At 40.9% G+C, this 58,202-nt stretch overlaps 2 long non-coding RNA genes across 2 annotated transcripts; both read right to left on the reverse strand.

Annotated features, from left to right (window-relative positions):
• Nucleotides 1–4,473: 4,473 nt before the first annotated feature.
• Nucleotides 4,474–13,170, reverse strand: LOC112987074 (uncharacterized). The gene is made up of 3 exons (XR_003260191.2): nt 13,090–13,170; nt 11,771–11,833; nt 4,474–4,578 (listed from the first exon to the last, which is right to left on the reverse strand). It is a non-coding gene; the product is annotated as an uncharacterized LOC112987074 (long non-coding RNA).
• A 907-nt stretch (nt 13,171–14,077) lies between these two features.
• LOC135324987 (uncharacterized) lies at nt 14,078–49,086 on the reverse strand. Its single transcript, XR_010386222.1, has 5 exons — nt 48,698–49,086; nt 48,410–48,592; nt 17,778–17,914; nt 14,651–14,801; nt 14,078–14,136 (listed from the first exon to the last, which is right to left on the reverse strand). It is a non-coding gene; the product is annotated as an uncharacterized LOC135324987 (long non-coding RNA).
• Nucleotides 49,087–58,202: the final 9,116 nt, after the last annotated feature.

Here is a 58,202-nt window from a genome sequence, read left to right on the forward strand (position 1 = left end):
TAGGATAATATGAAGGTGCTATTAAAATCCTGGTCATAGAGTCTTTCAGGAAAAGAAATGTAAAGACAGATATGATCTTCAGGCAGAAAAATAAATTCAGACAAAAATCCGCCAATAAATTACTGCCTTCACAGTTCACCTCCAGTATTGTTTTGAAATAGATTTGCATTTTGTTTTTTTATTATTTCTATGTTATCTTTTATGTGTGGAAAAACCTCTATGCAAAATCCACAAAGAAATACTAGTTCCTCCTTTCTCTTCAAACTAACTTGTGCTGTGAGGATCACAAAACCCTTGGCAAAAGATCACTGGTAATAGCTAGTACTTTTTCAAGTAATCATGTTAATCTCACTGTGAATTTCTGTATTAATCTGTTCTCTCCTGTATCTTGCTTACCTTGCAAATATTTTAAAGCATTTTCAACCTTGCTAAAATGACTATTCACGCTAATGAAGTTCAATATATGCAGTGTGGGATCTTAAAAATTACATTCTGTAAGATTGGGATGAAGTTTTGCATATATATGGAATAGATTATAAATACATTTATACATACACACACATATATATATTCCCCCCGCCCCAGCAGAATGGGTCTTTATCTCTACCTCAGGGTTTTGTGTTGCTATTATGATTTTTACAGTAAAGATCATACCCTGTCACAGCTCTAATAGTGCATACGAAAAGCAGATACTCCCAGAACTAAATATTTTTGTAAAACCTTTGCATCAAAGTGGTGATGTAGACGTGAAAGGCCTAGCATCTTACCATGTGTTTGCACATCTTCTCTCCCCAGTCTATTAGAGCAACTAACACTTTCCAAGAAATGTCAGATTAGAAAGAATCTCAACAGATTGTCTAGCCCATCCTTCACTGAGGCAAGGCAGAGCCTGGGAGACATTTGTCATAAGATGATTTTTTACATCTCCAGTGAAGGAGATTCCCACAAGCTGCTGAAGTAGCCTTCTAGATTAAAGCTTTTTTCCAGTAAAGAAGGCAAAAAAAAGGTAGCAAGTTCACATCATGTCATATTTCTGAATATTGTATGCTAAATGCCCTAATTAATGTACAAGCATGATATATAAATGCTTAAATACAAAATATGCATCTGAGCTTGCATTCAGTATGGCTTTTGTGAATTCTGCTCCAAAACATATGTTCCAGTGACATCTGATGTGCTTGAAATACACCTATTAGCAGATGTTACAGCTGGTGGTCCTTGGACTTACCACTGTAGAAAATCAAGAGTTTTACAGAAATGCAGGGATTTACCTGTGAGAGACATGGGTAGACAAGTCAACGACTGGTGGCAGACTTATCCCTGTGAAAGCTCCAGTTCCTGCAAGGCTGTTGAAGTGCACAAGCTAGGCCAGTGAAATTTGGCAGCCAAAATGGAATTGGTAGTTTATCACAAGTGACTCAGGAGAGCTTAACCCATCTGGAAAAAGGGACAAGGCTGTTTACCTAACAAGAACAAGGCATCCTGGCATCCTAAGATACAAATAACCAAACATACATAAGATGCAAAATCACAGCCGCGGAACATCTCCTTGTATTTCTTCGTTTTGCTCCTAGACACAGCAGTCTTAAAAGTGGAAAATTAGGTGTCCGAGAAAGAAACACACATCTTGCAATTCCTTTTACTGACAGCTTCTTTTAGGACATAACAAAGAGCTGTCAGGTACATCCACCCTCCAGATTCCTCCTCCAGAGCACAGGCAAATGCAACCCTGGCATTACATGTGAGTCCTTACATGGCTCACTCCAGTAAATGTAGTGTCATCTCATCATCTCTATTTATGGGATTTTTGGTCCATCCATGTGACTTACTAGCAAAAGCCCATGAGTTCCACAATCTCAAAACAAAGTTTTTCTCTACTAAACCGTTGTTTCTATCTTCTTTCTTACGTTCCTGTACTAAAACTAGAAACGTCTCCCTTTCTGGTCAGTTTATTCCACGTGCAGAAGGATTTTTCTGTATCAGCAAGTTTTCATTACCCAACAGCACATAACAGAAATAACAGTTCCTAAATTAACACCTCCTTTTTGATTTTCAGTTTCACCTCACAGTCTCGAATCTGCTTTTTTTCTTCAAGTACTATGAGAGTTTCATTTTCCCAGTCAGAACTTAAATTGCCTAGTCCTCACTTTCTAAAAGACTCCAGACAAATATTTGGTCATCTGGTCTGTGTGGTTATAGTACATTTTACGAGGAGTTGCAGATTTTTAGAGCATTTTAAGAATATTTGATAAGCTGCTTTCATCTGCAGCTTCCATTTCTTGACAAAATCTTCATAGCCCCAAATACAGAATGGGTATTTATAGATAAACCAAAGGTGCTATAAATGAACCAAATAGGAAGGTTTCTCCTGTAAAAAATGGAAAGGTAATATTAAATGTGGATAATTCCTCAATTACATTGTTTTGAGGAGTCATACACAAATATGGAGATCCTTTTACCTCATGCAAGCAGAACTCCAGCGTGAACTGCCAGCGTAGACATCGTGTTGCGCTGGGTAGATATTGCCATCAGATACGTGATTTCCACATACACAGACATATCAATGTGTATACAGTGTGTGGGCCTTTAACCATGTCAGTTCTGGTGTTCATAGCAAAATGGCATTAGGGGCACTGAGAACTGTGCATTTGAAGAAGATGCCAGGTGGGATTTTAGATATAAAGTGCTCTGGTAGGGCTTCACCATCACAGAGCAAGCCACCAGGGAACACTTCATATAGGCTGAAAAACAGATCTCACAGCTCTAAGACTGTGCCCGTAGCTTGGTTGCATATGTAGATTCTTTATTGTTTCACCCTCCACATGTTCCAGTATTGGGACTGCCTGCAATCAGCAGTCTGGCCTCCACAGGATGCGTATCCTTTACCCCCCACCTCCCTGTACAATGCCCGTATTATACAGTTAATTTGAAACCCGGACCCGTGGCCTCAGTCCTCTTGCTGGCCCCATGACTTACTGCTCCTGCTGGCCCCAAGGCCTACAGCCCCTCAAGCCTCCCTAGTGTGAAATGAAATACCACAGCAATCCCATCTGCTCTGTGCAGCAAAAAGTCAAACAGGCATTCATTCGTTGCAGTCTTTGGGAGTCAGAGAGGCTCTGTGCAGTGCACGCATGGGAAGAAAGAAGGAAAAGACATAGCTGGAAAAATCTGCAGTTAAATTGCACTGAAAAGCTTATATCACCTTTACAAGACATTAGTGAAGAGCAGAAAGAGTTAAGGTCAGCGAGCTCAATTTATCTTAGCACACAGTGACAAGAACAAGTTAGTGTGAAGCAATTCATGGTGTGCATTTATAGTGTGTTAACTAATGTATAGTAGCTACCCTGTGAGTATAAGGTAATTCCAAGGGGGTTACTCCTTTCATTTGTTTAAAAGAAAATAAAGTTTTTTCTGCACTTTCCCTCTAACTTTTGCCAGAGATAGACAAAGTTCCCTTGTGCTTAACAGAATTTCTCAATAAATACCAAAGTAGCTCCTTCCCACTGGCTTTCTTCAAATCCTTCCTTAAAACTTTTCTTCGCTGTGATAGCTACAAAAACTTGACAGCAGATACCACTGATGGGCTTGACCCACTCCTTATCAGGCTGGTCAGTATTGTGTCACTGTTACCTTGTGCTTCTGTCAGTCCATGAACCCTCATGTTTCCTCTCTTATAAGGACATTGCTGGTTCTCTGAACAGAAGCCATCCTCCAGTCACAGATAAGACTTCTCATCTCAACACCACAAAGGAGAAAATGGTGGGACAGTCTTTGTCCTAAAATAAAGGCACACACAAGTGTTAATCCTGAGGCCAAAATTTCATCCCATAGCTTCAAAACAGACAAAAGCAGCGTAGGTTGTTTTGCATGTGGCAGGAATTTTGCCCATCCTAAGTTTTTGCAGGTAAAAAGGTCTAACAACTGTATTCATTTTCTTGTCTAAAACAGTGATTTTTAACATGTGGACATGTATCCCTGTGGGCTTGAGACCACTTTTAAAGGATTTCTGAAACAGAATTAAGAAGAGCAAGTTTTCTGTTGTTAGCTTAATTTTACTATATAGGAGTCAACAAAGCAGGGATCTGCAACTTGGAAAAGACTGAAAACAATTGCTCTAACAGAATATATATATATATATATAATGCCAAAAACTTAAACAGAAAACAGCTAACTCTCATCAACAGATACCTGTATGTATTTCTTAATACAAAACAGGGATTCAGTAACTGTTGCGAATAAGTCTTTGCATTTTATTTTTTCAAGTGTTTTTTTGCTTGAAGACTAGTCACCTATTGGACAGTCACATATGTAGAATTAAACTCTTCTACCTTTTTACTCCAAAATTCAGAGTAAACATTGCTTTTAAAATTCATCTGCAGTTGTCCCTATGTACTTTGTTTTTATACGCTAATCCCTGTGTAGATGGAGAGGATGTGTCTGTACATCCTGGGACTTACTGTGGACATACACCACAGTGGTGGCATCAGCCCTCGCTGCTGTGCCAGTGTGGCCACGCGGTCCCGCTCGCCCCACAGGAAGCGTCTGTGCGAGGAGAGCAGCTGCTGCACCAGTGTGTTCCTGCAGTGGAGGAATACAAATGTCAGATCTTCATTTCTTTCAGTCACTCTTGAATTGTATTCTGTCTGAGGAAGGACAAAGAGTGTTTGTTGGGGAGACGGGTTGACTTTGACGGTTGACGGTTGACTTTGAACTTCTAAAGTTGTATCTGGAAACCAGGGGAATCTCTGAAGAGGGAGTACTTAGGGGTGTGAGAGGGACAGAGAGGCTGCTTGACAATCTAGTATGAATTTTTACATCCTTTTCTTCTCCACCTAATAGCAGGAGGCCCTTTCTGAGAAATATCAGACTGGGAGGACCCCCAGTCCCTCCCTTTGTACTGAAGGAGAACTGAACGCAGGCACAACTCTGGCAGATAGTTGTGTAACTTGCTCTTTTAAACCTCCAGTGAAGGGGAATACACCAGCATTGTATTTTTTTTTTAAAAAAAGCACTTTCCTTGATATCTAACCAGACTTTACATGAATGTAAATTAGTTACTTTTTTTTGTCCCTTGTCATTGTGTCAGTGAGTGTGGTTGATCACAGTCCCCTTATGTCCTAAGAGAGTGTTCCCATGTGCAGTGCTGTACGTTCAGTTTTCACTTGTCTACACTAAGCACCCCATTCTTTCATGCCGGCCTCAAAGATCATGTTTCCAGTCCTCACCCTTTATTGTTCTTCTCTAGACACTGCAACTTGTCAATATACTTTTTTAACTGCAGTACAAACTGGGCAAAATATATCACTGAGACCTCGCCAGTCCAAGTTATCATTACTTCTGTTAACACATTCTGGAAAGTTGAAACGAGAGAGATGCTGACTGGACATAAGGCAAAACCTTTTCATTCTGAAGACAGTCAAGCATTGGGACAGGTTGCCCAGAGAGGCTGTGCAGTCTCCATTCTTGGAGATCAGGCTGGATAAAGCCCTGAGGAACCTGGGCCTGACCTCACAGTCTGACCTTGCTTTGAGCAGGAAGCTGGACTAGAGACCTCCTGAGGTCAAACCTGAATTATCCTATGATTCTATGGAAGAATTGCTTCCCTGCCAGTAATGTACCATTGCTGACCCATATTCCATTTATGATGTGCTGTAATACTCAGATCCTTTCCTAAAGACTGCTACCCACCCTATTACTCCATATGTAAAAAGCGTGCATTTGATTTCTCCTTTCCAAATACAGTGCTTGTAATGTTTCTTTCCAAAATCAGTACAGTGAAATTTAGTTCAATTTGTCAAGATCTCTTTGAATTCCAATATTCATATTCCACGCCTGTATCTCCTCCCAGCTGATGTCACCCACAAATAAAATAAGCACACTCTCTACTGCATCATCTGAGTTAGCAATGAAAATATCAGGGAGAACAGGAGGGAAGGCAGCTCTCCCAGGAACGCTATTTGGAGTTCCTTCCCAGCTAGATAGCAGACTGTGGATAACCGCTCTCTGAGTGGAGTTTTTCTACCACTTATGCATACACCATGTTCAGATTTCATCCAGAACATGTTTACACAGTTGTTTATATAATTGTCAGACGAGACCTGTTTTGTGAGTCTTGCCAAAGTGAAAAAAACATCACTTCAGATGTTCCCTCTTTATGTGCTAGACAGCTAACCTGTCAAAGAAGAATTGGCTTGTCTAGTACCTGACAAATCCCTGCTGGGCTATTCTTGATCACTTGCTGTCTTGCAACCGATTGTATAAGAATTTATTCCAGTAATTGCCTGGGTAACAAAGCTAGGCTGATAGGTCCACAGCTCTCCACCTCCTTATTTTTCTTCCTGTTAAAAACTGGTGCTCTATTTGGAGCTCACCACATTCTCCATCCTTGAAGATAAATATTGACAGGTCAGAGGCTGCTTCAACCATTTTCTAAAGTAGACTGGAATGATTTTCAGCAGTCTAACTAACTTGAACACAACCAACTTCCTTAAATATTATTCAGTCCATCCTTTAATTACTCTGTTCCGATTCCTCATGTTAAAATTAACCATGATAATTTATCACAATTATCTGTTTCATGAAAACTGAAGAAAGTAGGCACTGAATACTTTGGTCTGTTCTGCATCTTTTGCCATAATTAGTCCCATAGCCTAACACTACCCTTTACACTAGACCATCCAGAGGGTAATTCATGCCTGATGTCCTGATAGTAATCTAAAAGGTCAAGGTCAGTGGAAGGATCACTCCCCGGTGTCCCAGAGTCATTCGCAGTTGTGTTTGCAATACTGTGTCTTGTAACAAATGCTGCTCCTCTTCCTCACCTGTTTTTTTCCTTTTAACATTGCTCCCAAAGAGCTCCTCTCTGCCATTTCCAAAGTTTGCTTTTTCTCAGGTCCACTGACCACTCTATTGCTACTATATTTTCCCCTTCTAAGAATCACTCACCAGTTTGTAAGAGCTTTTTCCCAAATTGCAGAGCAACTGCCTTCTGCACCGTGTTACTTGTGACACCTTTACAAGCCACTTGCTAAGTCAGCTGAGCAGGTGTAGCACAACAACAGAGGAATACTTCAGCCTGAGATCCTCTACAGAGTTTCCTGAGAAGCAGGAGTACCTTCACAGAAAAGGTCTGTAGGATCAGTGATCCAGTCTCAAAGGCTACAAACTGAATTCCAGTCTCAAACTCATCTTCATGTTCTATTCTCTTCAAATTACACACATCCTTTGACTTTTCCAAATATCAGTCTGAAATTTTTACCTGCCAAAATCAAACATTCAAGAGGATGAGCAAATGTAAATACGGAATAAAATGAAATTGATGGGTAAGTGACTCTGAACATGCCTTACTTTAAAATGCTATAATACATATAACTTTAATTCACAACTTTTTGTTTTTTAAGGACAAGCTCTTAATGAGGCTTTGAATAGAACCTTCTCACCTGGGAAAAGACTGATCTCCACACCTGCCAAGGAGGATTTTTCAGCTTTCTAAGAGCAGTGATCTACAAGCAGCTGCTCTGCTTTGGAGCACTTGTAATGAGGATCCCCAACCCTCAATTTATCTAGAAACAAGGGAATTAAAGTGTTTTTCCTTAAAATAAGACTCTTTCTGTAAAGGGGGCTACAGATGATCCATAGAGATATTTATTCTGTAGCCAATATTAATGGCAAGCCAAATAGAATTAAATGCTTTCTTGATTCCTAGGAGCAGGTAGAGGTTTACTATCTGTGTTTAACATTCTACTTGTTCAGAGAGAATAATATTAAGCACTCATGTATATTCCTGCAGGACTAGGAGCCCTATTTGGTTTAATTCTTTAAGTTATACTCATTGTACAAATAACAATTACATTATCCAGACAGAAAATTAATGATTCTGCAGCAAGATGTTATGTTAGCTGAGAAACGTTATTTTTTTGCATATTTATCAATCTGACTTTAATTCGTACTGTTACAAAATAGGCAGATTACTTCCATGAAAGATAATACTTTGATAAATTCCAGACAGGATCCAAAGCAATAAAGAGATGCTGCTGTGTAGAGCTGGCTGACAAAAATCTGCACAGAACTTTTTGTAACTGATAAATGCATTATTGTTGAAATCAAAATATTTAATGGTAAAAGTTTGATATTTTTGACAATTTTTGGACAGAAACTGTAGAGGTTTTTCTCCCCATTAGTGCTAAAATATCTTGGTAAGGTAAAAAAAGTGTTTTATTTTTCTAGAGTTGATTAACTTGTTTTTAATCAGTTGATATTTACTGTATATTATTGTTAGGCTATGTGATCAAAGGCTCATTTCCATTCACACAAAGGAGCCCAGAGCAACAACGCCAGGCGGGAGAACCCCAAAACGCAGGTGGAAAAGGGAGCCCCTGCCCTGGCTCTTCGCAGGGCTATCCCAGGAGAGCCACCAGCCCCGTGGGCCAGGGGTGACACCCATCAGAGCGAGGCAATGGGAGAGGCTCTTGAGAGCACCTTTCTGACTGAGCTGCGCTACTGCCTACATGGCTGTGAGACCTATTACGGGATGCAGGGAAGAGCATTTGGAGGTTGTACATAACTTATTCTGGGATGTTTAGGGGAGGAACCAAATGCGAGGAAAGGGAAGGATCAAGGTGATTTGGGGAGGAACAAGTGTGGGAAAACAGGGGATAGGGGATAAAAGTGGCCATTCGGGTGTAAACATGCTGCTGTTGCTGGTCAGTACACTTGCCTGGCCATGCCCTGCACCTGATTCACACAGTCTGTCCTGTCTTTGCATCAAATACTGTTTTTTAACTATTTTCATGGGTGAGGGCATCTCTATTCTGTGTGCACGTGTGCGCATGGAGGTCTAAGTGCTCACAACTGGAGCAAGGACTGTGGGTCACAGGGGCCCGTGTGCCTGTGGTGCCAGCAACCGGAGCAAGTGAGGGTGCCCAGGTCAGCGTGTGGTCGCTAGCGAACATCCAGCTGGACTAACTGGTGGGTAGGGTGAGCGGCCTGGGAGCCAGGGAGTGTGTGTCTCGGAGCGAGGCCCCTGGAGGGGCTGGCTACCAGAGGGACCAGTGTGGTCCAGGCCAACTACTGGAGATACCATAAGGTCTGGGGGTCAACTGAGAGACCCATTTTTGTGTGTGTGCGTGCACATGTGTGTGTGTTTCTCTGTGCGGTAGGCAACTGGAGACCAGAGGATCCAAGGGTGAGTTGCTAGGGGATCCATTGCCTGTTGGGGGTTATGGGGAATTGGGAATACACACTCAGCCTTGCTACTGGTTGGACCTGGGGCCATGGAGCTGTGGTGGCTTTGCCCCTGTCAGGCTACCAGATTCATCCTCTCTGTTATAGTGTTCTGACATTGTATGAATAGTGTTTTCATCTCATTGCAACTAAACAATTTGTAATTTGTTTATAATAATAAAATCTTTTATCAGTTTCAAAATAGTTTTTAACTGAGAGAGAATTTATCTTCTCATTCCAATTCATAAAAAAAGAATCTAACGTATGGAATTTTTAGTGGGGAAAATAATTCCTAATCACTTATATCTCTCAAAGGCTCTGGCAATTCCAGAAAATGTAAATAAATCACTAGAAATGTTGTATTTGTATATGCTTACCAGGAAATAAAAAATAACTGCCATAGACTGAACTGCACAAACAAGCCCATGGTACATTTATGAAGTACTCAAATCCTAGTATCTGATCATTTCAGAAGTCCCAGGATAATCTCAGGAGAATATCCTTATTTTACCTCAACCAGTTATGCTACAACTGAAATGCTGTTGTCCTAGTTTCACTACAATTAAGACTCATTAGTTGCAACTACAGTTTCCGCTCTTACAACACCCTTTGTGTACTATAATAAACGAGGAGCAGACTGTTCTGAGATTGCATTTCTATTGAATGCAGACAGCTAAACAGTGGAATTTAGAATATCCTACTGCTACTGCAGGAGCTGGCCAAGCAGGCCATCACAAACACAAATGGTGGTTCAGGATAAGAAGTGACTAATATCACATCCAGCTGGAATTGTAGGGCAAAATTCAGATAGGCAGAAGTGAGCCATCCAAACTGAAAGCAGACTGGGCCAGTAAGAAAAAATAGCTATTTTTTTTTCAGGGAAGATCTGGAGACTTCTAAAAAACTTTTGGAAAGATTGCCAAAAAAGTCCAACTTTTTTCTGCTTTCAGATTTAGATATTTTTTCTAAGGATATTCTAAAATAAATGCACGGGTAAAACACTAGCTAAAAATTTTAATTTACCATTCAATACTTCATCTAGAGCTCATTTGAAAGTCACAGTGGCCAGTCTAAAGAAAGAGATTCCAGAAATTAACCATCAGTTTCTTATTGAAAATAAAATATGTTACAAAACAGATCTCTACCACCTTTTAAGTGACATACGCATACTCTGTCATGTGCTTAAATTGGAAAGTTTGCTGTTGACCAAAATTAATCCTCAAATTAAAAAAAAATGTAAATATTAATACAAAATATTAATCTTGCTTAACTCCATGTCCAAACATCATAAGGCCAATATTATGTTAATTAATAGTTATGTATAGAACATAATAGTAAAATTATCTTTAACAGCAGAAACTGAGATCTAAGCTGCACTGTTCAAATACTTACTTATGATTAAATTTGACATAAAGCCTGTCCATATTTTTTGTTGATTTCAGTACTTGCTTGACCAGTCCTGACTTTTGTTGGGCTTCCAAGAAATAGTCAGAAGTTTTAGGATATAGCAATGCCTGTAGTGTGATAATCCTAACTGAAAGGAAGACACATCATGTCTCTCCCTCTCTCTCCTCAAAGCTATCAGTATTTCAGGTTGCTGAAGTTCATATTTGTGAAGTACTTCTCACACTGAAGGAAAGAATGTTACAGGATGGTGTACATAAACTGAGGGTTTGGAAGAGAGAGATTTGGGTCCCCATTCCAATATACACTTTTTGTGTGATGTGAAGTCAGATACATAGGTGGGTATTCAAACCATCTCACTTTACACATTAACTTAAGCACATGAAAAGAAGCTCAAACTTGCCATTGTCAATGGACCTTCCAGAAAATAGCCCCATTAAATTGTGTAAACACAGCCCAGTGCTCTTTCGAGGAGGAATCATCTCATCTAACCCTATGTGTTTACTGTGTAGAGGTCTATATCCAAATGACTTTCCCTGTGCTCCTCTTACAGTCAGTAGAGAACAGCTATTTCTGCTTTAGGATGAAATGCCCACTTCTCTGCACTGATTGTAATGGAAGCCAGAAGTGATTAGCACAGAAGTGAATGCCTACAGACTTCCCCATGATATTTAGAATAATCACAATTCACTTTCTGATACATGATTTTCAGAAATCAATCTGTCTAAACTGTATAAAGCAGGAAGAAGTAACAAAAATCCTTCAAGAGCATTCCTTTCCTTGTTAAAAAAACAGTGATAATCATAACAGTATGTTCCCATATGACTGTCACTCTTTTTTAATTGTACTTCTCTTTCAGGAAAGTATCTTTCACACCACATCTTTTTGGCAGGCTCTTAGGGCATAAACAGCGGAAAAGGATGTGCGTGAGCAAAACAACATGAGAGGAAGACAGACAAGCAGAAAGTCCTGGTCAGGGCAGGAGAATTTTGCCCTTGCAAGTAGCATCATCTGTGAGAAGGAACTACACATGGATTTTTTTATACCTGGTATCTAGAAGCTACAGAAAATAAACTGGAGAACAATATTTTTCATATTACTGTAAAGTATTCTGAAGAAAAGTTAATAAAAATATTTTCCTCACTAATGTCATTGAAGTCAGCCGGGCACCACCTCAATTATGAAGGTCTAGGAGGCAGGTCATCATCTGCAAACAAACAGCTGCTCATAGAAACAGATATCTCAGTGCCTTTTAGAGTACCTAGTACACCTTAAAATACCTGAATGTAAGGCTTAGCAAATAGTATCAGAATATCTAAAACAAACAGTTTTCATATGCTGGAGTTTTTTTGTTGTATTTCTATGTTTTTAATGTAAGAAAACATTTGATCTGTCCATCCAAAGGAGGTTGCGGCAGACTAAGAGGCTAGCAAATTCTGGTACACATAAAACCTACTTTGGAAGGACTCACTGTACTGGGGTTCATAGGATATCTGTTTTAAGGTGGGCTCTTTTTGGTTCTTATTTGGCCTTTTAAATCTGAGCCTGAACCTGTGCTACAATCTATATTCCCAGGTCCTTCCTCCTCTCTTGTCAGGCGAACTTCCCCAGACACATTTTACTGGTCCCTCTCTCTTCTAAGTCAGAAGCATCAAATCTACCCATGTTTCTTCATCGTTACGCTGGTACTTACTTTCCTCTCTCCTGCTTGCTTCTGCTCAGACCGTTGCTCTCCTCCTACTTCTACCCCTAAAGCAGTCTAGCTGGCAGAGAAGGAAGGATCCTGCCGTCTGTGCAATGTAAATCTGACCAGTTTCAATACTGCAACTGCTAATCAACATTTTGTAAAGAGAACGATAGCCCATTAAGGCCCTCTACACCAAAACCAAAATAAATACACAGTGAATTGTGAACACCCTCCAGAATTATATAAGTCACTTTACACTATACATAAATAATAATGTAGGGAGGGAGAGAGAAATTAAAAACACGACAGAAAGACATTTTCTTTCCATCTTCATTGAAATATTTTTTCACATTCAATTTCACATTTCAATTTCCTGCTGATTTTTCCTTACCAGTCCCCAACAGTGCTGTGGGCACTGACCTGTTCAGAAAACATTTCATATTTCTTATTTGGCAGCCTTGCGGCTTCAGATTCTGTGGGGTGTTCATCAGGCAGAAAGGGCTGCCCTCTGTAGATGTTTATACCACTAGCATTACCTATGTACTTGGGCATGTGTTACACAGCACCTTACTCTGGGACTGCCTTTCATTATTCAAGAGGTAACAGCCAGCTTGTTTGCCAGTTGTCACTGAGACAATCTCTTTTTACACTAGTCTAAAAAGCAATCACCCTCCACCCCAGTCTATTGACTGGGGACAGAACTAAACTCTAGGAAGATGTCTCATCTACGTAAATGCCCACTTCCCTTAGATGAACTACTTTTGCTTATTACCTACCAGAACAACCGGTCTTTCCGAACAAGGTAGCTTCAACTCATTCTCCTTTCCTTCCTCCATCCCCCAGCTCAAAGCAAGCACGTCATACCCTGCAAGAGAATTCATGAAGCTGAGAGCATTCAGATCTCTTAATAGCCAGTGTCACTCATCACATCCTTCTTCTTGCCCATTATCTAGGAATCGTTAATGTACTTTTCTCCATGCACCATCACTCACACTGAAAGGCCTTTAATTGAGAAGAGACCATCTCAGTGGCTGCTAACGCAAAACGATGGGAGAGGCTACCAAACACAGGCAACACACTGTAGCACTCTTAACTCCCTGAATATCTTAATGTATGTTGAGGTGACTAGTGTCCTATTTCAGGCTTCTCTAAGCCCAGCCTGGATGCACAGCCATCAAGATGCTCAGGCAGCAGAACGACAAATGCCGCACGGGAAGAATCGCAGAGCACACAGTCAAAGGGCCCGTTCTAGCATCTGGGTACCAGGGACACAGAGGCCACACAGGTCAGTGTCTGCTACTTAACTGCTCTGCAGCCAGGCACCTGCTGGAATTTCTCTCGTATTCAATAAATACGTTTATTTACTTACTGACTATATATTTAGACTCCTCAGTAAAGACTAATCATTTTAGAAAGACTTTTGGCATAGCAACATGGTATTTTCCTTTAAAATCTTTCTTTTAGTTTAACCTAAAATGAAAAGGAGCTGTAATAACAGCTGTCTGAATTCTGTGTTCATCACACTATGCATCTGCATACTGTAAAGCGTGACAGATCATTTTCCATCACCAGTGGAATGTGAAGGGTTTTGTTTTATTAAACAATCTATTCTTCACTCCACAAGCCATGGCTTATTAGCAGAAGCAAGTGTAGCACATATGATTGTCAGCGCTGAAAGCATTAGTTGAAATTGGATTGACCCTGGGTTTAGTTTTAACCAATTTTAACAAAGATAAATAGCTTGAGCTTGCCTTGGGGGGAAAAAAAAACAGAAGGATGACACTGACTGGAATGTTCTTCTGCTGAAGCCATTTCCCGCTTTCCTGAAAGAAAACAAAAGAAGGGTCTGTTTAAAGTCCCTTATCTGTTCCAAATAATATAATGTTTTGTGGGAAAGACATGAGAGAAGAGAATGGAGGCAAAAGCGCTCTGGGACAGGTCAGACTGAGATTCATAGAATAAGAAGAATAACAAAAAGAAAGAAAACACAGTGTGAGAGTATGAGGTTCAAACTCAGAGGTACAAGCTGAGATCCCAAATGAGCTAGTATTCATCTACCACTAATGAATGATTCATGGTAAAAGGTTAGGCTGGGAGTTACATACTCTTCTCTTGCGTGTTTTAGAAGAAGCAAAAAGCTGACAGTGTTTTTAACGATAGACTCTTTAGGGTACAGAAGGACTTCCTTTTTTTTCAAGGTATTGAGAAAAAAGTTTAGGGCACGTACAAATACCTATCAATTCCCTGCAAAGCCCAAATCCAGATCTGTGTGACTTAATATCTGAAACACAGCCCACTTGGAGAGGAAAGCTAACAAAGCCAAACATCTTGTCCTACCTCTGCAACCAGCTGCTTTATCCTGAGTCTGGATTTCATCAGTAAAGAAAAAGATTCAGTCATGTCACAGCATTAAAAAGTCCAGTGGGTAATGTAAGGAATGGTCTTCGACTCAGAGGTAGGGTGAAATTAATTTGAAAGAATAAGATAACTGCAAAAGAAAAGACTATCAAACATCAGATTACTAGCAGGAAAAGTACCCTTTAGCAGAAAGCAAAGTGTGTATTTAGATAGCACTCAGTTAAGGCAGTATAAATAGAAATGGTGTAATGCAACACTGGACAGGAGGAATATAAGCGACTCTAGATTTCAATAGCAAAATCTTCCAATTTGCTAAGTGTAACACTTCCAATTGTATTATGCAAATTATCCCCACACATTTAATAATTAACTGGCTTTTTTGCCAATTTTCAATAGGTTTGCCTACATTGTAATTTATATTTATAACAGTGTAGTGAATTAAAGCTTGCAAGAGACTTTATCTAAAAAAGTGGCTACCTAGATTATGCCATCTACGTTTGTGTCTGTTCAAATGAGAAAACACTGATGTTCCTTAAGAAAAACTCTTACTGAGATTCAAGACTGGCTTTTGTTTTTCATTGGCATGTCCAGGCAACAGTTTGAAAATATGGAGAAAACACATATCATGACTGTATATATGGCAAGAAATAAGATGTATTTCCTTTATTAACACCCTAAATCAGGTAACATTATTACCCTAACAGGTAACATTGCATACTCTCCAATTTATCTTCAGCCAAGACTCCTACAAAGTACATAAAGTTGTAACCTTGCCTCCCCTGCAGTTTGCAAGTGGCAAACAGTACCTGTGAAGTAGTTTTGCCATTTGACTTGATTAATACACTAAAGTCTTAGCTTAAAATGAACCTGTTGTTGCTGTAATTGAAAGCTACTAACAGAAGAAATGTGCCCTGTAATCTGGATGTTAGGTGGTCTGACAGTGCAATGTATTGACTACAGAACTGTGTTAAGCTATGAGATGACCAGCACATAATAGGGAGCAATGCAAGAATAGTAAGTAGCATGGGAAAGTATACTTTCCCAGTATACCGGAAAAATCCTGGGAGAGCTGTGTGAGGTTACATCAACTGTTCTTTTTTCTTTTTTCCCCCCTAGAAAAATCAGCCTCCTGATCAAGGCTTTAAAGAAAGTGTACAAGTTAGTTTAGCTTGCATTCCAGGTTACTAGCCCAAAGGGTTTCAGTCAGCCATCTGAGGCACCGGGGTGTGCCTCGGTGGCAAATAAGGTATGTCCGCAACTTTTATGCTGTTACAGCTGCCCTATGGATGTGTCACATCTGGTTTAAAGTTACTTGGGGTACACTGGAAAAAACCATGCACGGGTGGTGTGGAAATATTACTGATGCAAGGAAATACCTTAGCCAAAGCAGAAGAAGTTTGTTTACCATCGATTTGAATGACAACAAACTTGAAAAGCAAAGCAACTCTCTCCTGTGTCTGATGATGAGGCATTTCCAGGAGATGGTGCTGTTTTCAAGCCTTTTGCAGCTTCTCAAGGAAAAGGCTCAGAGGACTGCCTGCCTTTCCCTGGTAACTTCCAGGTTTGAATCATTTATAATTAAAATAGTCACCAATTTGATTGGTTTTCTGAGTGGCAAGACTGCAAGTCGAAGTGCCTACACCCTGATCTCCTCTGAAGAGATGCTGGGAGGAGCCTGGAGATGCCCTGTGCCATCAGCCTGTTGTACAAGTGCCTGCTTGGGGGAAGGAAACTTCACCCACTCAGATGAACTGAATCACTTCTGAGCCTTCACCAGAAAAGGGAGAGTTAAGGGAATAAGCCTCAGGTTTTTTGTTCTTTGTTTTTCTTCCCCAGAATCAAACCCTTGTGCTTTAGCCTTAAACAAAAACTTTAAGCCCTTATCCACAATGGCACTTGGACACTCAGTGTCACAGCACCCAACCTGTAAGTCCTCACCCCTGTAGAGAAATCCTGGGCTCCCCGTTCAGCTCTCAATTAAATGCCTGTGAGAATTAAAGTCTTCTGAATGGAAAGCACAACAGGCAGCCTGCTGTGCAGGGAGCCACCGAAAATAACCTGAAAGGTGATACCATATGAAAGAGTGTGTCTCAAAACCTTGTCCATACTGAGCCTTCAGTGCCTTATGCTGTGCTACTGGTTACTCCTGTGCTTCAAACACAGCTCCTGGAGAATGTGATGCACTTCCTTTTGGTACCAAATAGTCACAGCTCAGATCCAGGCTGCAGAAGACCTGAATCCTGTCCTCACTTCCGCCTGAGAACACTAAAACACACAGCTCTCTAAAAAGTGCCCTAGACACCTAGCTACAGGCTATTTTTCAGGATAGAAGTTGCTTTTCTGTTCCATTTTAACTCAAGCAACAGTTGTGACAAAGACTACCTGTAAAACTAATGGTACAAAAGGAGATACTCAGTTATTAAAAATGCACAAGTGGGCTTTGGCGCATGGAGGCCCATTCCCAGGTAAGAACCAAACCACTTGGCTATAGTCATGCTTCTGCTCTCAGCCTATATTGGTGTCTGATATATTTGTTTTTTGGCAGTGGAACGGCTTCATGTGGAGAGCTGAGGCATTTTCCCCAACTTGTACTTCAAGCCAAAGAGCCTGTAGCGTGGTGATTAGAGCAAAGCTGACAGTTAAACATGGGAACTGAGACCAAACCTCTCACATCAAGCCATGAAGAAGATAAAGGTGTTGCTTCACCTCTTGCTCCAGCAGGAAAAACCTGCATTTTATGTTGAAGCCAAAGCAGCAGGTATCTCTGGGCATGCACAAGAAATGTTCCTTGAAAAGGCTGGGCAAGGAAACAGCAGATTTGTGAATCCTGACAGGCTTAGGCTTGAGATGCCTGCTGATTTGTGCAGCAACAAGAACTAAATGCTTCTGCATATGCATGGAAGAAGACCTTCAGGCATCAGAGGAACTTTAATATCAAAATCTCCAGTGCTGACAGGCTCAGACAGCAAAGTGGCCAGCTAGACTTTGAATGCTCCTGCCTAGGTCTTTGGATCTCCCTTAGACTTGTTTTTCCAGCTGTAAAGAGGAAAGTATTGTTTATCTCAGGGGTGTTGCAAGACATGCTCGATTAACGTATCAATCCTACCAAAATCACTGGACTCCCCAGGTAAGTGTGGTGGCAGGATTTGATCCAGCTTCTGGGTTTGGTGGGGAACAGAGCACCAAAGCTTTCTTCTGCCAGCAGTTCTCTGGCTCTGAAGGATGGACTGTTTATAGCTTCACCTAAAGATGAATAGCAACAAGCATTAGTTTTGTTTAAAGAAAACTATAATTTTAACTCCACAAATACTGAACACCAACAACTTTTTTTACAAAAAGTCTGAGAAGTTTTATTTGCAATTACTTTAAAACAGGTAAAAAACTCATTTTTGGCTAAGGAGATTCACCAGGCCTGTACGTTAGAACAAGCTTTTGCAATATGCACATGTAGTTTGTGGGCATTTAGTGCCCCATGACTGAGCATTTTTGCAGCAGATCAAACAAATATATGGTCTGTTGTTCACATGGTGACTCGTTTGCTATATTCATCATATTTTTGCTGCTGTTTGTTTTGTATACGTGATGAAGATTCTTGACTTCTGTTCTCATTAACAAAAAATGCAGATCAAGTTAAATACTTTAATCCCTCTTTGATAACAGCACTTGTTAGAAAGAATATTACCAAAGACTCAGTCCATGTTTACTTGAGGATACTCAGGAAAGTTTAAGCTACAAAAAATTATGGCCATCCTATTCCTGAATGAAAATTTTCACTGAAGAGTTAATCAGGCTTTAATTTATGCGCATTGCAGTTTGTCTCCTTCAGTTTTTTAGTAGACAAGCTCTTCTCTACTCTCTTGACACTAGTTTAGAAAGGCATCTTTATTCTGGAAGAATGTTTAAGCATATGCTTAAGTTTTAGAATGTACTTGAGACCTGTTGCAGTTGTGGTTAAACACTTTTCTGGATGATTTCAGCTAAAGAAACAGGGTCTTTAACTAGTTTACATGTACACAGTTTACATACCAAGAAAGGTCTTGCCTGAAAGAAACTCTCTTGCCTGCGACAAGAAGCTATAAACAGTGAATTAGTGAATCAATGTGATTTTAGACCAGGAAGCTGCTCTGAATTACATTTTTCAGCTTTTGGAAAATTGCATTAAGCTCTGTAAATGAGCCATTGGGGATACAAGAGTAGATCATACAAATCCATTATGAATATATTAGTTGCATCAGGCTTTAGTATCGTAAAAAAATAGTTTCACTGCTCAGTTGAAGACTTACTGAAAAAAAAGAATACAGAAGCATCTGTTATTCTGTTCTATTGCTCTTTACACCATGTGTGAATATGCAAACAAAGTAAGAGATTGTTTTGTGTGATTTGTTCAATATGCTCAAATTCATCTATGTAGTAGCTCCATTGACTTAAAAATAAAGACTGTGTTTGGCTTTGTATCAACAACAGAGCAGTGGATAAATGAGCAAAGCTTTCATTTTTTTCTGTGCTGTTATGGGAAAATTAAAGAACAAATTAGTTTTTTGTTTATTATTGATGTGGCTAGCAGATGGAAAACATTATAGGCATCCTGAATAAAGTTCATTTTTGGTACTAAGGAATAATAAAAAACAATTAACTAGTATCTATATCAAAGAACCACCTGCAAAAAGGAGAACTGTAGGAAAAACGCATTCACAGCAGACATCTGTTAAATATTACATGTAACACACTCATGTGCAAGCACTACAGCTCCAGTATTGCAATGCAAAACACTAATGGAAACAACTGCACCTGCACAAACCTGTAAGGACCCTCCACACCTAGCCAGTGCAAAGGTACTAGAAAGACATGGTGCCTGCCCAAACTATGACCCCCACCTCTCCCCTCTTGACTGGGCATTTTATAGTTATTGGTGTAATAAGTAGAGTAGTAATAAACAGGACTTCTAGGGATGTGGGAGGTCTAGAGGCATCTTGCCTTTCCTGCTAGACACTTTCCTTCAGCCTAGAACTCCTTTGCAAAAATGGCCACATATTCAAAGAAGCTTCATGGAGTTTCAGGTGCAATTTCCATTGTATTTGAATATAATTTGAGTCCCCCTGAAAATTCCAGCTAAGACTTTGCTAGCAATAATGCTCTGAGGGGCTGCAGATTTACATACAAAAAATATCGCATGTGTATATGACATACCTATTTGTAAGCTACATTAAAAAACTGTTTTTAAGAAATCCAGTTATACTCCTATCACCACTACTCCCCTGCAACACAACTGTGATCTGAATACTTGTGCATCTGAATGAATCTAGGGCAAGCCCAGCCCCTTTGGAAAGATTCATTATTTTTAATGATTAATCATTATTATGTCCTGACAGCATCCTGCTTATTAGCTCCTTATGCCAGGGTTTGTACATAAAGACTCAAAGATGGACCCTGAGATGCTGACTTGCTAAATGAATGCAAAGTATTTTAGAAATATAGAAGAATTTAGGTTGAAAGGGATTTCTAAAGGTCATGTAGTCCAGCCTCTCCTCAAAGCATGACCAGATGAATCAGACTGCTCAAGGCCTTGTTAAGTTTTTGATTATCTCCAAGGATGGAGATTCCACAACCTCTTCGGGCATCCAGTATTTGACCACCTTCATGGTAAAAACTTTTTTCATTATACCTAATCAGAATTTCCCATGCCTAACTCATGTCTATTGCCTCTTGTCCTGTCACTGTACACTCTCAAGAAAAGTCTGACTCGATCTTCTCCAGAGTGTCCCATTAGGTAGCTGAAGACAGCATAAAGGTGTCCCCTTAGCCTCCTCTTCCTAAGGTTGAACAAATCTAGATCTCTCAGCCCCTCCTCATATTTCTTGTGTTCCAGTCCCAAGCAGATATGTGAAAACTGCAAAATTTTCTCCATTTTCCATCTGTACTCTGTTTGTCCCCTCTTCTGAGCTGCCAGGAGATTCTTCACAAGCCTTCACATACCCAAACACTTTTCTTCCTTTCCACCTACCCACTCTCATTCCCCAAAGCTCTTCAGCAAAACAAAGCAGTTAAAGAGAAAATCAGTCATACCATCCTTCTCATGTTCTGAATTTTGGAAACAGGCTAACTCACCTCATGCACAGCCACCGAGCCAATGTGTGGAATCAGTGTGAGCCTAGTGTTGAGTCTGAGCTAACAAGTCCTTTCACTGCCTGGAAGGACATGTACTCCCAAGGGATTCAAAGTCTGGTCAGTCTTACTAGGTCCAGCGCAGTCCTCAGCAGTGCAGAGCCATCCACTGCCTCTGAATCACCCTAGCCCAGAGCCCTGTACGCCAGCGCCATACTGTACTGCCTAACAGTGGATTGCAACATGATTCCAGAAGCTAAAACTTCATAAGAAACACCAAATATTGCCAGACTTGCATTGAAATGCTGAGTGCTGGCAATACTGACTGCACTTCCAGCTTCCCAGAGCAGAGCTTATGAGAAACCCTGATTGCTGGGTCCCAAGCTCTACTCCACCAGCTGCCCTAATATAATATGCTTCCTGTTCAGCTGAAGCTCCAGCACAGCATATTTTAAGAAGTCATGTAAACAACTCCCCTGACTGGAGGAAGGACAGCAGAACATAGTGGAAGCTCTCTGGAGGCCAGAACTCCTGCCACACACTTGAGCACCCTTACAACATGCTCACAAAGGGTAGAAATAAAAAGATCTTTCAACAGCGGAGTATTTACCCTTGTGATTAGCTGAGGGAGATAAAGTGTGCTGAGACAGGAGAACTACCCCATAGACCTCTCAGATTCACTCTATAGAGTCTTACGGAAAGACTTTGTCATTCTACACCAGAGCTTTGAAATGAGCTGTAATGTACAAACTACACTTTAACAGCCACTTCTATTCTGCAGTGAGTCTACGCATCTTCCAGCTTCACAAGTTATCATCATCTTTGGCTTCTGCTGGAGTCAGCCAGACTCTTACTCTCACTATGGTGGAAAGAGGACCAATCCTATGGTTTGGGACCAGTAATGTGACATGCGGCTCACTCATAAAGCTCCTTTTAATCTCTTCTCATGAAATGATTGCAGTCTCCATGCCACATGTCAGGCAATGCAGCCATCTGTTCAGCTATGTTTTGCGCAAATGTTTTTAAACCAGCAGGTAATGGGATCTGGGTGTACAAGCTGTGTTTGACATCAGGATGTAGAGCAGCAGGAATTGCTCTGTGCCATTCCTGCCCTCTCAAACATTGTCTAGAGTATCTCACTGTATCAACAAATTAAGCAAATTCAGTACAGTGTCAAAACATCAGTAATTATTTCAATAAAAAATAATTTTTTCTCTATTTTCAGGTTTCATTGCTCTGCTCTTTCACCATTAGTTTTTGTTAAAAGGTACTACACAGATACAATTGATGATTATTTCATGAGGCTTTTATCATGCAGCCAGTTTGAAAGCTGGAAAATATTTTTATCCAAGATTTTTAAGTCTGTGTGTTTGGCATAAATCAAGCTGCAAGCCAGTTTATAATTTCTGATACGATGACAGAAATCATAGTGGATGTACTGAACTCTGAAAATGACCTAGCCACTAGGGGACAGCAAGTATCCTACTATTATGATGCATAATAAATAATACTCAGCTATAATGCAGCTAATAGATATCAAAAGCAAAAATATTGTGATATCTGCCTAGACTAAGACATCTTCCTGTTTTCACTGGTGAGCAGACCTTCAAATCTAGTTAACTAGATGGTATAACTAAGAATTGCTTAAGATATTGCAAGAGAAATGCAATAACGAATGTTAAAGATCTTTTAAAAAAACTTGCAATCCTGTGCTTAATTTTATTAGAGACAAAATCCTTCCTTCCATGCCACATCAGCAGATACAGACAAATGAGTCTGTTGTGTTAAGTCCTCGGACTTGGGAGCCAGGTTTGAATTTGCTAAAAATAAATCAAAAATATCCAGTGAGACCAAAAATTTTGAATAGTTTTAAATACAATAGCCTGAATGAGGTCTGTGGACAGAAAGGGCTTTTTGAAGAACGATTTCCAGAAAATTGATTCAATTAACTCTCAGCTGCTGTTGGTGGAATACACAAGAAGTAATAATTTCTTGAAAAAAATTCTTACAAGTTCAGCTGCTTCTTTGCTTAGAATTGAGACATATTTGTTCCCATCTAAGCAGAAAACCTAAAAAGATCACATGTTGACAAACGCAGCTCAAAGCTATGTGCCGCTAGCGTTATCTGCGGGTAGTGTTACATTCCAAGCTTTTCTTCTCCAGCTAATAAGAACCTAGCGATCCCGGCTGCACCCACCCCTTCTTCTGGAAAGGAATTGGGCCAGGTCTGTTCAAGACTTTCCAAAGACAGAGTTTGACCAGTTTGACCGAGGTTTGCATTAATTGATGCAATGTCTCATTGCCCTTTAATGGAGGTTTAAACAATGGGGGTTTAAACAATGGGGCCTTTGCTAATGCGTTCTGCAGCTGCGTACTAAGATCAATGCCAAGACACTACCATAAACATAGTCTGAAACCATCAGACCGTCAGACAGTAAATAATCCATTGCTGCTCCCGTTATCAGATATTGGCTTGAAACCTAATAGCTTTTACGGTTTCCCATTCGACTTGCCAGCCATTTATCTAGTTCCCAGGAAAGAGGTACTGTGCAAAACAAAAGAACAGGAATGATCTGACCTCAACAGTTTCTCTTGTATCAAGGAAACCTGACTAATTGGTCTGTCTACGGGTTCTTTATGAACGGCCCTGTCATGGAAACCCACAGGGGAGCACTGAAATATGTCAACGAGATACGGGGAATAAATACAAAGTACTATCACCCACCAATGGATTTGAGAGTAAAATGCTATCAGTGCTCTCCTACTCACAAGAAGAATGTTTTAAAAAATCATGACATAAAGCAACAACAGCAAAAAGGAATATTCAAGCTTGCTCTCTGGCCTGTGGGTCTTCAGTCTTTGGGTTTTCAAGTCCTTCACCACAAACAATAAGGTTAGGAACTCACTTTAAAAATTTTCACTTTTCACATAGTTGCCACATCTGAGACACTAGAGATGCCAAGGCAGGTGAGAAGATCTTGAAGCATTAGAAGGACCTGACAGTTCAGTGGGGGTGGGATCCCCAGGGCACATGCAGACAGCTGGAGAAGGAAAGGGAGAGAAACCTGTCGGAAACCATTCCTCACCAATTCCACTGTCCACGGAATGACTTTCTATAAATATGCTATGTCAAAAGGCAGTCTTTCAAAGAGACTAATTAACTTTCCATGGTTCCCAGGGAGATTTGGATACCTGCAGATACAAATGCATTAAATTCCACTATGCAAAAATAACATCTGGGTCATTTTTTAGTTGTATTACTTCATCCCTACAAAGGCCACAGAATTTACTACTGCCTATGTCACACAGACACAGACTGATGGAAATGAATATTATTTCATCTTTTTGTACTTCCAGTATTTCTCCCAGTATTTCTATAAAACTGCTACAACGTGCAGCAATATTAGATGCTGTGAGAAGAGATCTGAAATGAGCTTTCTGAGGCTCCAGGAAAGAAGAACAGGAAGCTGATTCCCTAACTCTGGGGTTATTTGATTACTCTGTTTCACTGTCTTTGGAAGAGCCTGCAGAAATTCAGAAGAGCATACAGCAAAGCACTACAGCAACAAGTTTTTCTCTTTTTGTTCCCCACAGCCTAAACCTGGAAACATGGGCAGCAACTAGATACCCTGCAACATGTGGGGGTGACACAAGGAAGGTACCAGAGACATCTGAAGGAAGTAAACAGACTATATATGCACAGAGGTATTTAAGGGGGTGGGGGGTGTGCATGCTAGGAGAGGAGTGGAGGCAGTGGGATTAAGAGGGTACTGGAGGCTTGAGGAGGTCCTGGGTGTGTCCCTCCATCAGAACGCAAGACCTCAGGCTATCCTAGACTACCCTGCAAAATTAAGACAAGGATGACCATTTTGAGATGGTGCCAATATTCTTTATGTTTTTTCAGATATTTATACTGAGAGCTTTTCCTCTGAGACAGGAAGAAAATCCCTAAAAGAGCCCAGAGGAAACTCTAGTGGTTGACCATTTTTTAGCATCTGAATGCTACTGAATTTTGAACTGCTCAGAATTAATTTACCTTCAGCTTTGAACATCACAATCTATATTTAAGATGCTCTAAAGAGTTCTTAGCAACCAGTCTCATTTGAGCAATGAAGCATCATTCTTTTGTTATAGTGCTTAAGGCTTTACTTTATATTCTGTGAGTCAACCATTAAGCCTTGGTCTTAACGAACGAATGAAAACAATGACCTTTATTGTGATAAAAACTCTGGTCCTAAATATTACAATCGTATAAATAAAGGCCAGCCTATTTTGAGTGAAAGTGAAATCTGAATTTTCTTTCAGGTTAACATTGGGGTACCTATTTCCCTTATCATCTATTTCTTTATATGAAATACATATGAGTGATACTAGAAAAATACTTAAAGAATTAGAAGAATACTTAATATATTATGTAGACTATCTCAAGAGATATTTTAACATTTAAGAAAGTGTAAACCTCAGACATGGTTTCCTTTAGGTTTTGATCTGACTCACAAAAAGAAATAAGCAGGCACTGATTCTCTCCCATGCACTACGGAACAACCTACGAGTTATAGTTAGTCGGATCACAGTCGTTCATTCATTCCTAACTCTTTCTATACTTCCATCTGCAGCTACCTCCAAAATTGGATTCCAAATTTCCTATCTTCTCATCTAATAGGTGCAAGCCCAACAGACCAATTCTTTAAGCAAATTCGTCTTTGTCTTTTACCTTTATAGCAAAACTTTGGTCAGAAGACCATACTAGAAGAAATTTTATGCAAGGCCCAAGATAAAAGACGCTAATTTTGGTTTCCCATTTTATAGACTCTTGGCAAAAACTTTGAGCCTATTCACAGATCCAAAAATTACTATGGTATGATCTCTTGTACAATACAAGATATATGATTTCACAAGTAGTTAGCAAAACAATAATTTCTCATTCAGTTATAGCATATTTTTTTGAAACATCTCCCATTTCAGTGTGAAGTCCACAAATAGGGAGAAAAAAATTCTTCAGGGAGAGAAAGATTATAGTAAGCAGTTAATTGTTCTCACTGGTAAGAACAAGCAGGCAACCCTCTTTTCTCCCCACACACTTCACAGTTAGAATTTGACCTCCACTTTCAGCCCTTGTTACGTGTTGCCTGTTAAAGCCCCACCTTGACCTAATTATTAATCAAATTTGGTTATGCCAATTTATTTTCTAGCACATGACTTGTATTACAGGGTTTTACTGCAGCTTTTTTACTTAACAACAGGCAGAATCCTCCTTATGAAAAGAGAATTCATTTACCTAGAGACCTCTGGAATGGGATCTTTAAAAACTTGTAACTCATCTTCTGCCTCTCTGTAGTTTCAAAATTAACTTTGTTATGTCCTCAAAATATGAATCATTACTCAAGAGATGTCAGCCTGTCCCAGTGTCTAAATAATAATAATTCTTGTGAAATAGTGGTAACTGTTCATTCCTAGGGATTAAAAAAGGAGGGACTCTGTTAGATAGCTTGAAATAACTGAGCATTATCTCTATTTCAAATGGACCTAAACTCTTACTATGACTTAACCTCATTGTGAAGCTTATTCTTATTCAGTTGAATTACACAGGTCATTGTGATCACAATGGGCTTATCCAGGCTCAGGAAGCACAGTTAGTCACCGCTTGTGTTCAAGAACCATTTCTGGACATACTTTTGATGAAGACAAATTGAATGAACAAAAATAATTTAGAAAAAAAACAGAGAGGAAAATGCAGCTCCAAATTAAATATAATGTACGTGTATCTTTAAACTGACAGCAGATGGTTTGGGTCAGGCAATTTTTGTCTTCACTATTTCAGACACAATAATTGTGTTGGCTATTCTGACACAAGTTCTGCACCACTTCCAGCAGTTTGTATGGTTATCTTACCTGCAATCCATCAGTCATCTGATATCACCAGGAAGGAGTGCTTACAGATAATATTCCAAGCCCAGAACTTGTTTTTCTCATTATAATGTTATATATATAATGGCATTCTGAGCCTTACAACGTGCTTTTATAGTCCATAGCACAGGTACACATAGAGAACAGACAGGTAACTTTTTCTTTTCTGTCTCAAAAGAGACTGACTTTGGGGAATTCACATGTACCAGAAATCAGATAAATATGCTCCTTGTCAGTCATACAACTTCTTGAATAATTAACAAGGAGAGTGGGTCATCACTGAGAGAATTCCTGAGATGCAATCCACAATAATACAGCTGCAAAGGCCTCAAAGCATTCAGAAATTTCTGCTTGCAAAAGATCTATGCAACTTGTCCCTCTCAGTGGCATAGTTGCTGATATTTTTTTAACGCAACTGTCAAGAAGCTCCTTCTTTTTTTCCTGGCCATTTACAGTTTACAGGAGTGCATTTAAAAGCTAGCTAAAAGATGTAGGAACAGTAGCCCTATTGACTTTCAGAAGACCTTATGTTCTGATCATAAATCCTCTAGATGCTTCTGAAAGTCTCCCAGTATGTAATATCTCCGTGTCTCATATTGAACAAGTGCACTTAGTCCAGAATAGTGTTGACACCAGAAAAAATCAGCACTGAGGCCTCAAACATATAGGATGTAGCTCCCATTGATACCCAGCTCCTTGTTTCTGACTTGTCTTTGAATAATGGCTGTCTGCCATTTCCTGGCATTACAGAAAAGAGCATTGAAATACTGGTTTCTGAAAATGTCTGCCCCTATTTCATTCTAATACAGTATCACATCCATAGATGTGTCTCTCAAAAGGGGCATGTCAGCTCTGGCAATACAGGACATCAACCTGACATACTAATACATGAGGAGGGAGGGATGCAGAGGCCTCCCTCTCTCTTCAGGGAGACCACAGAAGAACGTAAAACTGGAGGAGACTGTCAGGGTCATCAAGCCAGTCCTCCACAAGCTCAGGCAAATTTATGACACACTTCCTTCAGAAGGACTAATCCCACCAGACATCTATTATACCCATTCCCAGAGATTCTCAGACACTTCATAACACTCTTCAAAGGTCATCCACGAGGAACTGAAGTACAGGAGTGTCAAAGTTGGCAGAGTTTAATCTCACACTGAGACCTAGATTTAATTCTAACTAACAAAGCTGCACAGAAATGATTATTAGCAACGTCGCACTTCTAGTGTCATAGCACTTCACCAGTGCACACAAAGCCAGTATAGAACTTCCACAAAGCTGGTAATGAGTTTATTTTGAAAATCAATGTATAGAAACACTGAGAGGCTAAGCCGTTTACCCGTGATGTGTCACACAGTAATTCATTAAGACCCTTACTCCTAGTGAAGTCAGACACTCTCAGTGACTTCAACAAGCTTTAGTTTAAGTCATGAAGAAGTTGGGAATAAATCCAGGAACACTGCCTTTTAGTGAGAACCACCAGATACACTTCTTAATGTTACCATGATAATCCACATTAAGCCAGTAGTTGTCTTCTTTACTCAACACAAGTAGAGTTCATTGTTTGAACAGCCAGAATAGTGAAGTGCCTTTCAGTATCACTTTTGGGGAAATGAGCAGTAAAAAGGATATACCAAAATAGACTATGAAAAGGCACATGACTGCAGGCATACCACAGTAAATAGTTCTGAGGGATTTCCATAACTGTCTGGCTAACACTTAAACTGAGATGTTTCTCTCTAAGGCATGAAAACATCCTCTCTGCATTCAGCTGGCTTTTCATTTTTTTCTGATTGTACAATATCTCTCACTTGCATTCTCCTATCCTTTTCCATAACCCTGCAGTGAACAGGCACATTCTCCCCTTCATATCTCTTTTCCAGGCCTCCTGGTATTCATCCTCTTCTATTAAAATCTCATCTAACTTCATTATTTTTTAAATATAAAGGCTGAAAATCTATTCCCTCTCCATTGCACTAATTATTTCTTGACTACATGCATCATTCAATAATGTAGTGCAATTGTACAAGAGCAAGATGGAAATTCAACTTGCACACCACATCTACCACTCCTACAGGGTTACATGGCAGGGAACAGATACTAAATATAGAAATGAAATAACTTCCACAGTTAATCTAGATTAAATTAAAATTTTAATATTGAAATTAAATATCTAATGTGGCATTTAATCAGTAAACTAATGGGATCATGTTTCAAAATATAAAACAGAAAATAGGATGTTCAATATTTTCCACCCCAGAATTTTAGGACCTTTATCAATTTTTGTTTAGATGCCTATAATTCCCTTCACAAACCTGATCAGATAAACTGGTTTTAAATCACAGGAAGGCCTGGCCACAGCCCAGCTGAAGATCTGCTGCTGCGTCTCTTTTGGCATTTACAGCAGCTGGCACAGGATCCTACTGGCTGAAAATCAGCTAGGGAGACACTGCAAAAGCAAAAACTCTGCCAAGCAGCAGCAGGTTGCCACCTGGCCTGAGCTACTCCATGCCAATTTAAATCCAAATCTGCACCAGAACAGCTGTGTTCCACTTATGTGACTTACTCTTTGCTTGAATGCTGGAGATGACTTGCTCTTCCACAGACGTCTGCTGCAAACAGTGAACTAAAAACCAGAAGACCTGTACCACTTCCTGAAGTGATAGAAGCAGAGCATATCTCAGCTAGGGAGCTGCCCTTTGCTTCACCTTCTCTGGATGCTACTGTGTTCCCTCCCTCAGACTGGACATTTCAGTCCAGCATTTTGGGTGCATGTGCTCATCTCAACCAGATCATGAAGCTCTCAGCAATCTTCAGCCCTGACTGCTGTACAGATGGTGACTGGCACATGTTGCATGCAGCACCAAGGGTGGCTGGGCATGGCAGCAGGCTCTGATGAACCCGTCACTAGCAGGATCTGAGGGGCTGGAAGTAGTTATACACAGAGCAGCACAGTCAGACACACAGTAACTGTCTCTCCTAAAGATTTGATGGTACAGCAATCTAGCAACTTCCTGTTATTACCATGAACCATTCTTCATATGTCTTTCTGGACTTTTGCTCACTGCAGCTGAGACAACAGACAAGTTTTCTCTGACTTGACTGCCAGCAAGCTGGGTTCCTCAAGGTACCTAAAAGCTCCCAGATTATCTTGTCATAGCATTGCTAATGCCAAAGGCCTGCAAAGCTTTCTCTGAAATATATTCCTACACCAAGACGCTTTAATAATTTATATAGTCAGCAAATCAGTGTTGGCATAGAAATGCTTTTATATTAACTGCTGTAAATCTGGACTGGATACTTTCTGCTGGGTGCAATGAAAGGCAAACAGCAATAACATGACAGGATAGCTGAAATATTGAGTACTTTTGGAAAGATGCTTGGAAAACCAAGTATCTCACAACTTATGCATCTCTTCTGCAGATCACCTGCAGATGCTTAAGGACAATTTGATCTGGCTGAACACAAAGGTAAGCTTCTCAGAAGACCAAAAGCATCTATGCATTCACAATACATATTACAGTGTTATATAAGATAGCAAACCCCTCAAGATGACCATATGCATTTCTTTCACAACATGCTACAGAATTACAAGATAATTCCTCTTATCTTGTTCCAGTCATGTTAAGTACATGACATAGGAGACAAAAAGTGAGAGAAAAAATCCAGGTGAATAACCTCACATAACCTTCCCTGTGGGGTGAAAATGGGGGAATCTCATATGATTAAAACTAATCATACCATATAACAAAACTCATGAAAAGTGCCAAAACACTACAGAAAGGAAGGAAAGGCAAAATCGTGAACAGATTATGTGAGAACTCCCCAAATACTTAGAGAACACAGCCCAGAATCTGTTCATACATCAGTTTTCATGTGCAGTTACCTCTAGGGTAGAACACAGTATGTTTTAATAGCAGAGAGAAATACTGTATGCTTGCTTTGGGATAGAAAGGAAATACCACCAATGCTGTATAATGTATGACACAAAGAGCAGAAAATAGTGCCACAACTATATGTTTGCTACTGTATGAACTTGCCTCCTTACCACTGGCAGGAGTAGTTTTCAAGCTGTTAAGTTTTTCTTGCTTTCAGTGGGAAGTCTCCTAAAGAAACAGAATTTGTGAGTATAGAAAAACAGCGTTCCAACAAATGGAAAAATGATGGGTCCCAGACCAAAAAGATATAGCTAAAGTAGTAAATGAGTATCTGGTAAATTGAAGTACACAATGCTAAGGAGTTAGAGTTACTTAAAAAGCCCAAAGATTACAAAATGATTCAATTCATAATTCAAGAATCACAACCAGTATCTTTGCCTACTTCAGTTTAAACTAAAAGCAGGCAGGCTGACATCTCCCATCCACATTCCAAAGATAAGAGTAAAGGCTTTATCTGCTCTAGCCATATCGCTCACTATGATTTTGTACCAACCCTTCCCTAGTTTCCTTCACTAGCCCCCTCCTAAAATTGATACTGTCTTCTAGACACTAACTTCACCCTCCCCTTTATCGAATCTCTCCCACAGGGCTATCCAATCACTAGTGTTCCACCAATGAAACTAAGCAGCAACTTATCCTGTCTCTCTTTGGATAGTTTGGCTTTCAAAAAAAAATCTAGTTGACTTTGACATCCTAAAATGTAAATGTAAGGTCTCATATTCACAGTGTGAAATTAAAAATCCCCAGCCTGGAGCGCTGAAAAATGCCAGGTGAATATCAGATGAACTGGAAAAGCAGAGAGTTATTTCATCTAGACTAGAGGGAATATTCCAACCAATTACGATAAGCTGCAGCATCTAAATATAAATATGCCTTTAAGAGAGAAGCACATTTAAGCCCTAATACTGAAATAACCTGTGCATACTGATGCCACTTTAGCAAGGCAGAAGTTTCTACTGGAGCTTAAAGCATACTTCAATAAAGTCCCAGCCCAATATAAACGTTGTTTCTAAAGGCAACATAGACAATAACCTACTGAAATCAAAGGATCGTTTCTTCATTGGACGCAGAGGTGACTCTTTAGTCCCATAGTGCACAACTGGTAAACAAGGAACAGGTCAAGCCTGGAGAAAGATGCTGAGACTCCAGACAATGCAGTGCTTTGTGTATTCTGTTCCCAAATATGCCACCCCCAGCCAGGAAATGGAAAACACTCCAAAATGAAAATAACCACCAAAAGAGACACGAGGTAAATGAAATATTCATATTTATGAACAAAACAAAACCCCTTCACTCTAAAGCATATGCTTATGCCCAGAGTAAGGAATACTGGGATGAGGACAGAAAAGAAATGAACGACTCTTACTCTGTTATAAAAGTTAATTTTAAAAATTGGCATTTCTTGCCGTTGTCAAACTGCACCAAACTCTTGCACTACACAAATAATAAATATCTATGGCTTCGCCAGCCATATTCTGTGCTGCATCCTACAAGAGATACAGCCTTAGTCTATCTTTCTGCCTTGAGCTCTGGCATCAGCAGCATAAGTAAGAACAATTCAAGGGATGCACTGTATTAAGCCCTGGATTAAAAAGAGCAGCCCTGCATGTACAGAGCCTGATGAAGCGGCCTAGGACGCTTGAAGCTGTAATTACAGAAGTGATAATAGCCCTGGGCTACTCTGCAGAACAGCACAGAACAATGCAGATGAACAGGGCTGCAGCGGCTGCTCCCTGCTCTAGCTCCCATGCGCGCTCCTCTTCGCAGACTCATCCTGTGAGGAACTGAGGGAAGAGTCTCTAAATGTCCCCACACAGAGGGGATTACACTGGGGACACCATTCTGTTCCCATCTCTTCTTTGTAAATGCTGATCCCCGGAACAAGCTGGAGATGGAGGAACGCTGCATCCAGGCACCTGACGCACCCTGCGGTGCCAGTCCCCCGGCTGCTCACGCTGGCTGCACGCCAGGACAAGGCGGCCGTGGGCGCTGGCTGCACAGCCTGGCCCCCTTTGGCAGGGGAGGCACGACAGGGGGCCGACGGGGGCTACGCAGCTCCCCGGCAGGCTCCAGCTCCAACTGACCCCCAGAGCGGGACTGCCAGCTGCCAGGGAGCACCCCCCCCACACACACACCACTGCTAAGCTCTGCCAGGCCGGGCGAGATGGGGCCCAAACAACTCGCAGAAGTGCCAGGCAGCATCAAAGAGCAGACATTTCAGAGGAAGGTCAACAAGGAGCCTTTGGCTCACACCACTTTAGATTTCATCAGTTTTCATCAGTGTACAGTTCAAAACTGATTTTTCCTGCTCTTGTACTCTTGCTTACTTCTCACCCTTGTTATCTAGATCTTATTCCCAGAAAGTTCAATGAAACCTTCACCACTAAACTCAACAGGTCCACCCCCACAACCACCATCACATTTCCATTGCAAAGTGGTGTATACTGGCTTGGTATATCGTGGCCCCTGCCATGCCTGATCTTAGCAGCTGTAACACCCTGGTGCTCAGAACTAATGACTTCCCTTTTTAGTGCAGGTTATAGAAGTCTGCCTTTTTCAAGCTGATCTCCTCCCACAGCTGCCCTGCCTTTCCACAGGCAGCCTAAGTTATTTAGAAAAGCAGCAGGGGAGCTGTGCTTTATGAGAACTGTATTGTTTTCATTTAGCCATAGAGATAGCTAGACTAGAGGCACACAAAGATCAAGGCGCATGCATAAAGTAATAATAACCAAAGTTCAAGATCTGGTCCCAGATCTGTACCCCAAGATAAGGTAAAACAGAGAAATGAAAAGCAGGATTTGTAAAAATACTCAGCATGGGGAAAATTCTGCTCCATCTCCTGGTGATGAATCACATAAACACTGGGGAGAAAAAGAAGAGAGCTAACAGAGGTACAACTCCTGCTGTCTTTTTAGCAGAGGAAAAGATAAGCATGAACATCTTTGAGTATCTGTCTGTAGAAAAAAAGTACTGGAAAAGCTTTCATGTACTAAATGAGCTCCTTCTTAACAAACAGCTATGGTGGTTCCTCTCCGTATTAAGCTTGACTCATGTTTATTCTTTTAGCACTAGAAAATGAAAATGACTGTCTGATCAGATTGTCAGACCCAGTGGACCAAGGCAATAAGAGACAAAAACCCCAAACAGACTTGATTTTGGCTGCCCTGCTTGTCTCCTGTCACCCTGAGTAACCTCAAGAGCTGTGTGCCTTATGCATGCTGTAAGCTGATCGCCCCCACGGGGATGCACTGGGGCTGCTGGCCGCAGAAGCTGCACGCCTGCTCTTCCAGGGCAGCGCCGGCCTGGGGGAGCGCTCCCAGCACAGTGCCTGCGCCAGAGGAGAGTGTCAGCATGTGAAGGGGCCACTGAAGAGACATCAGAGCAGCTTTTCCCTTCCAGCCAAACCTCCTGTCACATCTCAGTCAGTGAAATCGTGTCATGCCTCTGCATGCAGCTGAGGAAAGCGGGACTGATCAAATGGAGGAATAAACCAGCTGAGACACAGCGGGCTTAATTCTGACCTTGCCCACATGCAGCAGCAACTGCAACATCACACCACCGTCAGGTTCGTTCAAGCAGAATTGGCAGATCCTGCCAAGGAAAGTAATACAGGAAAACAGCGTTGCTGTGCTCTGCGTCTACATAGCAGTCCTGCTGCACCAAAAATGCCCATCCAAGGGAGTCTCGAGCATCTACTTGGGAGCTTTGTTTTATTCTGCTGAGCTGGATGGATTTTATGGATCACAGAGGCATTAATGAACTCTGTTAGGCAGTTCCAAAACACATGGCATAAAGCTCGTAAGCCTACAGGGCAACCTCTTCTCCAGGGCCAGGAAAGACCCGGGGAAAGTAGAGACCTCGGCAACCAACTTCTGAGGAGAGGAAATCTGATTTGGGCACCGTGATGAATGCTGAAAATTCCTTCCTTTCTACATTGCTACCCTCAGGGAGAGATATACACCTGGCTTTCTTCAGAAGGGATAAACTGAGGATGGATATGGGGGATGGTTTGCATTGTTTAGTTTGTCTGCGTTGCTGCAGAAACTTGAAACTTGCTTAGTGAATTGTATTCCCTAATCAAGTTATGTGTTGTCTAATGCTTGCATTTGCCCACAGCCTTAGCAGTGATGTAGGAAAGCTGTGGGGCATTTTTACACTTTCCCCTGCATATGGCAATATGGTTGATCTGGCGCCTAGAAAAACTCTGAGAAGCCTCCAAGAGATTGTGCTGGGAGGTGAAGGTTGGAGGATCCCTGCTGTAACTCCTCTCTTTCCGCTCCTCACCCTCCTTATGTGAAGGGTACACAAGGAACTAGGCAGCATGTGCAAGCAGAGCTGCCACACCACTCCTGAGGGTCCTTCCATGCAAGCGGGACTAGCAATTGGCCCTAAAGACCGGTTTGACTCACTGCTGTATCCACAAGGTGGCACAAAGCCGGCTTTGATTTCTTTTGCTTGCAGGGTCTGTTGCCATGTACTCCTTGAGTTCTTTTCTTGTTAGGCTCTGCAGGGCCTTACGCTGGGGTCTTGAGGACTCAAATTTACAAACATCCAACCATTTTCAAGAGCACTCATGCAGACCCAGGGGAACTGTGCCCTACACATAGATTGATTACACCATTGTTCTTTGTTACTGTTAACCAGGGTCCACCGGAGACAGGTTTTATCAGGTACAGATATTAATATTTGTGTACTGGTGTGGAGAACAGACAAGGCACTGTTCACTCCAAAGGCCTGCTGAAGAGGGGAAGGTATCACTGTTCACAGATGGGGAGTGGGACCGGGCGTAGGCCAGGTAGTCTCTCCCTGCCTGTGGACACACGCCCCAGCTTGCGCAGGGTACAATAACAATGCCTTTGTCCCCACCTCCGCTGTTATCTGCTACCAACCACTTGCGGCCTAAACTAATGTCAAGAGCCTGACCCACACCAAAGCTGCCTCATAAATCAAGTGAAAAGGGGAATTAATATCTACAACTACATGCTGATCAGGCATGAGAACCCATGATGGGGGGCCTCCACTATTTAGTTCTCTAAATCTGAAGGGTGGAAACCTTTGTCACAAGTTTTCATTAATTTCTTTTCCCTTCCCTTTTGAAAACCCAGCCAGCGGGTTGAGCCCAGAGGAGTGTGTCAGAGTGACATAGGTCCTGACTACTGATAAGGACGTCAAGAAACCTAATCACAATAGACATGCGCCTTAGAAGCATATGTGATAATAACAACAGCTCTTTGGAGCTCCCTCTCGGCTGGTCTGGGACCCCCCCCCCCCTTATTGTGTCCTGCACACTCAAGACCCCCCCGCAACGTGGAACAGGTCGTATTATCCCTGCTTGCTCTGTATGTAGTGTAGTGTGTTATTTTTTTTTACCCTGTTAAATACGGAACTTGCTATATTGTTTAAACTCTCTTGCTTAAGGATACTGGTGTACTTAATAAATATCTGAAACCTGATAACCGCCTGGCTGTTTGGCCAGTGAAGCGTTAAAAGAAAAAAATACAAGTCACCCCGCTGGCCACGAGCGGTGTTCGTGACAACTGGGGAGCCTGAATTCTGCACCAGGCCAGGATGTTGTGGTGTCCTCTGACCTTGTCAATGCATCTATGAAGAAATCATAAACTTCTTTTGCAGCAGGTCCATAAAAAGGATGACAAGAAGCAGTAGAGGCAATAGGAGAATCACATAGCTTGAAAGGAACTGGGCACAGCTACAGCAGCTTGTCCGCTCCGTGACATCATGCCTCATAAAGCACATATGACTGGTTCCCAGCCAGGCTGAGGTAGAAGCCAGCAGAACAGCCACACCATTTAATTTTTCGCAACAAACAGCGCTGCCTAAGTTAGAAGCATTAGACTCTCTGGCTAGTCAGAGAATATCCCTCCAGAAGCAATTCTGAGTGGTTTGTATCGTGAGAAGCCTTTTAATGTAACCTAGCATTGTGGCTTTTGTAGCTATAGTCACAGAAACTGGTTTCACTAATTTCTAAGAAAAAATGCCTGCAATTTCCGATCTTCATATGTTCTAACTGCATTATGTTCCCATCTCTTCTGAACCCATTTTCCTGTACCTCAGTTACAAGATATGCTACCACTTCACTCAACAGTGAACAGGAAATTCAAAAACCAAACAGCAATGAAATACCACCCTGACATAATTCTCATTACCAAAATTTCTGTGATAACACACTGTGATAACACACATAACCAGAGATGTTGTCTTGCTCACTGGAAAAACAGGTCACACATCAGACCACAATACAATGGTATCAGTGAAGAGCTCACGGTACCGGGCAGGAAATACTGCGAATCAGGCCAAGCCCGATGTTTTCTAGCCTTGCATCACTGTAAGAAAAGCAACAATGAAAGAGAAATGCAGAGTTAGAGAAGGGGAAACCCTCTTGAGATCTACCAAGTATTGGGGTTTGACATAAAAAAATGTGTATGTGACCTCATCAGGTGTGTCACACCTCATGAAGTGTATCACCTGATCAGAAGGTATACACATATTTGTAGATCATAAAGCAAGCTATGATGATATATCACCCCCCGGTGTGTTAAAGAGCTTGCAGCTCTCATTTAAGGGCAGTAAAATAAGTTTACTTATAAATGATTCGAGTGGGAATCTAATTTGCATCCAGAGCATTTCTGTCAATAAAAATGAACCACCCCAGACTACTGTCTCTCATCAGTTCTTTTTGCTCCTGGTTGTTACAAGTACCATGTTCTCCACAATGAAATAGTACAGAAGCTCCACCAAACACTTTTTGGTTTAACCTGGCCAGGGCCCAGAAGAGACCAACTTTCTGTTGGATCCCAGGGTAGGATTTAGTCTGCTTGACTGAGACACCTAAGTTATACCTGAATGTTAAGTACCTAGCAAAGCTGTCTTCCTAAAATGAACACCTATCTTCCCTGCACAGAGAGTGACAATACACAGGTGTTTTTAAGGCTTTGAAAGGGAAACAATGCCTGCCTAAGATTAGCCATCTAAACAGAACCCAGTAATCCCAAATGTTTTGATTTGGCTAATTTGGTCATTAAGCCAGATGGGTCCAGATTTAGAGGATGGTTTTTATTTCTGGATAGTGGTAGAGCAAAACAATACAGAACTGTCCCAGAACCGATTGCTCTGTTTTGCACTGCAATGCAACATTGGATATCTCTAAAACAACTCAAAAGCAAATGCAGCCCCACTTTCCTGGATGTAGAGAATCCTTTAGCTACAGAATTGCTCTGTGCCTTCTGTGTTAGTGCAGGTGGGAATGGCTTGCAGAAGGCATTGCCAAGTGCTTTGAACACTTCAGCAACACAAACTATTCATAATAATAGGCTGATTCACCTTTCTAACAAACTCCACGGCCTAGGAACCATGAAGATTTCTCTTTTTTCCATCTCTAACCCACACAGATACATGGCTAGTCTTCCTGGGGGGAAGAGTCTCAGCAATTACTCCATTTACTGCCCAAGCACAATAGAAATATATATCATTTTCTTTTCTTTTCAAAGAACACCATTTTACTCCCACCCATTCTCAGGAAAACCAGCATGGCAGGTTCAGGCCAGCTCTCTTCCCACAGAACTACCTCAAGGCTTGTGTGGCTGCTTCAGGAAAAAGGTGCCAAGGCTAGACCAAGGTCACACTGCTTCTCACCCAAAAAGGAAAAAAGAAGCGCAAAAGGGATTGCGGAGAGCTAGCCTTGCCATTCCTTTACCATTAGCTGTGGGAGAGAAAAGGGGTGTTGCCACTGGGAGCAGGAAGCTCTGTACACTCCAACCCTTCTCTAGGCAGAAGCAGCACCACCAGCCCAGCTTCCCAGTGACCTGGGAGAGACAAAAATGAGGCCATGCCAATTTGCGACCTGGAGCCATAGCTTTCTTCCCCTTTTGCTACAGCTAGCTCTGTTTTCTCATACACCCTGGTCAGTGATGCGGACAGTGCTATAAAGTACGAGGTTCCAGTGCTGTAGCACTTCTTCACCTGACTTAATTCTGTCAGTGTGTATGCACTGAGCCACAGGCCGAAACGTCAAAAATCCTCACTCTCCTTTCTGGCTGATTTCCACCTGCCTTGTGGAAATCCACCTGCCTTTTTCTTTCCACCTGCCTATCCAAAACCAGCGTAAATACAAATCAGGATGGCACTAACAAAGAGGCCTGTCAACAAAGGGTCATATTCAGCAGATGCTTTCTGTTCGCTTTAACGGCATCCCACTGACTAAAGCCATTGAGCGAGAAGGATTTTGTTGTACTTCTTCCTTTGACCAATTAATGTTAATATGATGGCTTTCAAAAGAAGTCAGACAGGACCTCAGGGAGGCAGCTAAATGCAAACAGCTTTGAGCACGGAGACCACTGCAATTGCAGCTCTTAATAAAATGCTTGGTATATTCAAAGTGGTATAAGTAATTATTATTTTCGCCACTGACAATTGCCTGAGTATGAGTATAATAATGAACTTTGTTCCTGGTAAAGAGCTGAAAAGCATTTCAGAAGTTTATGAGTATGTAGCCAGGCAGACAGAAATGCAAGTTCTCAAGGCTGAAAATGTGTATATCCTAATATTCTGTTTCCATAGCTGGATCCAGTACTCTCTTGGGTATTGCAAACAGCCAGCATAAACTCTAACATCAGCGATGCACCAAGACAGGGGTTCCAAATCCTTGATATGGCTCGTGATCCTTTTTATCTAGATGTCCAAAAGAACTTCAGAGGAAGGTTATTTCCTACATAGCATTTGCAGACAAGTCCATGAAACACTTGACTGGAAAACAATTTGTCTGCCCTACTTGCAGCTGATCGATTGCAACCTGTAGTTACATCGCCACAAACAGAACTACTCACGTTCACACAAAAGGCTTAAGTTTCATGTTCTGTCAAATAGTCAGCCTGAGCTTTTCATAGGAAATAAACTACAAATGCCCTCAGTGATAATCTAATCTATTGATTTTTTCCATCTGCATTTTCTCATATAATATAACATTATAATCAGATAGTTTCTACTCGATTCTCATTAGTTCTCAATATTCCTACTACACATACACACACACACTCTGAACAATAAATTCCTTCAAAGCGCTGAAAAGAATGTTTTGTGATTTTCACACTTTTGTATGCATCAGGAGATTTTCCAAGAAATGTAGTACGTATTTCCAAGATGTTTATCTATATAGAAATATGGTCCTTGCATGAATGAGCTTACAATCCAACAGCTGCATTTTGTGCTCCTTATTCTTTTAAGCAGTCCTTGTCCATAGAATTAACTTCTTTTGGCCAAGTTCTTTTCTACAGCCGTATGAAAACAGAGCAGATCCACTAAAGTGAAAAGAGCTATTGTAGATTTACTTTGGTGTAAAATACACTGTGAATCACCAGTTTCTCTTGAGCTAATTCACAAGTAAAGCCCACTCATGTCCACAAGACCATACATTAAACTATTATTGGACAAGTGGCAAAAACAAACACTGTGGCAGGAAAACATTTGCTAGGAAGAGAGGACACAGCCATAGCAACAAGAGTTTATAGATGCTTTGCCAGGTAATGACAACCTTTTCAAGGTTCTGGCAGATTTACTTTTATTGTCTGAGGAGATGATCGAGGCTTCACGGAAGAAATGTTTTATGGGATTTAAAGACAAGAGGAAGGAGGTTCCTGTAAACTGGGACACAGTGAAAGCTGATGTGAAGAAAGAAGAGGAAGAAATAGTTGAGTGTTTTTGACACACAAGAGAAGAGAAAAGCAAAAAGGAGCAAGGGCAGAGGGCCTTGTGGATATGAGCTGTGCAGGACCCTCAAAAGGAGGACAAAGGAGCAGATTCTGAATTCTCCCAGCTGTCAGAAAGCCTCCCAGCATTTTTTACGGCCTATGGTATTTCCCTTAATAGCCCCCAGCACAGCGATATTTTGGAATCCTGAAGGGGTGGATAGAGGAGCGGCAAAAGTACTGAGCTCTCCCTTTTGTCTGGGCTGTCTGTAAGCAGCTGGGCCAGGTGGTTGTGACCTGGAACAACCCAGAAGGGCATGACGTGACATGCTCTAGGCAGTGACTGAGCCAAATTCTGCTATTACAGTCAGGGTAATTTGACCAAATTCAGTTCAAGCATTCCTAAATTTATACCCCTTGTTCTTATTTTTTAAAAACAAGATTTCAAAATTCCCAGTGAAAATGCTGGAAATATCGGAGGGGCATCCCAAAGATCAAATCTAGGCCATGTCCTAAGGCAAGACTGGAAAGGAGTTCATTCATATCTGAGCAACCAACCACAAAATGCTCTACCTCATGGCCACTCCAATAAAATGGGAAGAAGTTGGCCAGATGGTGTCATTAATATGCATTTTGTACTCATGAAAGGGTCTACCTAAGGACAGACAGAAATAAGACATGCCTTGAGCAGAGACCAAAGAGAAAGGCACAAATTGTACATGCTGTTTGTAATATTTTTTTCAAAGGTAAAATCAGCAGAATTACCTGTAAATCAGCAGAGCAAATACAAACCCTTTCATTTAGAATATATATTTTCTGTGTCTGTGTATGCATACAAGTGTGTATTTATACATGTAAGTATATGAATATATCTATATACATATAGACACACACAAATATATTTATACACACTTATACAGAGATATTGTGTTTGTTCTCTCTGGTACAGTGAACTACCAGAGGCAGCAAGACTAAAATCCATCTCCAGTGAGGTGACTGGATGCAAAGTCCTGCAGCATAAACGTAACATACTTTGAACCCAACACTGGCTGGAACAGAAATCTGAAGGTCTCCTTATAGCAGTCAATACAGAACAGCCTCTCATACACCGCTCACCATGCACCAGTGACAACTTGCCAAGTACTGGAGTCCAGCAAGCAGTGTGGGATGGCAGAACTTCCTGCTGCACAAACAGCCATTTATCAGACTATTCTCTGAAACAAAGAATTTTCTGTTTTCCCCAAAACTGTTAGAGCTCCCTTCCTAGTAGGATGCCTCAGAGAGCAGTCTCATTAACATAGAAGCAATACTCTCAACAATTACTATAAGGAAAAAGGAGAGGCCTGTGGTTACACGGGACTGTCCTCATGGCTTCAGTCATATTTCCTCCATCCAGAACATACCAGGCTGTTTTACTGTTTGAGAGTACCCCTGCAAGAAAACATAAGCCTATGCAAACTTTCCTGTTTCCCAGGAGGGTGTTAATTCTGAAAGAGCAAGAGGTTTTTCTGTTGAGACATTTCTTTGAAAACGTACCTGACATTTATATTAATTTTTCCTCCTCAGACCGCAGTGCAAACTCCCATCCTTATCTCTTACCACGGGTTTTAGCCTTCGAGCTTACCCAGCCTTGCACGATACAGAGCTGGAGCAAAGCAAAAGGAAGTTCTGCAAAGCAACAGGAAAGGTATTACATCTTCGCTGAGTCAGCTTCTTGCTTATCCACGCTCCAGCTCCCGAGAGGACAGGGTAAGCAAAAGTCAGTAATCAACTGGGGAGAGGAAGAAGATGCACTGCTGGAGTGGTCAGGACTTTGCCTTGGGGAAGTCCTCTAGGAGCTTGTTCAGGGGCTTTAGCAGCCTTTCACTTAGCATGCAGTCTGTGACTCTGTCACTCACAACTCAGGAGCAGCACCACTGCCTTCACAGGCCAAAGAATATGGTTTTCAGTCACATGCATCAGCCTGACTGTGACTTCAAAATGAACTATTTCTGCCCGTCAAGTCAGGGTCTCTTCATTGCCCTTAAATCTTTTTGGTATTATCCACATAACTGAAAAGGAGAGAGCACTCCTAGCAACACAGGCTTAGGACTTTCTGCGATTTTCCTATCCAGTGTATAAGTTTTTTACCATGTTCTCACATGTATAACACATACCTGCAATGAGATTAACTCACAAAGTTCAAACCAAAGCCCCTTTGCTTCCTCTTTTCTATTTTACTGTCTACACTACTTTCTTCAAAGAACACTCTTCACCTTGTAATGCACAGACAGCCTAGTCTCCCAGTTACTGCAGCTAGCTCCAAGGTAAAACCAAGCTCCTCTGAAAAGGGAAACACTACTTTACTAAAAACACACAATGAGAACAGAATGCTAAATCCTGCAATACCACAACTCTTGCTGATGTACTGTTGAGAACCTTCATCTATTTGGAGAATTGAAAGGCCAATATTTGAAGTTATGAGTAATCAGCAGCCCATTAAAGGAGCCAAGCAACCTGAAGTCAATCTCGTGGGGCATATGCAGAAGCATCCCCTTCACTCTGCAGGTTTGCAGTGTCTCATCCCTTCCCCCTGGCTCCCCACCTGTCCTCTAGGCCGCTGGCAGAGGAACTGCACCACCCTGGCACTTGCTTGAACATCCAGAGACACAACCAGTTGCATCCCTCCAGAGGATAGCGTCTTTAACATTAATACCTCCTTTCCTGTCGTCCCTCTTATTGTTCTTATGCTGGGGCTCATACAGAACATTATCTTTATTTAGAGCCAAATTTGACAGGTAAAGGAGGTATAAAACACAGCCAAGGAAAGCAGCGTTGTTCTGATCATGGGAAAACAAACATGGAGAAATTCTTTTTCCTACAGCCAACATTCTGTCCCAGTAAATGGTAACATTTCTATGGATATTAGAAAAAAAATATCTTTAAATTCTGCAGCAGGATATTCTGCTACTTATTTTGTAGGATTCTTTCACCCACCATTCAGAAAGACCTTTCATGGCAAGTCCTAGAGGATTTTTCTGTATGAAGTTAAACACATCAGTTCTGGTCTCATGATATTCTCAAGCAACCTACACAGTCTGAGCCACTTCCTCTGGGGAACAATAAATCAATGCCCGTTGAAACACAATCTTTTGGTTCCACTGTCCATAAGCAAAGACATGTCTGCAATACAACAAAGGGAACCCTTGACAGCAAACTGGATTTCTGGGTAGCAACAAACATGACTCACTGCTAAGGGTTATAAGAAACAAAGCCACAGGCTGCTGGACACCAAATTTACAAAAATCCAGTACAACTCCAACTGCATAGTGGAAAATTGGACTTCCTCAATTTCTACAGAGGCATCAATCATTCTCACATATTGCTTATGTGCATGCAATTCAAATAACTTTGCCCTTTTCTTCAGCTTTATCCTATCCCTATCCCATTTCTGTTACTACTTTTGCTATTACTTTGCTACCTTTGACCTGCCTGTTCTCGCCCAAAGCAACTCAATTCTGAGCTTTGAATCATTTTCTTGCAGACATTAGCTTGCTTGAATCTTGCTCGTCTCTTAACCATATACTATATCCTCCCTCCCCCGGTTATTCAGTTAAGCACAGCCTTAACTTACATCATTTGAGTAGTTCTTAATGGGTAAGTGTTAATGGGTTGTGCTTAGCTGAACTGGGCAACCCCTTTTGTGGTGTTTTTACTCTCACCACTTATCATGCCTTTTCTATTCCATGCATCATACAACATGTCACTTACTACTAGACAATTACTGGCAACCGGACACCAGATTGCTTTTAACAGCTATCTCTGTGAAAAATATGAAATATCATTCATGCTCAACCAGTGAATGGGTTTCTGAATTGGGAAAGAGGAGGGGAACTGTTACAAATTTATGGAATTAAATTCTCATGTCATTTGACAGAAATCCTCTTAGTGATTATAAATGTGTGTGGCTGGCTGGCCGGCCCGTATTACAGCACCCTGTTCTAATTTTAATGTAATTTTTCATTAAATAAATCATATCTTTGATACCTCTGTCCTGGTAGGATGATGAACTGTTTCATTTGTTAGAAGTCCTAATTACTGTGGGTTGGATTGCACAGAACTGGAAGATTTTCCTAGGCTGGTAGTTATCTCTGCAAACAAAGCAATATTTTAATAGCTTTTGTATGAAACAAATGGATATTAAAAGCAGGACCTTAATGTCTGTTTATACAATGGCTAATGCAGTCGAGCAGCAGGGATCACATATTGCTCCCAGCTTCCAGGGCTGCAGTCACTCCACCTTGCCTGCACAGAAAGCCCAATATGCCACTGATTTTCCCACTGACAAAGACAGACTGCACAGGTTTCTCTCTCCTGAAACGATTGCACCCTGGACTGTGAGTCTTCTACGGGACTTTATCAGTATTTGAAGCAAAAATGTCCCAGGAATAACCAAGTATAATGATACTGGTCAGGAATTCAGTAGGTTGTACCTCTTTTCTGCAAGTCAATACTATGCTAAAGAAGATGCAGCAGAGCTGCAGTTGCTTAGGTGAGAAAATCAAAGATGTTAGTACCTGTGCTCATTAAAGATCCCATATCTTTCCCACATCTTTCTCTCGCAGGAGTGTGAGGAAAGCCCTAATGTAATTTCCAGAGACTACAGAGTCAAGAGAGATTGGGATCAATACTTGACTGTGGAGGAAAAGGAGAGAAGAAACTTTATATGAATTATAGCTTTGTCCTCACGGTTACAATTTTTATGCCTTGCTTAAGGAATAGCATGTTACTATACAGAAATCTGGAGGAGACACTGAGAGTGGGTTACTGTGTACTTGGACGTAGCAGGTTTTGGTGAAAAGTAAAAGCTCGAGTCCATGGTGCGAGGGGAGAAAAAAGTTTCTTTATGAGACCCGAGGAGATCTGCCAGGGCAGCAGCCTCAATTCTCGCAGCGCTCTCGCCTGGCCAGGGCAAACGTGCAGCGAGCCGGAGCCACGGCTGCGCAGAGCCACCAGGCACTCAGCCTCGGAGCCGGCGTGCTGTACACTGTGCACTGTGCTGGCTCCGCCAGAAGCAAAGCTCGTAGCCGGGCTACGCGAGGGAGGCAAAGGCACAGGACCTGGCAGAACAACCATCTCTGAATTTGAGCAGCTTGGCCAAGCACAGCTACCCCTTTCGCCATTTGACAAGGGTGGCCCATAAATGGGGCTCTGAACAGGTGGACAAACGGTGTATAGATACATTGATATCTCAGACCAGCCATAAAGTTTCCCTCAAAGCAGCTTTGATTTCCAAATTTGTGGGTCTGTCTCATTCTCTACAAAGAAACCACAGCCCAAGTGGCTGAATTTCAACTTGGCTTAAAAAAACCCTGCAAAACAACAACCCTATATAAATCACCGAGGTGACTGACACACAGACAGGCAACTTTACATCTCTGTTTCCTTTTGTGGGGAAGCTGCTATGACAAGAACTTTTACCACCTTTGACACAAACCTGCCCGTTACAAACCATCATCTGTGTATTGCCATGCAAACGGTGCAGGTGCTTTGTGCAAGTCACTTACATTCACCATTTGGAAACACTGCCTCGAGTGCCCAAGCCCACTTTTTTGTCCTTTATGAAGCACTGTCACTCACAAAAGCAGAGGCAGTTATTTTGTTAAAAGGAAGACCATATTTCTGAATTGCTTCCATCACCGATTGACTCACTGTTTTGAAGGTCACTATCTGAAGAGACTACTAAATGAGATTTAGGTACCAAATCTCCTCTTGGAGTCCTCACAAACCATCAACACAAGAATAAAAATCATTACTCCAACACTGAGAAAACAGTGACCTTCACCATTTGTCTTCTCTGCAATAAGGCCAAGCCTAAAACAATCTTTCAACAATGCTTTCAGGTCATTACCATGTGTTTCAGAAAGGCGTCTCAAGTACCTCTTTCTCAAGTGATCTGTACAAAACATGACACATTGTCTTTCAGGGAGTTTTTCTAATAGCTTCTCATACAAGAGCTGTCTGATATGAAAAGTGAAGTGGAACATTAGGCTTTGTGTAAACTTCTACCCTGTGATGCATTTGTTCTATTGCTGCTATAGAAGTCAGCCAACTCACTGTATTTTAGTTTTCTTTCTTACTGCAAATTCTACTGCTTGCAGCTTCTGATTACAGAAAGTACCCTGAAGACTGTGTGCCACAGCTTCCTCCTCGTGTGAAAATCACAGGAACATTACACACAAAACACAAATCAGCAGTTTTCAGGAATGAGATCTTTCTGGTATTTTTCACTTCTCCATTCTGTTCATATGTATCACTTTGCTTGCACTTGAAGCAGCAAGTTTTTCAAAAATCTTTTTCGCCTCAGTTGCATCGCTTCCTGGCCCTGCGACAAATGCTGCTTGCTGCCTGGACTACCGGGCTGCATGCTACATGCTCACAGCAGCTAACCGGTAACTTTGCTGTGTGAGGGTCCACAACCACAAAGCAAACATTTTATTAAGCAATTAAAAATCCATTCAATGTGTTGCATATTATATTAATTTGAAAGAGATCACTGTATTGCAGTTCAAGATTTCTAGATATACTGTTTCTCACATGAGAAAAAGCAGTGCTGACCACAGACATTATCTGAGAAATCCCAACAGCTCAAGGAATCTACCCCAATATGGATGTTACATGACAAACTGATTTTTACAGTAGTATGAAACATATGCAAGTGATGGCTATGTGAACACAGAATGAAAATAACAACAAACATAAAAGGAAGGAATATAGACCTTTAAAATCAAGAGCAAAGATTACCTCAAAGAAGCACTAATAGAGAAATTCCCTTTTTGGGCAAAAATCTTACTAAATTTATCCAAGCTTTACCAAGGGTTTGCGCATTTGCAAACATGAACATTCAGAGGAACACAATCATCTAACAGTCATTAATTATCTTAATTAATAATATATATAACTGCATATGATCACATCATAAGATAAAAATTATGGCTGCTAGCTACTTGGTCACCATTTGTTTGTGAAAAGCCCCAGCTCAGGTCTTTCTTTCACCTCTGACATTTTCCGATCATCCGATATTTGTTAGCCTAACATCATAATGACCTAGGCTCCCTGTAATATTTACTTACATATGCTAAACTACTTCTTATACTCTTAACCTGTTCTACCTTTAATGGTTACCATATATTAATCCCTATATTATCTTATGTTAACTACTATACTTAGGCCTAATAAAGGAGGTAGGATTAAATGATAGCTCTTACCCGCAAGTTATTTCCAAATGTGGAGCAGTGACTCTAATAGCAAATAAGGCCCATTTGAGTATCAGTCTGTACTGGAAAGAAATAGTAAGTTTTGGTCCAAATGAAGTGTTCTGGCATTCCAAATCAGGGTGACTCAGAATCCTTTGCTCTGGAAAAAGCTCACTACTTTTTCTGTACTGTGATAACAGCATTGACTTTCTTCACGTTGAGACACTCCTAGCTAAAAAAGGTCTAAACCACAGCATTGTTATTTCTCTAAATTATCTGTTGTAAACTGCTCCTCATTGTTCCAAAGCACTGCTAAACATTCCTCCTCTCCCACTCTGGAAAAGAGCGGATTTCAATGATGTAGTCCATTACAACCATTCGAAGCAGTACAGAATGATGTTTCAGATCCTCCAGTATGTTGGATAAATGCAGGAATTTCATACTTCTCCCCCCACTTCCTTTTTGCAAACCATAAGTTTTGTTCTTACTACTGGCCCCAAAGGGAAGGAAGGTCTTCTACAGAAATATAAGGTGCACTTGCCCTGTAGCCAGATAAGTGACAAACCCCTTGTCATTACAATGCACATCTGCAGAGGAACAGACTGGCTTCCTCAATCAACAAGCAAGTCCTTGGGGAAAGGAGAGGGAACTGTACCTTTTAGCACATAAAAATACAGATGACTTTTATAAGCACATGTATATGAGTAAGCTGAAAGTAAGATAATATATAAAGGGACTGAACAAACTGTCATTAGGAAATTATTTTGGCCATAACTTTGTTAGCTCTCTAAAGGTAGTCTCTAGAATCTGCCTGTGCTGTATCAGTTGTAGCCAGATTTAATGCGTTTGCTGCCTTACTTGCATTCCACGACAGAGCTCGTGTTCTTGACTTCTGGTTGCCCCAGATTCTGAAGCATAAAATAATGTTTATTCCAGCCAAGTTCAGCCATATTAAAGTCTGCTGCTCAACTTCTCTGTCCTCACAAGCAGCACAAGAACAGTTCTGTGGGCTTCTTGGTCTTTGCGAGACAATTATGTAGGCTAGAAAGGAAAGAAGCACAAAATAAACAATGAACTGGTCAAATAAGGACAGGAAGCCCCTAAACAGGACCTATGAGATCACAGTGAAAACAAAAACATACTCACACACACACACGAGAGGCATTCCGATATCCATCTATTTATGTTCATCTATATAATTGGGCAGAATATACTGAGCAGAGGCTTTTTCTTTTAATACTGTGGGATTAGGTTGCTATAAAGCAATCAGACAAAGATTCTCAGTGTGACCCTTCTGGGCTGATGTATGCTGCAGATATTCCCAAAGCTGATGGAGAAAGCATGATTCATTTTCATAAATTATTGAAGCAAAACAAACTTTCAGTATCCAGAAATAAATATCACATTGGTAACTGTTGTATTATTCACGACATATGTGCTGATTGAAAACCTATGTGCCAAGCAACACTAAAATCAATGAGTCAAATGTTTATTCATGGTAACTCATGCCAGAGAGGCAATGAGGACATACATCCGCATATACAGATATACTAAATGTTTGCAGGTGGCTTACTTCCTATTACAGGTGCCATGCTTGCTTAGCATTTATTATTAGTTTGCTTTTTCAGAATGATTTACACTTTTTATTTTAAAGGTGGCATAAAGTCTCAGAATTTCAGTGTGTATTTTGAATATTCCAGTTATGTGCATGCTGGATGGGTGGAGAAGTCTGAAGTTTTAGCTTCTGTTCATATTACTTTCTTACTTGTTTTAGACCAGAGATTTGAAGAATATGACAAGGAGGTTTTCCTTCCCCACTGTCAGAAGTGGTATACATCTTAGTATTACATTTTTCTTCATTTTATCAGAGGGAAGTGGTATCACAAAGAGGCTGCAGAGTGGAATTTACCTAGCCCCAAGTGCAGAAAAGATTACCACATATGATCAGCCAGAAAGGAATGACGAAAAAAGGAACCAGCAGAAAATGGAATATATTTGGAGTGGATTTGAAGAGATTATGTATGACATCAAGTTATTAATATCAAACACTATCTTGAGACTAGTTTGCATAACTCTTATTAGCAGTTCTGTTCTTCAAAACATTTTGCAAACATTACCTAATTACTGCCAATAACATGCTACATGATATTACAACCTTATAGTGACTAGAGGTATTTTCACTGAAAAAATATTTCACTTGAACACCTAAGTTTTCCATATTCAAGCAACAACAAAATCAAAAAGACCCTTTTAAAACTTCTTTTTTTCCAAAGGAAAGTCAATATGGCCAGAGAAAAAAAAGCTTAATCAAAAGTCCTGTATTCTGTAGAGCATTTTCAGCAGCCTTTGCTTAACAAGTGTACTGGTAACTTATGCAAAGCCATACAGTAATTCAAAATCAAGCTCAGAGCTTTGCTTCCAAATCAGAATATAATTAATATCCAACTGACAATATTTAAATGGCTTTGTCATCCAAGCAATACTAGTTTATCTGTACTTTTTAAACTTTTTTCCTTCTGCATTCTGCATCTGTGATGCTTTGTCTCTTCTTTGTCGCAGTGTCACCCATGCCTCAGTTTGGTCTCACACCTTACAGTATCCAAAATGCAGAATTCAAGAGCTGCCTGCAATTACACCTTTGTACTGATATGGGAGGGGAAAGAGAGAAAGCAACACTGCTTAAATGATCGCTCATTTAAGCACCATGAAGTCAATATACACAAAATGGCACTGTTTCAGCTATATTCAGGCCCTCAGATATTGCTGTTTCTTTACGCACATATCTAATAAGAAGATAAGGCCTCGGGCATGTAATTACTGCCTTGGCCCAAATTTAAGATGACCTCTGATTTAAGATAAGCTGCATTTTTCAAAGTAATAGAAGTAATAATGGAAAAATATTGACAGCAACTAAAACAACAAAATGCATAGTAAAAAAAATGAAAGCCTTCAAGCTATCCTGGTCTTGCATATAATCCACAAGCAGCTCCCTACCACCTTCATGCAGAAACTCCCTTCCCTGCCTCTCCCTAGCCCTGGCTTTCCACCAGTCCCTACAACCTAAGCAGCCCCGCACATCCCTCACGACCCTGCCGCCTGCCCAGCTGGCCTCACCGCGCTCCCTGCGCTCCGGCTCCAGGCAGCGCGCGCGGAGCGGTGCAGGTTGGGCCCAGGGGCGACCAACACACACCCAGTAGCAGGGCCCCCAGCTCTGCCACCAGCCCCAGGAGACGCTGCTGCCTTCATAAAGTCACCCTGCTCCCAAAGGAGTGCCTGCAAAGAGAAGACAAGTGGACTTTTTAGCAATGTAATTACAAAACAAGCTTTTTCATAAATGTAGAGTAGTACACTTGTCAAGTCCAACACTGTTGCAAAACCAGGGTATACTTATTAGCACTCCTGTGGCCAAAATACAGCAAAATCCAGTTCTAACTCATTAAATATTTCAGATATTTTTCTGATTCATTCAATATTTCAGATAAAACAAGGAATCAACAGCATGACTACAGTGACTGCTGCAAGAGGCCAGAGCACATCCCTCCTGCGACTGCGTCGCTGCGGCTGCCCCGGAAAGGAGGCTGCGGGCGACTCCAAGCGCACAGGCACGTGCTCGCAAGGCGACAGCCACGGTTACTAGCAGAAATTACATTTTGCTTCCATGGCTTGTAGTTCACTCTTCAACCGTTTCTCTTTCCTTCTGATATTTAATTAAACTTTAATCTTCCTCTGAGGGGGGCTCCATGAAGCCTGGCAAAGTGGAGTTTAAAACTCTTTTTCAGGAAATGGAAAGAAATTTCTGGAACAGGAACAGTTGCTTTGCAACTGTCGAGAATTAGGGTTCTCAGAAATCCTTCCAGTAAGCGCCTTCTGCAGTTTTTAAAGTAACCTGGTGGCAGGAATGGGATTCCTATACAGGCAACGAACAGAAAGGAGAAACAGCCTAGAGCCTGAAGCACAATCCTGCTAGAGAAAAAGCAGGTGCTTTACACACAGACACACAGTATTCGAGGTGCGAGTGTGCAGCAGTGGCACCTCTTCATTAACTTCCAGTTGCAGATGTTTCTTTTCTGTAATTCATTTCCTATTAAAAACCTCGGCTTGACTTTTACACTGAGTTGGCATCGCTGACTGTTAAATTTCTTTTTAACTTGTAAACTAAGACTCCGAGTAGGTGCGTTGCTAGAGGAGGCTGTGCCAGGCAGGCTCGCAGAAACCATGCTGCCGCTGCAGTGAGAGCTGCAGGCTTCTGCCCCGTCCCCAGGCCGGGAGCCCCGTCGGCTGGGGCAGAGAGCCGAGCCCCAGGGCTGCAGCTGCCAAGCAGCACAGCTGCTGCAGACTGTTCAAATCGCTGGGTCCGCACCGGGTTCCCTGATCTCAGGTTTTTGGACCTTTATGTTGAAATACCTTTACCAGTCGAACTCTGATTAGGCTCACACCTTGGCACTGATGCAGCTGCTGGTATACGTGCTGTGAGAATGACCTTCCCCGACTGCTTATTCTCCTTCCTAACAGGCATAAACTATCTGAGGATAAGCATTGTCCAAGAGGTGCAACTGCTCCCAGTAGTAGGGCTTCAGCTGCTTTAACAAGAGCAGAATAATTAAAGCAAGTCATTTTTACGTGTAGACAAATCATCACTGGTGGTCATTAATGCAAGGGCCCTTTATGTTTGTAATGGTCAATATGAGCAACTCACACTACCACTTTAGCTGTATTTTTCTTGAGTCTATGACTTTAACTGTAGCCTTAATCAAATGAAGCCTGAGTTCTGCATAGTACAGACCATGAAACGTCGGAGTAATTCCTACATCAAGCCTCCACATTACAGCTAACCTAGCGATATCTTCAAATGACATAGGATCAAACATACTCCTCGGTAATTTGTTCCAACGGTAAATTCCCTTGCTGAAAAAAATTACTAATTTGAATTTTATTGCTAATATCTGGCTTCATGTTCCAGCCACTGGACCTTCACTATATTTCTGTCTGCTAGATTAAGCAATACTGTAGTAGCTGATTTGTTCACTTTCTGCATGAATTTACAGCCCAAGATCAATTTGCTTTTTTGCCTGGGGGTTAAAAAAAGACAGGTATCTCCATCCATCAGAAGCACTGACATAACTTCTTTTTGGCTGCTTTCCCTTCCCTGTGGGTATTATTTTACTTTTATCTGGTCAAGTTACTCATCCATAACTCAGTTTCTATTAAACATTCAGCACATGGTTCATTTGCATCAGCTAGATCAACTGCAGTGATGAACAACTGCCCAACTGTGCCTTCCAAGACTCCTCAGCAGGGAGAAGACGCATCTTGCATGGACTTGTTTTTTCTATGCAAATCACAAAAATAAAGAACATGATCAAATGGTTGATCACAATGGTAGATTCAAAAGAAAATATCTCCCAAGGATTTTTCAGGAGCTTTTACTCATCAACCAGAGGAAAATTAGAATTAATCCACTCCTAGCAAGACTTTAGGAACTGGTTTGTTGTGAAACAATGTAATCACACAGGGCTGGATTCAGCAGCTATACAACCCCCCCAAATTCAACATTCCAGTCTTCAAAAGCCGCACCCAACCTTGGAGAAGCTGCTAGGTACCCTACCTTTCCACTAATAACATGCTAGGACCAAATCACTTTCTGACACTATACAAAACCAGTCAAACTTTAACTGATGAGCAGGCATTTGCCTCATCCCTAAGTCTTGACTGCAGGGACAAAAGTGGTGTTTGCCAGTGAAACCCAACTTGAACAGTCAGCTCAATTAACAGCAGTCAAGTGCACCCGAAAGAAGACGTGGTACCTCTTCCTTATACTCTGTAGCACAGCAAGTACTGTACTTCCTGGAGCACAGAAGTTCAGATCACATCCCTGCCTCATCAAGGCCTGCACTGGAGAAGGCACTGACCACCAGCATGCTGGATAGTCTGAGCCACTTCTCTCAGACACTGGGTCAAATGGAACTTGTTTAACAGGAAACATCTTAGTTTAATTTTAAACTGTCTGTTAGAAACACCCAAACTCCACACCACCATCAGCTAACCTGGCAATTGTGGAAAGCCTCTACGGTGGCTGAAGCCCCTGTCAAACCAAGTTCTTTTCATTCTTCCCCCTCAGCTGGACTTGAACCACCAGGCAGAACTCAGTAGCTTAGTTGTCAAGAAATCCAAAATAGAAGATTATTTTAGTTCTCTCATAAAGACATAAACAATAACAGAATTATGACAGCAGAGAATTTTTTTTTTCACATAGTCTGACAGAGACTCTTCCAGGTAAGTGCTCCAGGTAAGTTTTTCTTTAATAACTTGACTTCTTGCTGTTTAGATTTATGAAGTGCTTCAGATGAAACCGAATATAGAACTATCCACCTAATGACCATAGAAAAGCAAAATACTAAAACTACTTAATTTTAGGATGACTCAGCTCTCCATGCCTTTGGCTCTTCATGGATGTATGACTTCAAGCCACAGATCTGGTTGCCTTGGTTTCAAATGAGGACAACGTATGCAGTACAAGAAGACATTATCTATTCACAAAATATATGTAAAGAGATTTTAAATAAATCTTCATTTAAAAAAGCCATAAGAGGGAATTTCAAGATCACAAACTTCAGCCAATGAAAACAACAACGATAATGCAGTTTGCTGACTGTTTTTGAAAATTATAATGCTGATATGCTCTAATGAAATGAAACAGAGCCAGTGTTTGTTCTGTTGGCTGAGCAGGCTGACTCCTGCTCCAGCTCCATTTGCTGAAGCAGCCCCATCCACGGAGGGTGTGTTGTCTGCTCCCTTGCGTGCCAACTGCCAGATGCTTTTCTGGTTCTGTTCTATCTTAGAGCATGGCTGGAATCTGAGGTCTGGCAAAGAAATAAATACTCTAAACATGCTTATGGTTTCACAGGGTACAACTCGCCATTCTGCAAAGAAGTGGCATGAAACTTTACCAAGTGCTGGCATTCACAGCCTAGCTCAGCAAAAGCTTGGACATAAGAATGTTTTTTTTAAACAGCATGGGCAATACAGCAGTCAGAGAAGAGACTCCTCAACTAGCTAACAGCTGCATGCATTTTATCCCTGTTCAGTCCAAAAATCATCCAGTTTTTCAATTAACGGCACTGATTTTTATTCTAAAATATTTTTTCCCCTTTTGGGGTGATGTACATAATATTACTCCTTTGGACAAATCTTATTGACAGAGCTTATTGATATATGTCTCTGCCTGTAGCAAGGAGAATTTGGGACAAAAGAGAGAAGGTAAGTTTGACACAAAAACAAAGGATAGGTGGTAACTTTTCCTTGAAATACCACCGGAGCAAAATATGGACAGTTTCCTAGCTATGGAAGCTGATAACTGTTGCACCAATTCAGGTCCAGAGTAGCTAAGCACATGTATATGTCCCAGTAAAGCCAATTAAATGGAAATTCAGCCATGCTCACACATGTGACTGTGATTATCTTAAGAGTCCTTAGAGCTGTTACAGGATTCTGGACTCCATCATAGCTTGGAATAAGTGAGAGATAAATGATAAAATTTAATTGATATTTGTATCTTAAGGCAATAAATGAGCTGGAACTGCTGCAGTAGAAAGTTAAGAAACAACCATAAGAAACAAAAGCAAGCATAATATCCCTTGGAGAAAAGAAATATCTGATACCTTCAGTTCTGCCAATTTTGCAAAGCCATAGGAGGAGCACTTCAATGTTTCTGCTAAATGAAAGCTCATGTAATTCTTTGTGTACAGCTAATTTTTCCATGTGTCAGAGAATAATGAAGATGCCACTGATATTCATCTTACTTCCTATGGCAACTAGCAATTTAGTGCCTAAACATTTGGATGTCGTCATTTCCAATTGTATGATTTCCAATCCCTATTCAATTTGTGGATAAATAGGGGCTTGAAACTCTACAGCATAAGATGTAGTTGTCCTTATTTCCCAACCTGTTATGCTATGGTGATAACAATGCCACCTGCAACATCTCTGTGTACTCTCTAATCTCCTTCTCATCACCCCAGGCAAAACTTAGACTTACTATCCTTTCTGTCTCACAGAACAAACTCAGGCAGAGGAAAAAGGCCCAGCAATAGAAATGCTGCTGCCTTTAATTAAATCACAATGAAGTTTCTAATTGTAGCCCAGGGAAGAGTCTTTTAAGTTAACTTAAATGTGTTAAAGCAAACACTTGAGATGCAAAGTAGAAGTCAGTCACCAGTTTTTCACATTAGCACATCTTTAAATTGGTTTCTACAAATAACACAGAAAGCATCATTAAAAAACATTGACCTGCCTTAAGCAAAAAAATTCAGAAGCTCCTTTTTCTGCCTTCTCCAATGCAAATAGCAGTCGTCTTTCAGTCCGTGTTACCCCTTAGTCAAGTAGGAGTAAATCTTCAAGATTTTTCAGAGCACCTATTTCCTACAAGAAGAGAAACTGATACAGGCTTAGGGCATTTTTTCTAAATGATCTTTGTTTTCAGAATGTACTAACTCAGGTCTTGCTTACCTTAATCATAGATGGCAACAGCGACCATGCTATATGCAAGCATTTTTCACTTAAGCAAATTTCGGTTAAGATACATCCGTGGCAGCTCTGTAATAAGAAAACACACTATCTCTCTCCCTCCTCAATACGCCATCTGGTTTCTTCCTGTCTCACTTGAGAAAATTTCTAGTCCAGAGTCTCATGGCCATTGCTGTTCTCCTCTTTCTAAGAAGAAGTACCACTAAAAGGATTAGTAATCCCCACAGAAAATTCAAAAAGTTGGGTAGTTTTGAAAAAGCAGGACAAGGAGAGCATGTTCAATCCTTAGCTTGAAATGCTATTATCAGTACAGATTTACCACACATTACTAATAGATCACATTGTTCTGAAGAAAAACAGAAAACACCATTTTACGTAAATGGAAATGATCACCACCAAGAACTATTCAAGTTCTATAAAAACATCAAATACAAACAGATATTATACCTGAACTAAAAATCAAGGTCACACTATAAACAGCTAGTAACATGCCACATACACTCCGTATTTCCTGTCCAAATACTGTTTTCTCATGTTTACACATTCTGATTCAAATGCCCCAGTAATGACATAGCAGCCATGGAAATGCTCAACAAACTAAGTCTTTTTTAATTACAGTTATAGACTAGATGTCTGATTTGTAGCCTTTCCTTTCAAATCCTTTTATTTCAGCATCAAAGAAAATATGTAGTGAAACATCTATGTTTGTATTTGCTATCCTGCTGACTCCATGTCCACCCTAATAAATTCATTAGTGAGACAAGTTGTACAAATGTTGTCTCCATGTCTCTCTTCTTCGAAGCTCATTATTTCTTCTTCTTTTTCACTTAACATTTTCATGTTAGAACACATTCGGCATTTTTGTTTATTTTCAGCCACTAACAAAATGCTGGGCTGGATCTGTGAGCCTGTCCTGATAGCCAAGAACAGCACTAGTGTCCTTCCCACACATCCTTCCCACACAGGAAAATTGCCCTTTGTCCAGGTCAAATGACAGTCCAGCTGCTCCATGCTGCCAGCACTCGGCAGAGTGGATGGAAGAAAGCCAGGATGTGGCTTCTTTCACAGAACGAAAACAGAAGGAACCATCTAATATGTGCAAACATACATGCATTTCAAATTGTATTAACAAAATAATCTTCTACAAAAATAATCTTTTGGGGAACAGTGAGAAAGGGGAGAGGAAGGAGAGGAGAAGGAAGTTAGACCTTCACAAGGGCCAAAAAAAGCCAGAATGCCAGATAACTGCCTATACTCTAAGTTCCAGCTCAAATAAAACTTCTTATTTATTATGGCATAAACGAGGTTCAGCCACTTTTCTCACAGAGAGAAAGGGGCTTGTGGATTGTGCCTCAGGTCCACTGAGTTTCAGCAACGACCTATCTATGCAGAGAGCAAAGACAAGGAAGTCAGAGGTAAATAATAAAGTTGCTCCTTACCCTCATAGTCTAATCACTTAAGGGGCCTCAGATAGCATCTATGTTGCTAATGGCAAAGTTAAAAAACATAAAATGATCAAAAGTTAAGGAATTTATATTTCAGCCATTCTTTTATTTGGAAACATTGGAACAAGTTGCCCCAAGAGGCTGCAGAATCTTTGTCCTCAGAGATTTGCACGACTATTGAACAAAGCTGAAGCAACCCAGTCTCAATTCAATGTTGACCCTACCTTGAGCAGGAGGTTGGACTAGATGATCTGTTGAAGTCCCTTCCAAACTGGATGACTCTCTGATTTTTGAGAACTGCCTTTCTACAAGCTTTGATGCCTTCAATGTCACCTTTTAAAAAAAAGAATTACTAGAATTCATTAGGATACTTGCAGCTGTGCACAACTTGTACTCCCCTAACTAGCAAAAATATCACTGTAATGTGTGATGCTCCCTCACATTGTGTCACCTCTGCATCCACTTCTTCGTCACCTATGAAGTATGAACTGCCTTATTTCAGAGTAGTTACATAAAAGATATTGTTCAATCCAATTCAGTTAAAGTAGTGCAAAGTGGCATGTTGATTAAAATTATTTATTTAATATGCTGATGGATTTTGATTTTTGTTTATAAACTTATGTTAGAGTGAACCACTCAGATTAAACAGTAATGGGGATGCGTATATGTGTATATATACATAT

This window comes from Dromaius novaehollandiae, chromosome Z, assembly GCF_036370855.1.
Source record: "Dromaius novaehollandiae isolate bDroNov1 chromosome Z, bDroNov1.hap1, whole genome shotgun sequence".
Classification (NCBI taxonomy): Eukaryota; Metazoa; Chordata; class Aves; order Casuariiformes; family Dromaiidae; genus Dromaius; species Dromaius novaehollandiae.